The sequence below is a fragment of the Eretmochelys imbricata genome, chromosome 9 (assembly GCF_965152235.1).
Source record: "Eretmochelys imbricata isolate rEreImb1 chromosome 9, rEreImb1.hap1, whole genome shotgun sequence".
Taxonomy (NCBI): Eukaryota; Metazoa; Chordata; order Testudines; family Cheloniidae; genus Eretmochelys; species Eretmochelys imbricata.
The window spans coordinates 83,297,795-83,369,883 of NC_135580.1; the positions used below are offsets into that span (position 1 = coordinate 83,297,795).

The 72,089-nt window shown below is 44.2% G+C and overlaps 1 protein-coding gene across 1 annotated transcript; it reads left to right on the forward strand.

Moving 5' to 3' along the window:
• The first annotated feature begins 4,635 nt into the window (after positions 1–4,635).
• LHFPL1 (LHFPL tetraspan subfamily member 1) lies at positions 4,636–39,603 on the forward strand. The gene is made up of 3 exons (XM_077825565.1): positions 4,636–5,017; positions 17,862–17,960; positions 39,422–39,603. The coding sequence occupies exons 1-3, from the start codon at positions 4,636–4,638 to the stop codon at positions 39,601–39,603; spliced, it is 663 nt and encodes a 220-aa protein (XP_077681691.1).
• The last annotated feature ends 32,486 nt before the right edge of the window (positions 39,604–72,089 follow it).

Genomic DNA, 72,089 nt, shown 5'->3' on the forward strand with positions numbered 1-72,089 from the left:
TTTTTTTTTTTTTGAACAGAAGGCCCTGAGTTCTGTGCCTGCTTGTGACCATGAAGTCCAAGTGGCTACAGGATGTGGAATGGGTAGTGATGGCAGAGACTTCTACGACCACAGAATCATTATGGAGGCTGGCCATAGGCCTGTCCACCACGTCGGTCATGTGGGGACCCTTCACTCTAGAGTTCTGCTGTTTCCTGCTTGAGTAGGGATTCAGTAAACTACAAAAGGTCCTTCCAGCAATAGGCCATGGCACCTGCCCCACTGCCTCTGCCTCCATCACTTGGGAAACTGCCTTCTGCTGCTGCTGGGTGGACACTGCCTGGCTAGTCTTTCTGCATTGCTGCCTGCCTCCTTGCTCTGTGGGGCCGTGACTTGTGCCTCTCAGAGCGTGGCACAGGAGCTGCTAGGAGGAGTTGGCTGGCGCCGCTCTCCTCTGTTGTGCTAAGGAAGGGTGTAGAAGGAAAGGCAGATTGGGGGAGCATGAAGAGTGAAAGGAAGAGATGTGGGGTTTAGGTGAGTCATTTGTATGTTGTTTATTCATGTTCCTGTATGATGATCTCTTGGCGGATGCCCCACAGTGCTGTCTATCTGAGGGAAGATGAAGGCAGAACAATATTACTCTGGGGGCTTGGGGAAGGACCAGATTTTTGAAAGTGCTCAGGTCCCAGTTAGGCAGCAAGAAGAAGGGAACAGATTTTCAAAGGGGTTCAGCATGTTGGGGGAATGCAGAGGGCTTTTGGAAATCCGGCCAATTCCCTTAGGCACTTTGGAAAATCTGGCCCTAACTTTTGGGCAGGTATGTTCAAAGGGGACATGTCCCATGGAGTAGATACAAAAAGCACTTCATCCACCATATCTCACTCAGAAATGCAGTCATCTCTGGAGTGGAGCCCAGCAGCTGTTTATCAGTATACAACAACATTACACCTCACAAGTTTTAGCGCAGGAAGAGAAGAACAGTGCATGTTGAGATGGGTCTAAATTACAGAGTTTGCATCCAAACTGGAATTTTTCCAGTGTCCAGCTGTGTCTAGACCTGATGTGGTGGTTTGGTTTGGATTTGGATCTGAATGTCTCCCACCCCTGCTGGTGTTCGCATCTGGGGTTCCAGCTCAGGCCCATCTCTACCAGTATCTAACGGGTACTAGAGGAGGGAGTTTAGGCAGGGATATAATGTAATATTCTATACTTCAGTTTGGCCAGGTCAAAGTGGCTAACACCCCAATTCCAGCAAAAACCATTATGGGGTCATTTTATCTCCTTTTAAAAATTGTTTTGTATGAATTTAGTGCCATGGAGACTGAAGTCCTCGGTCAACAGAACAGGGACAGCATGAGTAGCAGCACAGAAAACTTCCCACTCAGTACTCTACCCTGAACTGCAAAGGTCACCTCTAAAAGGAAGAGGCTACTCTCTTTTCTGTGCCCATTCACTCCTTGGCCTCCTGACTCAGATTGCCAGCTAGGGTACTTGTGATGGTTGTCCTGCGATGTAGACATCCGCACACTAGGAACGAAATGGAGACCACAAACTCATTTAACAGAGGAGACAGAACAGCCACCAGATGGTAACAAGTTCCAGTCACTTCTGAGCTGGGTTGGATCTGGACCAGTGAAGTAGATTAAAATGGCAAAATCTTTTTTTCTACTGAACTTTTGCTGTTGACTTCAATGGGGCCAGTATTTTACCCAAAGACTGTATAGCCTAGGGTATTACTGCCTGTCTGAGCTATTCAGGCTCCTCTGTCATGGGACTGTTAAAGGCACAAGAGTGTGTGGTAGGGAGGTAAACTTGATTCCAAAATGAAGCCCAAACCAACAGATTTTAGTCTGAAGTTGCCTAGGGCTCATGCAGATATAGTACAAATTTAGTTTGCTTCTCAGTGGGGAAGAGGAAATTCTCCACTGCAGTGGGGGAGGGAAAGAGTGCCTATAGATTGTAGCAACCAGAGCCCAAAAGAGCCGCACAATCCCACTGTTTTGTATTCACCAGATGACTTGTTACTGCAGCTGCTCATCTGTTTAGCTTTCTTCTGTTTGTTAATTGCATTTCATTGAAGAAGCAAGAGAGAGATCATTCCAAAGTTAAACTGGGTGCATTATAATGTGAAAGGACAAAAGCTGGATTTTAATGACCTGTCGTATATCTGATGTGTGTAGAGGAGATGGATCCTGGAGAAATGACATGGGTCCTGGTTTGCTTTTTTAAAAATTCATTTATTCTAGGTCTCAATTTGAATATTTTTACTAAAATTAAAATAATAATAAAAAATCACTATCCACTAAACTGGAACATTGACTTTCTCCCTTCCCTCCCTAGATGTAACTGACGAAACATTTTCAACCGGAACATGCTGGCAGGGAAGAGCAGGAGTAGAAATGACAGCTCCTGCTGTTCCTGCTATGCTATATTTTAATTAAAAAAACCCTCAACCTCTAAAAGTTTCATAAATCAAACGCCTTTAACATCTGTTTGAAATTCTTTTATTAAAGCGCAGAGTTCCAGCATGGCTGTCATTTCACCAATGTCCTCAAAGGGCTCTCTCTCTCCTTAATTAAAAAAATACCCACCGCCACCCCAGTAATAGAGTTCAAGGGGAAGGAGTTTGAGAGGGAGAGAGGCATGTTAGTGCTGGTGTGGAACTGGGATTGTTATCCATTGTTGTGACAGGAAGAATGGTCCAGGGCTAGCTGGGGACTTGAGAGACTCAGCTTCAATTGCCTGCTCTGCCAAAGACTTCCTGGATGGCCTTGGACAAGTCACTTAGGGTATGTTTACACAGCCCGTGGAAGCGAGCCTCCCAGCAGGGGCCGAGAGACTTGGCTTTGCGTCCTTAAGCTTCAGGGTCCAAGCTCCAGCCCAAGCTGGGTGTATTCAAAGAGCTGTCTGTGCAGCTATTTTTAAAGCGTTAGCAGAAGCCCTGCAAGCCCAAGTCTCTCAACCCGGGCTGGGTTGCTCGCTGCTGCAGGCTGTGTAGATGTGCCTGTAGGCTCTCTGACAGGTTTCAGAGGAGCAGCCGTGTTAGTCGGTATTCGCAAAAAGAACAGGAGGACTTGTGGCACCTGAGAGACTAACCAATTTATTCGAGCATGAGCTTTCGTGAGCTACAGCTCACTTAGCTCACAAAAGCTCATGCTCGAATAAATTGGTTAGTCTCTAAGGTGCCACAAGTACTCCTTTTCTTTCTGCGAATACAGACTAACACGGCTGTTACTCTGAAACCTTTCTTTTTGTAGGCTCTCTGTGTCTCAGTTTCTTATCTGTAAAATGTGGATAATAGCACTGCCCTACCTCTCAGGCCTGCTGTGATGGCAAATATATTAAAGTTTGTGAGGTGCTCAGATATTATGGTAATGGCAACCACATAATACCGCTCAGTATAATTCTTCTTGGGATTGCTTTGAGGCCATCAAGTAAAGAAAGCAATTGTTGCCTAGAAGGCACAAACCTGCCTGTCTGTATAAATACAGTGCAATCTCTTCTGTAAAAAGAAAAGGAGGACTTGTGACAGCTTAGTGACTAACAAATTTATTTGAGCATAAGCTTTCGTGAGCTCACAAGTCCTCCTTTTCTTTTTGCGAATACAGACTAACACGGATGCTACTCTGAAACCAATCTCTTCTGTGTGATTGGAGTGCTCGCTGCCCCAGTTCCCCTAAGAATGCTCAGTGGGGGAATACACATTGCTATATAAAGTCTCAGTTTGGTTAAAGGAACATGGTCAATATTCAGGTTTCAGAGTAGCAGCTGACTCATATGAGAAACATTCTTGTGTCTGAGAGGCCACAGGCATTGAGGGAACAAACTGAAGCAAAATGCAAATGACTGTTGCTAATTTCTTTCAGTTGCAATAACTTGCAATTTGCTTTTAATTTTTAATTTAATTTAATTTAACTTTTAATGTGTTTAACTTTTAACTATGGGAGTACAAGACTGGGCCCATGGTTTGCATATATAGGAGGATCTTTAAGTGACATTAATTCCTAAACAACCTTTCTGGAGTGAAGAATTTTTGAAACTTACAATGTAAAGTATGAAATCGCTTAGCCAGTAATCTGGTTGGGTGGCTTTTCTATTTCAGAGATTGCAGCTGAACATAGGAATGGCATCAGAAAGACCCGCTAGCACTGTCAGAGTCGGCTGTGAGGTCAACTGACAACGACACAGCAGAATCAGAACTTTCAGCACCCTGAGCAAATAATAAACAAATGTTTCCAACAAGAGACTGTCTCTGGGCCCAAATGTATCAGTCAGCAGGCCTGGCCGGGCCCAGCACTCAGGAAAAGGACTAAGAACACAATGGAGTGAAATAAGAGGGATGCTGTTGGTTTGTTGGGTGCAGGAGGAAGTTGGCAGGGATCCATAGTTATTTGCAATATATAGAGGATAAGAATATTTTTAGGACTTTTTTTGAAGAAAAAAAAAAAAGGATAATTTTGCCTGGAGGAAGCTGGTGGCTTCAGAAAGTAGAGAGGCAGACCCGAGCATGGTTCCTGTTTTCTCTCTGGGCTGAGTCCCTTCTATTGGCCCTCTTTTGTCCCTCTCTGAGGTTTGTGAAGACCCCTGAAAAGGAGACACTTTGAATGCCCTGAGGCAGCTATCTTTAATTTCACTTCTAACCAGAGATCTAAGAAGATGGGCAGCAGTTTGACGCTGGTTGGGGCCCTCTGGGCTTTCCTATCCTTTCTCACAGCAGTTGCTAGCTCAGCCAGTTATTTTGTGCCCTGTTGGCTCTTTGGTTCCCAGCTGGGGAAGCCAGTTTCATTTGGCACCTTCCGACGGTGCACGTACCCAGCTCAGACGGAGGAGAGGCACCTGGTGATGGTGGAAGAATGTGGGAGGTATGCCAGTTTTGGGGCTATCCCCAGCTTATCCTGGCAGATCTGCACCGTGGTGACCGGAATTGGCTGTGCCTTGCTGCTCCTTGTGGCGTTAGCAGCCATCCTGGGTTGCTGCGTGGAAGAGCTCATCTCTCGGATGATGGGACGCTTCATGGGGGCAGCCCAGTTTGTAGGAGGTAATGGAAATCGTTTGCATTATGCTACATACGTGAGTGGCTTCAGGTTGCTGATTAGCATATGCTAATACTGTACAGTGATCTTCAGAGCACTGCTCAGGACACCAACGATCACTGAGCTGGAAACATCTGTACTAAACATCTGAAGTAAATCTTGGTAGCATGAATATGATTTTTTATTCCAATACTTGACCTTTCTGTTTTCATGTATAGTCTTTAATTTCCTGTTGGCTCTACATAAATACCACGTCTGTTACGAGAGACACTCTCAGTACATTAAATGTTCTTCTGGTTTGTTACCAGGCCCAGAGCTGTAACATTCCCCAAAAGCCAGGAATCTCTGTGGGAAAATGTTCTGCCTACTTCAGCTGCTGGTTCTTTCTGTTTAATACACGTCCCCTGATGACAGTAACTTCAGCACTTTATTTCCACTCTCGTCTTTAACACCTCTGGTTACTTCAGTCATGCCTATTCCAGAATAAGGAGGACCTGGCCTTTCTGAACCCTCCTAATGCTTGTCTGCACAACAAGTTGCTTCACGGCAAGCCAGGATGTGACTCCACAGTACCTTGGCTTGCTGTGTGGTAGCGTCTTATGTGGATTCTGCTACAGCGCAGTGAAAGCCCCAGAGTGCGGCTTGAAATACTTCCGGCGGTAGTACGCCGAGCCGTGCTTCGGGCCTTTCACTGTGCGATAGCAGTGTCTGCGCGGGCCATTACTGCGCTGCAGGCTCAGGAGTTGTAGATTCACTCCGGGACATGCCATTCGGCAACTTGCCGTGTAGACAAGCCCTGAGAAAGTTCAGAAGGGCCAGGCCCCTCTCACTGTAGAAGGACAGGTTTCAGAGTAACAGCCGTGTTAGTCTGTATTCGCAAAAAGAAAAGGAGTACTTGTGGCACCTTAGAGACTAACCAATTTATTTGAGCATAAGCTTTCGTGAGCTACAGCTCACTTCATCGGATGCATACTGTGGAAAGTGTAGAAGATCTTTTTATACACACAAAGCATGAAAAAATACCTCCCCCACCCTGCTCTCCTGCTGGTAATATTGTAAGGAGAGTGGTCACTTTAGATAAGCTATTACCAACAGGAGAGTGGGTTTGTGTGGGGTGGGGGGAGAGAAAACCTGGATTTGTACTGGAAATGGCCCAACTTGATTATCATACACATTGTAAGGAGAGTGATCACTTTAGATAAGCTATTACCAGCAGGAGAGCGGGGTGGGAGGAGGTATTGTTTCATGCTTTGTGTGTATTAAAAGATCTTCTACACTTTCCACGGCATGCATCCGATGCAGTGAGCTGTAGCTCACGAAAGCTTATGCTCAAATAAATTGGTTAGTCTCTAAGGTGCCACAAGTACTCCTTTTCTTTTCACTGTAGAAGAGGCTTGCTGTGCAGACAATCCCGTGGCTATGTTTTCACTGCAAACAAGAGTTGCTGTCTTGTTGGGTGAGGGAGGGAAGTTGGCAGGGACCCACCATAGTTTGCGAGACAAAGAGGATAATATTTGTAGGTGTTTTTTTGGGAAAAAAAGGATAATTTTACCTGTGGGATGCTAGTGGCCTCTGGAAGCAGGGAGATAGCTCCCTCTGGTGGACACGGGACATTGTAGTTTTCACCTCAGCTAATCGAGGTCCACTCCAGGCAGGGCATATATTGTCGATTTTGACTAGCTACATCCAGGTGAGAGCCACCTATGCCTTGACTCCACAAGGATGTTACGTTGTGGCAGTTCTCTGAGGTTAGCTATCTCCACATATAAATACACCTCTTCTTGCAGTCACGATATAGCTGTGGAGAAGTTCCCCCAATTCAGCTTTCTACCTAGCATAACCCCCCTTGGCATTTTATCAGTCCTGCCCTTGTCTGTCTCCACAATTCTGTTATCATTATCTGTATTTCAGGAATGTGTCAAGACCCCATTGTCCTGGGCACTATACACACACACAGCTAGAGACAAACCTGCCCTGCAGCGCTTACAATCCGAAGAGAGAAGACAAGAAGAGGGAAACTGAGGCACAGAATGGGACAGGGACTTGCCCAGTGGCAGACAACAGGCCAGTGTCAGGGCTGGCAACAGAACTCAGGTCACCTGAGTCCTTGTCCTGTGCCCTAGCCAGAACCCATTCCTATCCATAATGTCCTTCCTCCATACATATGGACCAGTGTAACCCCAGTTTGACACCCGCATCACTCCTTTGAAATCAGTCTGGTGTGAAGCTGGAGTGACACCTTGGTGAATCAGGCTCATTGTCTCCAGAACTGTGGGATGCCAAAAGAATCCTACCTCTATCTCTGTCCTCTCTTCCCCATGCTTTGTTCAGTCCAAACTGATCAACTACTTGTCCCCTTCCTGTTTGCCTTCCATTCTCAGCTCCAGACCTCCTACCCCCTCTGCCTTCATTCCTTCTCTGAGACTGCCCGCCATGCCTCAACCTTCTCTTCTCTCTCCTTCCCGGAGGGTTCCATACCCTCCTTGTGCCTGTTAGTAAATTACCATAGATGACTGATGGAAAATAAAAGGCAAAAGCTTCCATCAGCTGCAGCAGCATTGCTCAAGGCGGGAGGTACCTCAGTATACAATTACCAGCAGTGATTTGCCCCAGTGCCACTAACCCATCCTTGAAATATAGTTTTGCACTGGGGCAACTTATCCCAGTTTCAAGTATCAGCACAAAACATGGCTTATGGCCTGTGGCTTTGCATGTCTACACTAGGGGTTTGCACCACCGCACCAGTAGTCAAAATCTCCACTGTAGCCAAGGCCTTAGTGTGTTGTCTCCATTTTTGTAATAAACTGGAACGTCTTTGTTTTCCCTCCCCAGTGTGATACTGCTAGTTTATTTACACAATAGCTTGAAAACCACGGAACACATGGCAAAGCACCACAGCAAACCAATGTGCGACTGCTTCCCTCTCACAAAGGAGGGCTATGAGCATAGAGGGCTAGACATATAAAACCATGGTGTGATGGATTGGAAGCAGCCATCTAGGCAATGCAAACAGGAGTTCCAACCACACAGCTGAGCTGGCACTAAGGGAGAAGTTTAAACAAAGGAGCCCTCGAGGAGTTGAAAATAAATCTCATTTGTGGGTGCTATATTCAAATGTGAAATCTATGTTTACACTAGGCTATCATCCCCCTCCAGGTTCTGATCTCTGTTATGTCAGTATAAATTCCAAAGAACACCACCGATACCAGAATCTGGCTGCCACACTGTAGGGAACTGAAGTCAGTGGGAACTAGGGCTGCTCAGCACTTCTGAAAATCAGCTCACTACTATTTTCTCTAAGGCCGTCCCTTTGTATTAAGATGTCCTCATATGCGCGTGCTGTGCATAATATAGATAACTCATTGCCATGAGGCTTTCAGCTGCACAAGCCCCAGAAATCAGCACCATGAAGGATGAACTATTTCTGGGGAAATAGAGTTACATTTGGATTATTTTTTAAAATGTGATAAATATTGGAACGTTCGTAATTGCCTCCTTTTACGCTTTAGCTTGGCATGCAATGGGCTTGTCTGGGCAGCTGGTTGTGTTTGTTGGAGACCGCTTCCAACTGAACAAAACAAAGAGGCATTGTTTAAAAATGCACATCTAGCCTTATTGGCAATAACCGTAGGATTACAAGGATGGTTCCAGAATCCAAACGCTTTAATTGACTGCTGTCCGAGTCCCCCCACCATCCAGAGCTCTGTAATAGATGCATTTCTCTCCAGGATCTCCTCCCATCCCATCTGACCAGAAGGATTTATTTATCATAGTGATCTATGTCACCCTCAGCAACAGAGTACAAATTGCTTTCAACAGATCTTTGCAGAATCAGGCAACTTGCCCTGGGACATCAGACTATAACAGCAGGGTAGCAGTATTCTGCACAGTGGTATAAAGGGGAGGAAGAAAGGGTTTGTCGTTAAGGCCCAGGACTGTATTCATTAGATCTCAGTTCAGTTCTTGACTCTGCTACAGACTCTTTGTGTGGCCTTGGGTCAGACACTTAATCTCCGTGCACTCTGGTTCCCCATCTATAAAATAAGGACAATAATACTTCCTTAAGTTATTGTGGGGGAGAACCTACTAACATTAGTGAAGGGCTTGAATCCTACAACAGTGAAGGAAGATGCACCACAATATCTTGACACCAATGGATGTTACCTCCTCTTGTGATGGATGTGATAATTTTCAGTTAAGAAAAATAAATAGTCCCGATTCTTGGCTTTGCTGGGGCTGCTTTGCATCTCTCTAGCAGTGCAAAGCAGCCATGAACCCAGAAGATTCATCCCTGTACAAGGAGAATCCACAGGTGGTACAGAGCATATACTCTGGTGGTTCCTGGCTGCTAGACTAGCTCCGGGGAGTGTAAGTAATTTATATTGGACGATGGGCTGGCCCCAGGATCAGGGGAGCCCCTCTCTGGCCCTGCATCAAGTGCAGCATGGCCAGACCAGCAAATCAGGCACATCATTCTTTGATGATGGGAGAGTGGAGACAGCTGCAGGTTTCACAGGTTTAGATGAACAGAGGTAGAGGATGGCAAATAGGTCTAAGCATCAGGTTTGAAATACCTAGAGTCCCTGCCATCAGAGCTAGGAATCCCAGCAGGTCTGACTCAGCTTTTGACCTTTCCATGAATCTCCTGTTCGGCTGATTGTACATCCCTTGGGCAGGTCCTCAATCTTCTCCACGCCAAACCACTCCTTAGTCTCAGTTCCCTGTGGAGCAGTTCAATCACCTCCACCTTCCATGTAGACCAGGGTAGATCTACTCATGGAGCGTGCCCTACATGTGTAGAGTAGGGGACTTTGCTGCCAAGCTACATTCTGGGCAGAGTCTGCAATTCCCCACCACAGTCGTGTTTGCCTAGTTATTCAATTTAAATGCAATCTTTTGATGTTGGTTCCATATAGTCTCATGGCCTATGCTACACTGTGAGAAACAAGAATGATGTAAGATACATCATTGGGTTGCATGTACGTTAGCAGAAATCACTCCCTGGGTGACTATTCCTGCTGAAGAACTAGTTTTCAGATTATGTTCATAAAATATCAGGGTTGGAAGGGACCTCAGGAGGTCATCTAGTCCAATCCCCTGCTCAAAGCAGGACCAATCCCCAACTAAATGTTGCATTGTTGAATTGTTCTACTTAATTTCTGTTGGCAAGCCTGTTATGTGTTTTCTTCAGGACCAAGCAACAGGAACGTCTGACCACAAGGATTTATTCGTCATACTAATCTAGCAACATTTGAGTATGTTCTACTGCCATCTAGCTAGCTCCCAAGCTAGTTTGCATTACTACACAGCCCTGTGAGAGATTGAAGGCTGTTTTATTTTTACATTGAAGATTGGCCACAACCATAAAGTTCAGGTCTGGATATGAACTGCCTCAGAATACTTTTATATGTGGGGATCTGGTTTGGGCTTGTCTTATTAAGGTTGCTGAACACTGGTTTCCCTGAATTTCCATTTCTACTTATCCCATTGAAGCATACCTCAAAAAATAATTGTTGCTCAGTATTTTAGGTGTCAACCTACGTTTACAAAAAATAAAGGACAGCAGTATGAAAACTGCAGGTCAAAGTTTATTTTGAAAGGTCACCACCGCACAGTGTTTCCCTATTCATCATGTGTGATCAGGGCTTAAATTCTCATAGAGTATTTCCTGGAGCCCACCACGCCTTCCCACCCCCATTCTCTGCAGGGCATGCTGGGGCTCAGGGCTCCAGGCTTCAGTCGCGGGGCCCCAGGGACCCCCTGAAACTGGCCAGTGGCCCCCGCAGAGGCCCGCAGACCCTGGGCTGAGAACCGCAACAGCATGAGGCTGGAGTCAAGGTTTGAAAATATTTGCCAGAGCTCTGGACAGCTCCGGCTGAATTTAAGCCCTGCGTGTGATCCTTCGTACGGTTATTGCTTGAATATATATTTTTCCTCCAGTCAAATGCTTTTTAGTTCTCAAACTGGGGGTCATGACCCCTCAGGGGGTCACAAGGTTATTACTTCGGGGGTTGCAAGCTGTCAGCCTCCACCCCAAACCCCGCTTTGCCTCCAGCATTTATAATGGTGTTAAATATAAAAAAAATGTGGTTTTAATTTATAAAGCGGGGGGTCGTACTCAGAGGCTTGCTGTGTGACCAATACAAAAGTCTGAGAACCACTGTCTTAGTAGATCTTAATTGGGTACAGGTCATGAGCTATTAAGCACCAAGTAGATAAAAGGTGGGGTGAATTCCCCTAATAACAAATAATTAAAAATCAATCATCATAAAATAAAAATATGCCCAAGAGCAATGCGTGTTCCTGAACAATGATGAACCAACATGGCTTGTGGCTACTGTCTCCTGACAATCCTGCCACGCAGGTAGCGGGTTATAGAATACTGTAATTGGATGAATCAGCTTGTCTCTTTCTTTCCTTGGGAAGAATTCGTATTGCTTAGTTAGTCATCGTAGTCAATGACCACCCAGCTAATGTCAGTGCCATAGAGCAATACGCAAGCGTAGACTCAGGTTTAAATAATTTCATACCGCAGCACAAGTAAACCACTCTAAGTACTATCTTTACCAGGTGCATTGCCTAGCTAATGAACATTCCAGATAAATGCGCTAGTCATGTTATTTTAAAAGAAAACATTTCTCCACCTAGTAGTTTTACAGGTTTTTTTAGAAGGCTTAAGGAGATTCGTAATTTAAATGATGATATTTGTATTATGACCCTGCTTAAAGGCCCCAATCAGGGATCGAGCCCCATTGTGCTAGGCACTGCACACACATAGACTAAAAAGCTTCCTGATGTCTACTGATTCTCAACCCATCCAGCTTCTCATAGTGTTGATTCACATGTGCCTGCAAAACTCTCTGGATTTTATGAAAGGCATAGAAGGTTCTCGGCAGTAGGTGCATTAACTGAAATACATCTTGGGGAGAAGTGCAATTCGTTTCCAGTCAGAGCAATCTCAGCATGGCAAAAAGTGCGGAGAAAATGGGTCCATTAAGACTTAGACCTCAGATACATTTTCCTTTCACTTTGAGCCCAGCACTACACATCAGTTTGTTTACTAGCCACAGAGACAGACAGCAAGCCCCCTGCAAGTTTGTCCTATCAGAGTAAACAGCGGGTTGCTGAGGTTAATCTTCTGCAGTGATGGCCTGGCTGTAATATCCCCAGGAGACTAGATACGTCACTTCCACACACTAGTTCTGTGCCCCTTTTGCTGGTGATCGAAACAGGCCTTTTGTCCCTCCATTCACTGAAGTGTAACATTCTCCATCTGAAAAGGCCACAGAGCATTATGGTGAGTTTTGCTGTTTAACCTTTTGGACACGGGTATTTTTTAGGCTTCCAGCCTTATGAATGCTGTAGGGGGAACACACAAAATACATTAGAAATGTGATACATTTTTCATTTGTATTTGCTTCCCACATAAATGCTGCCTGGCAAGTTGTATGTATAATATTTGTATAGTAGCAGTAAATATATTGGATGTCCTCCCTTTAAACATTCCTATGGCTAGGCGCCTGGCCAGTGCTGGTGTTCTCAAAGTTAAGTACTCAGTGCTATACTCTGAAGCATGCCAGGGCCCAGCCTCCGCAGAGTCCCAGGCATCCCTCCTGTTGCACTGACTCCTCCCCCCACCTGTCTCAAGTGCAAGGATCACACCTCGATGGTGCAAGGCACGGCAAGTTTCAATTAATGCAAACATCATATCTAGCTATGGTCGAGCGTGCATGTTAAATGCATGATCCTAGCATCATGCCCATGTGATCCTTGCACCTTTGCCAATGTGAGGCCTCCTCATACTTCGTCCTGGAGGTCCAGATTCATCCCGTTCCCAGTGCAAGATATGCTTGGTGGCCTGCCTCCTCCTTACACCTTATCCTTGGTTCCAGCATCCCTCCTACTGACTCAAATTCTGCAACCCTTCATAGGCTTTTGTAGCCAGCAATGAAATGCTGATGCACTATTTCATGGAAGGTGTTTACTGCAAAGGAGATAATATTTTCCATACTATCCAGCTTCACAGTCAGTATTGGGCAGATAGCACGGCTAATTATTGCACATGCAGCCAGTGCTAAACACATGGGTTTGATGTCATCCCTGCCCTGTGTATTTGTCTGTCAGGTATCACCCTAGTTTTCAAGCAGTAACATCAGAAAGCAACATCTCCAGGGAAAACTGATCAGTTCCCCCTTCTAATAAGATGTAATATAGGAAATGCTGAAAAGTGCAAATGTACTGCCAGATAATTTACTTACTACTTCATTTTTAAGAATATGCCCTTAAGGGCTTCCGTTAGCCCTTTCATCGAGTATAATGGGATTAGTTGTCAGTTACGAGTCCACAAAATGCATTTTTGGCTTCCTGCCTTTTACTTCTCTGAAAGGATTGGGCATGGGGGTGCGGCTGCACATGTATATTATATTATTTGGAGATGCTCTCGGGGGATATGGCTGACTGCCACTAGAGTATGCATTGGCTTCTCAGCCCAGACGGCATTAGTGTCAAGCTGTGTTCATACTGTTGTTATTCTCCCGGTACGACTTCTATCCAGATACATTTTTCAGAGTAGCAGCCGTGTTCGTCTGTATTTGCAAAAAGAAAAGGAGTACTTGTGGCACCTTAGAGACTAACAAATTTATTTGAGCATAAGCTTTCGTGAGCTACAGCTCACTTCATTGGATGCTTATGCTCAAATAAATTTGTTAGTCTCTAAGGTGCCACAAGTACTCCTGTTCTTTTTATCCAGATACACTCCACCTGAGGGGAGTTTTTTCAGGCTCTAATTTTTAGGCTTTGATAGTGTCAGATGAGGGGGGAAAATGTTTCACTAACTGATTTAAATTATAAATAAATGTGATTCAACTGGGCAGTTTCCCCTTTTGTATTTGGGTTCTGTGAATATTCTGGGGAATGAGTTTACTGGCAGGAATGTCATCAGACAGTGATATTTTTTAAGTAGGGCAGTTGATCAATTGCAGTTAACTCATGCGATTAACTAAAAAAATTAATTGCAATTAAAAATATTAATAGCGATTAATCAGTTTTAATCGCACCGTTAAACAAGAGACTACCAATTGAAATTTATTAACTATTTTGGATTTTTTTTACATTTTCATATATATCTTGCCTTCTGTTTTGAAACTGATATTAAAGTGTATATTTTGATAACAAATATTTGCACTGTAAAAGTGATAAACAGAAGAAATAATATTTTTCAATTCACCTCATACAAGTACTATAGTGCAATCTCTTTGTCCTGAAAGTGCAACTTACAAATGTAGATTTATGTTTTTGTTACATAACTGCACTCAGAAACAAAACAATGTAAAACTTCAGGGGCTACAAGTCCATTCAGTTCTACTTCTTTTTCAGCCAATAGCTGAGACAAACAAGTTTGTTTACATTTACAGGAGCTACTGCTGCCCTCTTCTTATTTACAATGTCACCAGAAAGTGAGAACAGGCATTTGCATGGCACTTTTGTAGCCAGCATTACCAGGTATTTACGTGCCAGAAATGCTAAATATTCATATGCCCCTTCATGCTTTGGCCACCATTCCAGAGGACATGCTTCCATACCGATGATGCTCATTAAAAAATAATGCGTTAATTAAATTTGTGACTGAACTCCTTGGTGGAGAATTGTACATCCCCTGCTCTGTTTTACCTGCATACTGCCATATATTTCATGTTATGGCAGTCTAGGATGATGACCCAGCACATGTTGTTGTTCGTTTTAAGAACACTTTCACTGCAGATTTGACAAGGTACCAATGTGAGATTTCTAAAGATAGCTACAGCACTCGACCCAAGGTTTAGGAATCTGAAATGCTGTCCAAAATCTGAGAGGGACGAGGTGTGGAGCATGCTTTTAGAAGTCTTAAAAGAGCAACACTCTGATGCGGAAACTACAGAACCCAAACTACCAAAAAAGAAAATCAATCTTCTGCTGGTGGCATCTGACTCAGATAATGAAAATGAACATGTTGGGCCTCACTGCTTTGGATGGTTTTTGAGCAGAACCCATCATCAACATGGATGTATATCCCCTGGAATGGTGGTTGAAGCATGAAGGGACATATGAATCTTTAGCGCATCTGGCATGTAAATATCTTGCAACGCCAGCTACAAGAGAACGCCTGTTCTCACTTTCAGGTGACATTGTAAACAAGAATCCGGCAGCAATATCGCCTGCAAATGTAACCAAACGTGTTTGTCTGAGCGATTAGCTGAACAAGAAGTAGGACTGAGTGGACTTGCAGGCTCTAAAATTTTACATTGTTTTATTTTTGAATGCAGTATTTTTGTACATAATTCTACATTTGTAAGTTCAACTTTCATGATAAAGAAATTGCACAACAGTACTTGCATTAGGTGAATTGAAAAATACTATTTCTTTTGTCTTTTTACAGTGAAAACACTTGTAATCAAAAATAAAATATAAAGTGAGCACTGTACACTTTGTATTCTGTGTTGTAATTGAAATCAATATATTTGAAAATGTAGAAAACATCCAAAAATATTTAAATAAATGGTATTCTATTGTTTAACAGTGTGATTAATTGTGATTAATTTTTTTTAATCGCTTGACAGCCCTATTTTAAAGCAAATATTGGAGGATGGTAGCAGCAAACGAATCTCAGATTTGTAATTTGCACTGTGGAAGGAGCAGCTTCTCAGCTGGTGTCATTGGCATAGTGCAATTGGTTTTTGTAGAGCTACACTGATTTACACCAGACGAGGACCGGGCCCTAAGAATAACATTAATCCAGTCAAGGACCAGAAACATACCAGATGACCTGTGTGTCTAATCAAAACAACTTGTATTTCAAAGGTCAATTACTAAATGCTCACAGAAGCTGTTTGCTTCAAAAATTCAAAGATCATTGGCTGAATAATCATGAAATTTTAGAAATTGGTGTTCCTTTTCTGGATAATCAGAACAGACGAAGAGGCAACATTCATTGTATAAACTACACACATCCGAATTATTCACCTCCCTTGTACTGAGCCCCTTAAATCCCATTGCTTTAAGGGAGTTCAGCACCTGACAGGATGGAGCCCATTGTAAACTTGGTTAGAAAATTGTAGCCGTGATACTGAGGGGGATGGGGATGTGTGTGTGTGTTTGCATGTTACTCACTAGCATCCTTTACAGGCAGTAGTCAGCTCTTCAAAACATTTGTTCCAGGAGAGAGAGAATTCAAAGCAACTTTGCATCATTAAACAGCTGAGAACGATGATGGACCCAGCAGGAGACCCAACATCCACTTGAAGGAGCACAGTGTATTTATCATTCTCTGCTAGATTGTTACATTCTATGATTATCTACTGGAAGCACATATCCTGGCAAGCCATTTACAGCAGTCAGTGACTGCAGAGTTGGTTCAGGGAAGACAACGACAGCACAGATTACACAGGGCAGGACCAGTTACTGAACCAGAACTGAGCTTTGCTGCATTGCTACGTCACCAAACAAACAAACACAACTTAAAGCCCAGGAGTTGGAAACCCAGATCAGACTGATGCTCAGTTGGACAGGTTTTCTGTTCAGTCCCAACCTTGTCATTGCAGAGCAAATAGTTGCAATCTTTTCTGGGTGCAGGCACAATTTTCTGCAGTGCTCCCACTGATCCTCTTGATGGCTCATTACACATACATGCTGGGCTTACAGTGTGTGTGCGTGTGTGTGTTGGAATAGAAGGTCACAGACCCAGCACAACAAGCAAGCAAACAAACAAATAAATAAAGGAACCAAGCCGGGTCCCTGAGGCGTGCACTTTAAGCACCCGTTTTACCAAAGCTGCTGCTCCCCGATTATGAAAGACTCTCCCAGCACAAGTTTTCAGACCACTGTAAACACTACACACGTGTACTCCCCTTCTTCTAATTCTTGGCCAGAACTGGGCGCATATTACGAGCATTTTGATATTTGTTTGACTTTTTAACTGAGTTTGCTTCAATTCTGTACACATTCCTATAGGGTCCTTACTGCCTGTTATGGCACATGATGTGTTTCTCTGTCTAGCTGACTTTTGTTTTAGATGAAGCAAGAAACAACAATTGTCCAGAGACCCATTCTGCTTTCAGTCAAATCAAGAGTAACTCAATGGCCCAAAGTCACCACCAGAGCGAGAACTCAGTGGTTCCCTTTCTAACATTGCATGTCTGAAACATAACAATACACGGCAGCTGACCCATCCAGCAAGGTAGGCCCTTCTACATTTAATGGCGCAGTACAGAGGAGACGGAATAGCAGCATCACCATGGGCCAATGTGGCTGAGCTCTGTGAGTTTGTCCACACTGCAATTAAACACCCACAGCTGGCATGTGCCAGCTGATGGGACTTGAGGCTGTAAAATTGCAGTGGAGCTGTTTGGGCTCAGGTTGGAGCCTCAGCTCTGGGACTCTGCTGGGCTGCAGCCAGAGCCCAAATGTCTACACTGCAATGTTACAGCCCTGCAGCCCAAGCCCTGCAAGTGTGAGTCAGCTGTGAGGGGCCAGCCAAGGGTGTTTAATTGCAGTGTAGACACAGTCTCTGTGTCCTCTCTTTTAGCAGCCAGAGAACTTGATTTCTCAGAACACTAGCTTTGCTTTCAAACCGCATTTGTTTCTACTGAGGCTTTTTATTGAATTGTGTCAATTCCCACTCCCCTGTTAATCTTCAATGAGGTTTTCAGAAACATCTATTTGATGATGAATGAAATAAAATCTGCAGCCTAAAAGTCTGTGTTTCTAGGGATCCTGTCACAACAACCCCAGAGTGGTGGAGTTTTATTTGGTTTTTAAAAACTTCTGTGGGACGTCTTTACACTTCTCTCTCTCTTTCTCTCTCTCTCTTTCTAGGGCTGTTGATAAGCTCAGGCTGTGCTTTGTACCCCTTAGGATGGAACAGCCCAGAAATACAGCAGACATGTGGGAATGCCTCCAAGCAATTTCAGTTAGGTAAGGCAGCCCTGGAAAGGAGAACACCGAATGGCTAATGGGTTTTTACACATATTCTCTCTAGTTAATCACCTTATATGAGTCCTGAATCAATGACAACAATAAGAAAAGGAGTACTTGTGGCACCTTAGAGACTAACCAATTTATCTGAGCATAAGCTTTCATGAGCTACAGCTCACTTCATCGGATGCATCCGATGAAGTGAGCTGTAGCTCATGAAAGCTTATGCTCAAATAAATTTGTTAGTCTCTAAGGTGCCACAAGTACTCCTTTTCTTTTTGCGAATACAGACTAACACGGCTGTTACTCTGAAAAATGACAACAATGTTATTCATCTCAGCCAGCACCTATGCTGGTCTGGTAGGTTCAGCTGTTGTGGCTGCTGTCAGTATCATGGGTCATATCACACCTCTGCCTTCTGCAACTTGTGGGATTTTCATTTTCTTTTGTTTAAAGTTGGCTAGAGAGCTACCTCCCAGCCCTATTGCTAATGCTCTTTCTTTGATGACTGGAGCAGCTGATTGTGACTGTCGGGTAAAACAATACGTAGCGTATCTGAAAAGTTGATCTGAGGCACTTGTTATCTGGATTGATGCCCTATTGTGCAAGGTGCTGTACAGAGAGATAGGCAGACGTGCACCTGTGCAAGGGGTGCTTCTTTGATGCACCAGTAGATATGTATCCCTGTATCTTCAAAGTTGTGCACAATACACAAACATTAAGTAGCGAGCCCCATAATACTTTATATTTCCTTGTTTCTTTTTCTTTTTTTTTTTAGTATTTTGTTAAGAAAATGCTTGTGATCTGACAGAGAATGAAGCCCTCTGTTTATTCACAGGACAGATGCAGCATAGGCAACAACTATGCAAACTTCTTTGCCAATGTTCCCAGAGCTGACAAGCTTAGACTGACCTGGAAGGACCACCTCTGCTGGGGACAGAGGAGGTCAGTTTCCATGGCTCATTCGCTCCGAGGGTTGCCAAACCTCCAGGATTGTCCAGGAGTCTCCAGGAATTAAAGATGAATCTTTAATTAAAGATTGTCGTGTGATGAAACCTTTGGGAATACATCCAACCAAAACTGGCAACCCTCTTTGCTCCTGGGATTGTTGACAATTAAGGCAATTAGCATCAACTGTGGAAGCCCTTTCTGTAATACGGACATTTGTCCACTAGGTACTGGCCTAAGACCACAAATTCATTCCATGTAGCCAATAAACAGCTCTCCAATGGTATTAACTTTTGCTCATTTTTAGAAGTGGCTGTGTTTGAATCTGTTTTAGGTTTGGGCTTAGGACTGGTAATTGGAGCTGAATTGGGATTTGGGTATAAGGTGTTAAAACCTTTTGAGTAGTTCTTATGAGATTTCAGCTCCCCAATGGTAGAAGTTTGTGAGATCAGCTGATCTCATGAGGTTTACAGATTTGCTGAGCTTGAGACACTTCCTCCCTTGTGGGCTACCTCTGAACCTAGACTTCAAAGTGGGTCCCAGCTTTGAGAGCTGATCAGGAATCAAAATCATAGAGAGATGGTTTGGATCTAAGGATTCAGAACTGAACCCATCCCCCCCCAAAAGCCTACTGGGCTTGGACTCAGGGTTTGGATGTTGGCTCAACTCTAACAATTATTGATTTGAGTCAGATTTGAATTGGCAACCCAGGGTAAAGACTCTATACTGCATTATCATCCCCCTGAGTCACCCATTACTCCAGAGACATCTCATCCCTTTCTAAGGCAGAAGGGCATCCTTTCTTTGATTCTACAAAGCATCCAACATGTGTTTTAACTGTAAGCACATGACTTCAATGGCACTCAAGCACATGCTTAACATTATGCATGCACTCAAGGGCTTTGCTGAATCAGGGCCTTGTGGGATGCTTTGATCTAGGCATGCTAAATATAAGCCTTTGTATCAGGGGATCGCTTTCTACTGTGGCTTTGAAGGGGACAGAGAATGCACCAAGAAGGGATAATATTATGCAAAACCCCCTCTCGGGAGGAGCAGCACAATGGAAAGCTATTCCCGACAGTGGAGTTCTTCTGTAAACTGTCTCAGCTCCCTTGAGTACAATGTGCCATCTACATCAAGCACACAGGGAGGACTGGGGAAGGAGGAGAAGAGCTTCTTCCTGGCAGAGCTCTCTTTACTGCAGACTCCTCTGCAGATAGCAACAGATCAGGGCTGCAGTGTACATGGATCACGGGGGCATGAAGCTTATGACAAATGGGCTGAGGCCAATTACAGATGATCAAAGCATCTCTCCTATATATTCTAGCCCACAGCTTTATTTTTTCTTAATCAAATTAAGCCATAAAATAGCATTTAACTTGATGTCTGCTGCTCTCAGAGGTACTGCTGATTTCTTGTTAATGTCAGATACACATTCTGTTCTGGTTTGGCCCTTGTACCACACCTCTCACCAGGGTATCCGAGCTTCTCAATGGAGAAGCTCTCACCTTAAAGTGAAGTGACACTCGGAAAAGTGACTGTAAAAAAAAAAGGGGGGGTGGGAGGTGAGGGAAGAAAAAAAAGATTCACAATTCCAGTTGAAATCTACTCAGTTCGAAAATAAAACCAGTGACTTTTCCCAGTTGCTCACTGAAGTAGAAAGTTGTTTAAATTATTGTACTCTGGGATTTTCAAACAGAGAGTTAGGCAGCTGGTTCCCTTTGAAAGACACCCAACTCCCTTAGAGCCTTTGAAAATCCTAGCCCGGGTCTTTATTGTAAGCAGCTCTGACTCCATCTATGCATGGAGAGCAGTGCACATCTATTGAGTAAGAAGGTACCTTTTTTGCAGTCTATTTTCTGAGCATGGCCTTGCTTTAAGGACAAGACCCAAGACCCATGAACAGGAAATAGGGCATGATACACGTGATCTCTTCTTAAAAGTGACATGAATGTATCATTAACATTAAGAAATACACAGGAAAGTCATAAGTTAAGGTTGTCTCAACACTGTCATGCTTGTCATATTGCACATATAGACTCACAGCAAGCACAAGAACTAGTGATTTGGTTGATTGCTTTTCCTTTTAAATCTCTGCCTAATTTGATACATATATGCTGGGCAAGAGAATTCTCAGAGGCCCAAACACGCTGAATTGTCAAGACACTTCTCCTTTGGGGTTCTGACCATAGATTCATGTAGCTACTGTACTCCAAATTGCATTTAGAGTCTGGCACACTCTGTGCCTTTCTTGCCTTTTCACAATCAACCTCTTCTCCCATCGCTTCTTGTGCTATCACAAGGCTTTTCAAGTCAGCAACTGGTAACCCAGTTACATCCTGAATTTGTGTTGCAGGCAGCTGTCCAGAAAGGACAGCTGGTTATAGAAGTATATTTATTTCTAATGTTGGTTTTAACCTTTAAGTTGTCTGTATAGAGAGGACAAATACTAGTGGGATGGATTGGCGGCCTTGAGTTGTAAGAACACTTGCAATACTTTTTATTCTGAATTTACCCAGCTCCAGCAGAGTTACTGGGCCCAGCCATTTCATAACTGCACAATGGTCCCGTGATGCCTGTTGGCTGGTGCAAAGGTAACAGAATGTTGGGAATCATTAGGAAAGGGCTAGATAATAAGATGGAAAATATCGTACTGCCTCTATATAAATCCATGGTACGCCCCCAACTTGAATATTGCATGCAGATGTTGTCACCGCGTCTCAAAAAAGACATGTTGGAATTGGACAAGTTTCAGAAAAGGGCAAAAAAAAAAATGATTAGTGGTATGGAACAGCTTCTGTATGAGGAAAGATTAATAAGACTGGGACTTTTCAGCTTGGGAAAGAGACGACTAAGGGGGGATATGATGGAGGGCTATACAATCATGACTGGTGTGGAGAAAGTAAATAAGGAAGTTTTATTTACTCTGTCTCATAACACAAGAACTAGGGGTCATCAGATGAAATTAATAGGCAGCAGGTTTAAAACAAACAAAAGGAAGTGTTTCTTCACACAATGTACAAGCAACCTGTGGAACTGCTTGCCAGAGGATGTTGTGAAGGCCAAGACTATAATAGCGTTCAAAAAAAGAACTAGTAAGTTCATAGAGGATAGGTCCATCAGTGGCTGTTAGCCAAGTGTCCCTAGCCTGTGTTTACCAGAAGCTGGGAATGGGCGACAGGGGATGGATCTCTTGATGATTACCCGTTCTGTTCATTCCCTCTGGGGCACCTGGCATTGGCCACCGTTGGAAGACAGGATACTGGGTTAGATGGACCTTTGGTCTGACCCTGTATGGCTGTTCTTATGTTCTTATAAGGTCCCCCTGGGAACATCATGGTGCAGGGAGCCCCTGTGCTAAGGTAGGGAGCAGGCTCTATAGCAGTTGTGGGTGCAGGGTGTGACCGCGTGCCTGGAATGGGCCTCACTGAGAATGCCACACTCAAGGCAGACTGCACTGAATAGGGCAGACAGTCCCCCAAACTGGTGGTTTATTCTATAATTAGATTAATCAAGCCAGTAACAAAGGAGCTTCTGCAGCACCACACTGGTTAACCAGAAGCCAAACACAATCCCCTGTAGGCATTCCACCCCTTGGCTCCTATCCTGACAACCAAGTCTAACATAGTGAGGGGTTATTGAAAACTGATTTCACCATATGTGAGGTTCTTTCTAATCCCAAAGGATCAGACACCTATCCTCAGGTCAGTATGAATCTCAGATTTTACCCAAATATCACACTGTTCGCCAATCCTTAGTAAACTAACTAGAGGTTTAATAATAGAAGAAAAGAAGAGAGTTATAAATGGCTAATGGATCATATACATGCAAGTGACTGCAAAGTCCTTGTATCAGGTTTGTAGCAGTGGTGGAATAAACTGCTGGTTTGCAAAAGTCTCTCTGGAATCACCCAAACAGATTGGGGGGTCATCAGTCCTTGTTCAAAGCTGCCTTGTTAGAAATCCAGTCCAGAGAAATGAAGACACAATGGAGATGTCTCAGGTGCCGTTTTATATTCTCTGCCATATACATGAAAATTTACTGTCCCAAACAAAGCCCACATGTGCATGGACAGATACTGACCCAAGATGGAGTCCAGGGTCACGTGAGTATGGAAAGTTACTGGGAGAAGATGGCATCTCAGGTCACATGTCCTTACATGCTTTGCTGACTCGCTGGGGTGGCAGTTGGTCCCTGGCTGTGTGAGGCATCCTCAGGAGGAGCTATCTGGGTGGGGCATCTTCAGTGGCCCATTGTTAGAGCTGAGTGACCTTAATGGCCCATCAACACATAGTTGTGTCGCCTGATCTGAGATGTGACTCGTACAAACACATTTGAGATAGAAATGTATTCATAACTTCAGATACAAAGATGATACATGCCTATAAACCAGATTATCATAGGTAGTAAATCATAACTTTTCCATTGATACCTTACATGGTATATACTTTGTACAGGAGTTGTTGCAATTGTATAACAGTGGTAATATCAATATAAATGGTCATATTCAATCATGCAGCATCATGCAGGGGCATTCTGTGCTGGGATGGGAGAGGAGTGGGGTGAAGCAGCAGTGAGCTGGCAGGGAAGGAGGCAAATAGTAGTGAGAGTTGCGGCCAGGGTGGAGCTGCATCTCATTGATTCTGCACACACCCTCTGCAGTGGCCCACACTGCCCATTGCAAGGGGTACAAGTTCTGTCAGGCCTGAGGGCTGCCCTGGTCTGCACCAGGGACTGCACCAGTCCCTACAGCATCTAAATAGTGGTGGTGCAGTCTGCCTCCCCTCTGTGCCTGCATCAGTGTAGGGATGAATCTGCTAGTTCTAGCCACTGGACTAAGGTAGTACCAGGAGTTGTCTCCCTATTGTGACAGGGTCGAGCCGGATGGCTACAGAAGCGTAGTAGAAGGCAGATATATTAGCCCCAGGTTAAGTAGGTCCCTTTTCCCTGGGTAAGGTAACAGGGAAGGTTTTAGAACAACCAGGAACCTTCTGGAGACAATTAAGACAGGCAGGCTGATTAGAACACCTTTAGCCAATCAAGAAGCTGCTGGAATCAATTAAGGGAGGCTAATCAAAGCACCTGGGTTTAAAAAGGAGCTCACTTCAGTTTGTGGTGTGCATGTAAGGAGCTGGGAGCAAGAGGTGCTAGGAGCTGAGAGTAGAACGTATACTGTTGGAGGACTGAGGAGTACAAGCATTATCAGACACCAGGAGGAAGGTCCTATCGTGAGGATAAAGAAGGTGTTGGGAGGAGGCCATGGGGAAGTTACGCAGGGAGTTGTAGCTGTCACACAGCTGTTCCAGGAGGCACTCTAGACAGCTGCATTCCACAGGGCCCTGGGCTGGAACCCAGAGTAGAGGGTGGGCCCGGGTTCCCCCAAACCTCCCAACTCCTGGTCAGACACAGGAGGAGTTGACCTGGACTGTGGGTTCACGAAAATGTCCAAACTGAGGACTGCTGTGAAGCTCCAAGGCGAGCAAATCCGCCAATAAGTGCAAGACCCACCAAGGTAGAGGAGGAGCTTTGTCACACTATCTATAACCTCAGACAGACAAGTGGCATCATTCATTGGGAATCTCTCTACAGAGGCTGGGTGATGACACTGGGGAAAAACCTCAAGTGTATTATTATAAAGTAAAAGGAGTGAACAGATTTTAGTAATAAGCTTTGTCAGGGAGGACTCAGAATGATGCACAGAGGTTTAGACCTGAGGATGGTCTTGCAATGTGGAATGCTTACATTGCTCACACTTGTGCATTGCCTCTTGGACCATATCAGTCTTCAAGGCTGTCTCCAGGCCAGGGCCGTCCTTAGGCATATGCAGCTACGTCCCGAAAATTTGGGGCAACCCTGGGTTTTAGTGTCCACCCTGCCGCCTCTTCCAATCCCTGTTCTGACCCTTCCTGCAGGCTCCCACACCTGGCTGCTGCAGCCTGGTGACTTTTACTCCGGAGGGGATCTAGTAACTTAAAAGTGAAAAAGCCTTCCAGCCTGCCAGACCTATTAGCACAACACCCCTTTCCTGCCAGATAGCTGGACAAATGAGTTTCTCTTTCTTTACTTCTAACTATTGGATGAACTAGTTTTAAGAGAACCCTCTAGCAAAATCAGTACAATGAATATTGTTATGAACACACTAAACCTCTATGACTGATTAATTTAAAATAATATCTTTGTTTCAGTGAGTTAAATATGTAGTAATCTGGAATGATTACTTTATGTAGGCTTAAGAGTACACTGAAAACATAAAATCAGCTTAGAAATACTGATTAAGAAAATGTAAAACAGAGAAGAGCTGCATCATGTATTCCATAATATTTAATGTTGTATTCAGCAGGACAGCTGACTTGCCCTTACTACAAAGTTTTTGCAAATAAATCTCTGACAAACTTCAGGGTATATCAAAAAGCCTGTGAGTGACGTTTTTTATTCCCAAATTTAGTGCTTTTGATTAGGTCCCTTCTGCATGTCTAGTCTTCACCTTCTGGCATGCAGTGGAAAACGTGCTCCATTTTCTTTAGAGAAAAATTGCAGAAGAGTGGTTTTTTTCAAATGTCATTTGCTTCATTTGGGTTCAGTGATTTGGCTGGAACGGGTTGATCAGGGAGGGGGAGGGAGGAGAGGAGGGAGACAGTGGGGAGAGGGCGGGGCCTGGGCAGAGTGGGGGTGGAGTATGGGCGGGGCCAAAGGTGGGCTAGGGGGCTAGCCTCCCCAAGCGGTGGCTTCACCCACTGCCCATGACCCCAGGTAAGAGTGGGTCGGCTCCCGCACACCCAGCGTGCGCTGCAGTCTCCTTAGGCACGGGCCGTCTTCACAGAGCTGAATGCGTTGGTACCGCACGTTCTGCGTGAGGGAGAGGGTACGGGGGTCTCTGGGGGAGCTGAGACACTCTGCTGCCATGAGGCAGGTGGGGTGGCTCGGTATCCTTTGCTGCCTCCCCCCTCCCCCCGGGCTGCAAGCCCGGGCTGCCGTCAGGTACAGGGGCACCAGTTTAATAATACTGCATAGGGCCCCATAAATCCTAAGGATGGCCCTGCTCCAGGCTCCTTTCCCAACATTAACAAAAAGTACATTCATAGAGAAATCCGGACTAAAGCTGTGGCCCTGAGTGAGGGGCCTGTCGTATACTTCATATCTGAAAGAGGTTCTCAACCATTTTCCTTCGGAGGGCCCCCCAACATTTTGTAAAAACTCCACAGCCCACCTGTGCCACAATAACTGGTTTTCTACATATACAAGCCAGGGCTGGTGTTAGGGGGTAGCAAGCAAGGCAATTGCCTGGGGCCCCATGCCAGAGGGCCCCCACAAAGCTACATTGCTTAGGCTTCAGCTTCAGCCCTGGGTGGTGGGGTTCAGGGACCTGGGCTTCAGCTTTCTGTCCTGGGCCCCCATGAGGCTAATGCTGGCCCTGCTTGGAGCCCCCCCCGAAACCTTCTTGAGGCCCTCTTGAGGGCCCCAGACCTCTGGTTGAGAACCACTGGAATATGGGACATCTCTCATGTATGCATCCCCAGTTGCTGTGGGTACTCAATGCTTTACCAACACACACTTTCTCACTTCCAAAGGAACAAGGAGTATGTTACTCTACACCTGACTTGTACCCTAAATAAACTCTAGATGTCAGTATAGCCAAATCATTTAATCAGCTGCTCCAGACCTTCCTATCTCTTAATCTTGCAGCATTTTTACACTCATCCTGCTTTCTTCCCTCTCTTTCCTTGCAGCTGGTTTCTACTTTGGATTTTTATTGTCAAAGGAAGGGCAAATGGCTCTGAAGATGAAAAAAGACAGCTGTGTGAAAACCAGCTCTGTAATGGTTAGATGAAGGGTGGTAAAACTACATACTCTATTACTACTACTATCCACCATTGCTGCTACCAGGAGAGCAAAGTAATTATGAATTTTCTTAGTGCAGACAGAGTGTGATGAGAGTTCCAGGTTCTCATTGCTCTTTCCTGGCACCCTAGCTTTTTAAGGGGCTACAAGGCTGCTTTACTCAGACTATATCAAGCTTGAAAGCCTAGTAAAATCCTGAAAAAATGTCCCCTTCATGAATGTGCTCCTGGATCGTCAGTCTGTTTCATTGTAGTTTAGTAACTCCAGTAGTTGCCACTTCACAATTTATACCATCTACCTTCTGCTGGCACGTGTGTCTTAAGAGAATAAATAGATGGAGGGTCTGTTGGTACATTCAGAGTTCCTTCAAAGGGAACAGGTCTGTTTACATCTGGCTGAGATCAATTGTTCCCTGATGGAATATGGAATGTCCTGTGCACACACAAGCTGTTCCCCCATTGTTTTAGTGGCAATTCATGGATATTTTATTAGTACTTCGAGAGCTGTTTGCTTCGCTAGAAGGGTAAGTAAAACTGAAGTGTGGTACAGTGCAGCATGTGTAATTTCAAACAAAGATATGTTAAAAACATTACTCCTAAAAGTGAATTCCTTGGAGCAACAGGATCTCTGGCCTTCAAATTTGACAACATGAAGCACTGGGCTCCAACTATCCACTGTGCACTGTGTGAGACCTCCCACTGTGAATTGGTCAACCTTGCTGCTGAGTAGACCATCTCTGCTTGTGATCAGTCCCAGAGTGGTGAACAAGAAGCACTTTACTTGTGAAAGGATCCAGAGGTGATTTGCCTGCCTTAGTAGGAAGACACTAGAGAGACCCTCTCTTTGTGACAAGCAAGCAGGAGATGGGGAAGGAGCTGCCTTGATCAGCATCGTATTTTGGATGGAGGTGTTGATCTCGTTTGGTGAGCGAGTCAGGAGGTATATATTCTGGGTTCCACTTAGTCCTAATCGGCCTCTGAGTGTTCCTGACCGTCAGTTCTCATCTATCCAACAAGTCTGTGATATTCAAAGGGCTCTTGAAACCCTTTCCCACAGGATCAAAGACTACAGAGTAATTTATTTTGCTGTCTCTAGGAAATGGAGAATAGGAGAAGCCAGAACTATCAGGGTTTTCTTCTGCCTGTGGATTGTCTCTTTCACACACGAACCTTGCTGACTGCAGACATCTACAATAGAACCTAAGAGTTATGGACACCTTGGGAATGGAGGTTGTCCGTAACTCCGAAATGTTTGTAACTTTGAATGAAATACGGTTCCGGCTCCAGCAGTTCACGCTCTGGGCCAGGTTCCAGAGGCAGCTTCTGTGCAGGCAGCTTCTTTCCCAGGCAGGGCAAACTTGTCCCCCGCCTGGCTGCGGTGGGTGGGGTGAAAACAGCGAGTCCCCCTCCCGGTGGGGGTGGTGGTGGTGAAAACAGCACCCCCCCCACCCCCCGCTGGCCAGGGGAAGCTCTAAGCACCCATGGCTTACAGGAAAGCAGCGTAGACTCCAGTGCTGCTCCCGCCTTGCAATCTCAGTCTCTTCAACTCCTAGCTGTAAGTGTGCCCCGCGCATGAGGGTGGGGACGGGGTAGCGGTGGGAACAGGCAGCCCAGATTTGCCTCCCTTGAAGATGCAATACAGGCACAGTACAGTATTTGCTTTTTTTAAATTTTTGTTTCCAGTGCTGCCTGATTGGATACTTCCAGTTTCACATGGTGTCCAGTTGACCGGTCAGGCCATAACGCTGGTGTTCGTATCTTTGAGGTTCTGCTGTATGTCTAATCAAATTAAAGTGCCAAATCTAACAAATTGATATTGATTGTGCCTTGTTTTCTTGCAGTGTGTCTGCTGGTTAGTAGAGCTGATTAGAAAATGAGTTTTTTCTTCACATAATTTTTTGACACTTTAGCAAAAAATTGAAAACCAAATAAATTCAGATGGAAACTGACTTTTTTAAAATTTGGAAATCCTGCTATGGTGCATGAGAATTGTAGTTTGGATTCCTCATACCCTCATTCTTCTCTATAGACTGGCCTCCTTGGCCAGACTATATCTACCATGGTGCACCATGGTACCATGCTCTTGCTGAGTCACCCTGGTGCATCATGGGTAGCGTAGTCCAGCCCGGTAACCCAGAAGGCACTGCATCAACATTTCCAAAGCAACGTTTTCAGTTTTTGGAGGAAAGTTTTTGGCTTTTGGATGTTCATTTTTTCCATGAAAAGTTGAAATTTTCAGTGGAAAGCAGACACTTTACATGAAAAGTTTCACCCAATTTTCTGTCAAAAACAGTTTTGATGGAAATTTTTCAAGTAGTCCTACTAGTTAGTTAGTCCAATGTAATTCTAGCTATTCTCCCTGTTTTATAGCAGCATGTTGTTCTTACTGGTTATACAGCACCTTCCATGAGCCTCAAAGCATATTATACAATTACAGAGCATTTAATTAATGGAATGATTTTGCCCACCCAACAAAACAATCCCATCTGGAGTGGAAGTGAGATAGGTAGGATGATTTACATTAAGTCAGTGCTGTAGATTTCAGTAATGAGAAGGATAATTAATGTCCTTTAACAGCATTTGTAGACTACAAGATATGAAAATAAAGGGATCAGGTTTCATGCTTCAGGGTTTCAGATGACTGAGTGTAGATTGAATCCCAAAAAAGTACCATCTGCCCATTTTCCGTATACACACATACACAATTCACTTGATGCATCTTTCATCTTCCTCTGAAGTGTTACGTATTATGATTGCTGAAGACAGGATACTTGAAATGATTTACTTGAAAAATGGTCTTTTGTTCAAAAACAAACAATATTGGGGTTCTTCTCTTTTTCCTGTCGCTCTCCCTTTTTCAACAGCAAAATGGAAATGGAAAATAATAAAGGAGGGTGGGGGAAGGTGAATAATGAGCCAAATCCCCAACTATTCAGATCCTTTTGAAAACTTCAAACCTTTCTAAAACTTCCCCTTTCATCTTTTTATCCAGCTCTCCCACTGACTTACACTCCATTCTCTGGGGAGAGGAGGGATGGAGACTTTCCTGTTAGGCACATTCCAAGCACTTGGCTAGACAGAGACAATCACTGTATGCCGGTCTCCCCTGCCCTCACCCATTGATTGCCATTCTGCTGTGCTTTCTGGCAGTGCTCCTCTCAAGGCCATTGGCTTTTCATTTTAGAATTACTAGTACTTGAGTGCTGTCTGGAGAGAGCTTCCTTAACCCTACCATCACTGAGCTTGGCTGCATTGAAAAATATGTTTAAACTTCAGCACACAGTGAGGCACGTATTCAGCAGTCACTTTTCTGAACAGATGGGACCTTCAGCTTCCGTTGAGCCCTGCTGCTACTGCTAATGCAAGACGTATTTGTGTGTCGTGTCATGAAATCAGAACTCTCAGCTCTGAAGGAAGCTGCCTTGGGACGAGCTGAATCACCTGAACACCAAACCCAGCTGCACGGCATTATGGAAATGCTTTAGAATAAGGTCTGGCTTGGGAACAGGCTCACACTGACGTAGGTCTGGTAAGAAGGAAGCTTTTCCCAGCAGACGGAGTGACTGTGCAGTTCTAAGAAACAAGGCTTCTCCTCCCAGATGTAACTCTTTCAAAGGACATAGATTAATTTGGCTCAACATAGAGAGTGTCTACACTGGCACTTTACAGCGCTGCAACTTTCTAGCTCAGGGGTGTGAAAAAAACACCCGCCTGAGTGCAGCAAGTTTCAGCCCTGTAAAGTGCCCTTGCAGACTGTGCACCAGCGCTGGGAGCCGTGCCCCTCGTGGACGTGGTTTTTTTTAGAGCGCTGCCGTGGCAGCCAGTGTAGACAAGCCCATTAGCACACATAAAATGCCTTGCATCACGTGTAAATTACTACTCTGTTAGGCTCTGGTGGCTTCTGCAATAGAAGACAGGGATAGAGGGCACCCAAACTATTTAAAGGGTACTCAATTGCTGAACACTACAATGGGTGACTCTGGCCCAATTACTCCTAGGTGAATTCTTTACTAAAAAATTAAAAATTCTGCACACAATAGTTTAAAATTCTGCAAAATTTTGCATATTTTATTTGTCAAAACAACACAGTGTAATTATACCAGTTTCAATTATTTTGGTAATTTATTTCAAAATACCTGTCAGTAAGTAAGTCTGTAATAATACAGACAAAAAAAAAAAAAGATCCAGGAAATGTTTTTTTTTGTGACAAATAAATTCTTTAGTAGGCTATTAATACAGAACTTTGAGGAATTAATTTAAACTATAATACAGAAACGTATTTCCTGCACCCCTCAGAAGCAGTGCAAAGGCTTGGGGGAGTCAGAGGTAACGGAGGAGCTGAGGTAGAGGGAAGGGGTCTGGGAGTGAACCTAGAGCAGTAGTTCCCAAACTGGGGTTCGTGAAATGCTACAGGGGGTTCTTGGGAAAAAATTCCTAATGGCAGACAGAGCTGTCCCTAGGGACTCTGGGCATTGCGGGGCCCGCAGCCTGGAGCCCCTGGACCTCCAAGAGCTAAGCAGATCAAAGCAAGGATATCTATTACACTGAGGAGATTTAAACTTCAAGACTCCTTATAACAAATGGAAAGGGAGGTAGCTATTTGGGGGGAGGGATAGCTCAGTGGTTTGAGCATTGGCCTGCTTAAACCCAGGGTTGTGAGTTCAATCCTTGAGGGGGGCCATTTAGGGATCTGGGGCAAAAAAATAATTGGGGATTGTGCCTGCTTTGAGCAGGGGGTTGGACAAGATGATCTCCTGAAGTCCCTTCCAACTGTGATAGTCTATGAGTCTATGTTTGTTGCTATTTTTAAAATTAAATAGGCAGCTAGTATTGTTTTTAAAATTATGATGAAGAACAAGTTTAAGCTTTATTGTAATGTGCATTGTTTGCCTGGACTGCTCAAGACCTGAATGCTTGTTTTGGAGGAACTTTGAATTGGCTTCTTAAATACCTTCATGCTGTTGCACATCTGATACTCCTTGATGAAACATAGGAGCCTGGTCTTATAACAGGCTTATTCAAAGTGATATAAGCTATGAAAGTGAGATCTTGGAAGAGTGTTGCCGTTTTCATAATGTAATAAAAATACTGTAATGATAAATATTAATAATAAATAGTGTGTAATAAGTGTATTATAAAAACAAATTTTATATTTCCAAGATCACTGCTTTTATAATTTATATTCAGGTAAAGGAGAAAATCCCTGGAAATATTCATTTTTAGGAAGGGGTTCGCGAGACTTGACATTTTCGTGAAAGGGGTTCACAGGTTGTTAAAGTTTGGGAACCACTGACCTAGAGGGTTATTGGGTGTGAGTAGAAGTCTGGAACAGTTTTTCTGGGAGATGTGGGAGGGTTTGTTAGGGAGTTGGGGCACCTCCCTCATATGACCCTGACTGACCCCTAGCCTCTCCCATTCAGTCCTCCCATCCCTGTGTGTCCCTGCACCTCCTACCCCCTGTGACCATGTGGCCCTGCAGCCCCCTACCCTCCATCCCCATGTGGTCCTAAAGCCCCCTCCCATTCAGTCCCTGGCTCAATGCTGTCACCCCACTAGCTCTTGAGCTCCCACCCCAGTCTATCCCCCCACTAGTGCTTCTGAACACCAGTCTGTGACCCCTCAGCAGCCCTCTGTTTCCCCCCGCTCTGTCTTTTGCCCATGCCCTGTGCCTCCTAACCTGGCTCCATGGGCAGGGTGCTGTGATGAACGCAGCCAGTTGCCGACTGTTCCTGCTGATCAGCTGCTGCTGTCTGTTCTAGCACCACAGCAGCCGCTGGTGGGTGAAAGGCACTTCTTCAGCAGAACGTATTTTCTGCACAGAAAGAAAAAATTCTGCACCGGACATGAATTTTGCACATGTGCAGTGGCACAGAATTTCCCCAGGAGTACCCAATATTAGGAAAACATGATTGCACAGCACACAGCAACTGCTGTGCCAAAGCTAGGGTTGTATTAGAGCTTTTCAGAGATTGCGTGGTTCACCAACCACCAGATCCAGAGCCATGTTTTTGGGGTGCCCATCCACTCGTTGACTAGATACCTGAAATCAAAAAACATTCCAACTGCCGCTAGATGCACGGTCCTGCAAGAAGACTACAGCAGGGGTGAGAACTGAATCCAACTCTTCTGAGGCCCCGTCCAGTGCTGTACCCAGAGGCCATACTTCCTCTGCCCACTGTCTCTGTCCCACCTCTCACCTTTAAAATATTCGCATTTAAGGCTTCTTTTTTTTAAAAAATGGAAAACTATCTAAAATCTTAAGTCCTTAACAGAGTGTGTGTGTGTAGCCCTAACATTGCAATTATTGTAAATATATTGTAACACAAAATATTTCAAAATGCATTCCTACTTTATCTACCTGCCAAGACTTGTGTTTTGTACTTCACCAACAGGCCTGCTGATGTCACTAATGCAGCACCTAAAACCATTTAAGGAAATCACATAGGTGACCTGTTTAGGACCCTGATCCAAAGCTCATTGAGATCAATGGAAAGTGGCCGATTCACTTTAATAGGCTTTGGATAAGGTCTTAGGCGCTTATGATTTTATCACATGCTGTGGGAAATGCACAGAACCCAGAGTGCCTGAATTCAGGTCCCAACATGTAAATAAACTTTTAAAATTGACTTTAAAATATTTTAATTGTGATGTTTTAGGTACAGCTGGTCAAAAATAGGAATTCTCAGAATTTCTTGTGGGAGATGTCTGGGGCATGTGACAGTGGAACTATAACTTCCATGAGGCTCAGTGGCAGCTCAGATGGACATGTTAATGTTGAACTGACTGGAAATGAAGTGTTTCAATTCAGTTCAACCCACTAAAATGTTTCAATTTGGGTCCCCCAGATCAGAAACAAATATTTCATGATGATTTTCCTAATGGGATTTTATTTGGCAAAACAGAAATTTTTCCGGAAACTCCATTTTCCAAAAAAAAAAAAAAAAAAAAAAGTTGATGGAAGATTTCCAACCACTCTAGTTTTAAACCTATACATCCATCTATCCCTATACCACACCCATTACTGTGGTAGTTGAATGACTAATGACTCTTAGTAACAATCTAGGGTCTCAGACTTGTTTTTGGAACAGCATTTTATTCATTTTTTTGTTACGAAAGTATTTTAATTTACCTTTAAGTCTTGGGTCCCCATGGGTCCCCATCCCAAGACATATATGGGCTCTTTGCACATGCTCACTCTATCTGTCAGATGCCAGCAAAATGTTTTGCACAAGATGGTTTCTTGCCCAGTTGGAAGGGAGGTTGCAGTTGGATATACCAAGATATTGACTGTCAAGTACCAGGGGCCCTTCAAGTGGTTGGGGCTTGGTCTGAGGGCAAAGTTTGATGGTTTTACCTGGGCTTTGTTTTAATCCCAATTCAATCCCGTGGGAACACGAATATACTACTCACTGGGCAGAGCAGGGTAGAAGGGATAGAAAAAACACTTCTGTGGTTTGCGCTTTCACTCCTTGATTCTGTCTGGTGCTTAGATACCATGGTGATAAGGGCTTTTATGAAAAACAGAGATGAGAGAGAGATTAAAATGCCACTCAGTGGTTTAGTTCGCTTAATGTTAACAATGCAATTTAATGAACTGCTGAATCTAAGGAAATATAGCCACATTCCAAACCAAAGAGATTTGCAACTTGGAATAAAAGCAAAGTCTCTGATTGAAATGTCAGACCCATCTCTGAGTGATGATTTAATAACTTTTATGAGTGATCCTGTCACAGCAAATCTCAACACTCGAATGGAGTGACTCAGTGAGAGCCTATTAACAATGATACATACCAAAGAGGAACAAGGTGAGCTTTTTACCCCTTCCCGACTTAGCTTAAAAGCTTATTTGCTGTGGGAACATTTTCTCTTTCTCTTACAACTCCTTTCCCTCCCCCTGACTCTCGTAGGATAAAATACTTCCGGGACTAATTGACCTGTGCAACGTGCATCAAGGAAACAGGGCCTAGGGTAGACAGAAGGTGAGGTACACCAGGTCTGATCCCCTGTGCTTCTGTCATGAGTTGTGAGTGGGCGTACAACTGGAGAAGGGCTTACATGTCTGGGTCACATGCTGTGAAGGTCTGGCAGAAAGAGGTGGAAAATCTTTTATCCCACATGCCTCCTGCATGCCATCACAGTGTCACAATGGTGCCCATGGTATATAGGTTAAAGCTGCTTCCAGCAGGTTTTATACACTCCCGTCCCCCACTCTTCACAACACAGAAGCAAATCTCTGGGCGGATGTGGGTTATGCAACGCTTGCCTATCTTGAGTGGAGGCCCAGGGCTGTGTAGTTGTGAGCGAGGTGACTAAGTGGTTCTGTTCCCAGGCACACTCTCGCACACAGCAATGGAGCAGGAGCACATCAGTGAGGTAAAGACTTGGGTAGATGTACATGCAGTGTAGCTCCTTAAAGCGTGTGTTCTTTGGGGGAAGCAGGCTGGGAATCTGCTGCCTTTACATATGTGTGCACAACTGCATATCACGTGCGAGTGCCACCTCAGTGCCAATGTCCATGTGACATCAGGACTGACATTCAGTCTTGTGTCCTCATCTAATGGGTGGAGCTTGACTAGAGGTGGGCAAATAACTCATAACCCATAATTTATGTGATGTGTTATTCCTCTGTGATCTGTTCATGGGCACATGCAAGCTGTTTTGATTGGTAGGGCCCATGGCATGATTTGGATCCCTGACTCGGTGAATGGAGCTCTTTGAAACAGGTTGCCAGTGTGAATACTTGTGATTATGAATTTGAAACGTTTAAAATTCACCATCTCCATAAACATTCCTGCCAAAAAAATCACTCGCTGGAGTGTTCCTGATAAGCAGGGACTCAGCCAAAGGGGAATTCATTTCAGAATACAAAAGAATATGTGTGGACATTTGTCATGTTTGTCCAGAGCTAATCAAGGGAGTGTCACTGAGCTTTATTTCACCACCTGTTGAAGCCCCGACTGGGGAAACCTGCATGGCTAGTCACATCAGCAGCTCTCCGCTGTGCTGCACGCCCTTGCTGTGCTTGCTCAGCGTGTCTGGATCATCAGACAGCAGTCAAAACAGAAGCACATTCAGCAGACTTTTACTCATCCTCTTATGAGCCCAGACCACTTCCACAGCTAAGCTTTGCTTAGCTTAGCTTTGGCTCAATTCTCAGATCCATACTCTACAGAGCTGCATTGTTTTGGTGCATCTTTTTTCCCCACTGTGCCCTGCTTTATGCTAAAAGGGATGGCTGGACCCATAGATCAGATTCAGAAAGGGACATTGAAACAACTAATCTTGTGCTTGCTGTAATGTATTTATGCAAGGATAGATGCTTCAGTCATTCTGGGGAGCAATCCTTCCTGCAGGCCTTGAACAAACTGAGTAAACAATGCGGATAAATGAATAAATGAAATAAACCCCAGTCCAACAGAATAACGGGGCTAGACATAGTCCTGAGTTACACTGAGTTACACAAAGAATATTCAAATAGCAGCACAGTTTGCTTGAACCAGCCTGTGCTAAACAATTAAATCAAAAAAGCTGACCATTGGCATAACAGTGCAGAGAACATCAAACTACACGTTACTCGCGTTGTTCAGAGGCTAGCTCTAAGGACAGTAAAAATGTGCAAGGTATTTATATATCTGCTTTTGCCAATAACATAATCCAGCCAAGAAGGATGACATCTATTGAATGCTTGCTGTTTTCTAGCAGAGAAGCCAGCACTTTCTTTAATCAGTGGAAATTATCCATAAAATCCCATGAAGATCTGCACATCTGTCCCTTGAACCATGGGGATGCACATTGGCTCTTTTTTATCACCATGTTTGCATTATAATACCTTGTAGTGGATTTTTAATTTTTTTTTGGCTAGGCAGTGCAGGATGTCTGACAGCAGAGGGCCTGAATTGGTCGCACAATAGTAATAATAATAATACTACCTAGCCTACAAGCAGAAGACAACAGTTTCGGAGAGATATTACTTTTAATTCTTACATTTGCCATCTTTACTGACTGGATGCTTACTGAGCAAGAGAGGGGCAGCTGGCGTGGTAGGGGGGTGTCCTTTAGCAGATGACCTTAAATCAGAGATTGGCATAAACCCTGGCTCCGAACTCCCCCGCACTTTGAAGGATTTGAAATGTGGTGCAAGATGTGAATTGTGCGGTGGAGTCCCTCATTTTCAGCCTGATCTGTTCAATGCTCACTCAGGGCTCTGCGTATTGTACTGCAGTGTACATGACTGAAAAAGAGGTTCCTTGGAGTGAGTGTTGCCCACTGAGCAACACGGCATCATTTCAAAGGATTTAACTTCAGCCGGCATGTACAACCAAGGCCAATTTGTGCGATTTGTTGACTCTATAATTTGCAAAATCTTTCTTCCTAAAGTATAATTGCCACCTGCTGTAGATGTTCCTTCGACATGAACTACATTCCCTCCCGCTAATATGACATGGTGCCAGGCACTGCAGTGTGGACATAAGTTACTCTCAGCCCGCAAAAGACCTAATGTGGAGGGCTAGTGTGAATTAATATGCCATGTGTTAGTTACTGTTGCTTTCAGTGGACTGCTCTAGTAACTACTGAAATTACGACAAGGTATCACGGCGTAAAGCACAAAACCACCAGCGCCATCATGGAATCAGTTCTCTCCATTCTTGGAGCATGTATTGTCTCTCCCCTCCCCCCCAGGTTTCTGATTGTCTAGCCAACCTCAGGACTCATGGATACTGATTGGTCGGTGAAGGGAACTCAAGGCCAGATGAATATTACTATCTAATTTGGAATTAAGGCAGGAACCTGGAGATTTATAGTATCACAGGCAATGTTATAACATGTTATAATATCACGTATGTTATAAATGAACATGGGCTATAGCATAACTGGTAATAAACTACATTTTGGGGATAGCCCGATGAGTACAATTGTCTTCACCCCACCAGGTCCCTTTGCATTAGCGTACATTGGCCTACAGTGAGCTATCATAGGAAAAAAGAGCTGCAGGAGCTCACCTATCCCTCATCTCTGTGCATCAAGGCCAATCTTGCCATATACATGCTTGTCTTGAAGGCTTTCTAATGGCGAGGCCATAACTCCCTCAACAGGAAAATTAGTCCCCTGACCATCATTTTATGCAACTTAACTTTGCCTCACAGTTGCTGGTGCTCTAATTTTCTGTTAGAGCCGGGATGAAATTTCTGCTAGGGGTTTGCTGTTAGGGCTGCTCTTGTGTTGTACAAAAGCAGTGACTCCAGGTGTGGAAACTTTATCAAAGGTCTTTAGAGCAATCTGTCTGCTTAGTGGAACTTGGATTCAGAGAATCACAGCTGGGCGATTTATTTCCTCTTCTTAGATCTTGTTCTGCTTTCAGGGCAAAATTCTATGTAGCAGATCTTGACTTGGCGACTCCTTTCTATCCACTCATGCAGAAACCAAAGGGAGTTCCATACATAAAACAATATATACAAATCTGCCATGAGCGTCTGAGAAGAGAAGCTTCCCTCTAGGTCTCCACTGACTGCGTTAATGACCTGGATTTTCCTCCTGGCTGCTGTGTAACTTTTGCCTGAAGCATGTCTCACCCATTCAAAGTGACCAGATGCCCCGGTGTGATTTTTGCCCTCGGTGTCTCACAGGCTCAAGGCAACCAGATGCCATGGTTTCCATTGGAAAAACAGTGCCAACTCTGTCACTGATTTGATTTAAGTATAAAATAGTAAAGTTTTAACAAAGCAAACAAACAAAAAGAAAAGATGTATTGAAAAAAATGGGACCAGATTCACCATGGCATTACCCCAGCTTTACGCTGGTGTAAATCTACTGCTCTCTGCTTAGATTGTAAACTCTTCGGGGCAGGGACTGTTTCTTTGTTACAGGTGTGTACAGTTGCTAGCACAGTGGGCTCTAGATGCTACTCGATACAAATGAATAACAACACTAACTTTAGGACTAAGTGTAGGACTGGACTAACACAGTGGGGAATCAGGCTCTATATTCTTGAAATCAACCCTGATTTGTCTTACCATGGAAAGGACGAAAGAAGGACAATAAACAAGTAGATTATGTATTATTATTTATTTGTATTAGGGGGCACCTAAGGGCCTCAATCATGGGCAAACAAATTACAGAAAGATGGTACCAGCTCCCAGAAGTTTACACTCTAATATAAGACAAGAGACAGGTGCTGGATACATACAGAGGGACGGGGAACACAAGGAAACAGTGAGGTGATATGGGTTGGCATGGTAGGTAGTGGTCTGACCACTCCATTGCTGAGTTTTTTGTTTTGTTTTCTGAGGAGAGTTTTAAGGCGAGATTTGGAGGGGAACGCTGCCGTGGCTTTGTGGATGTTTACAGGGAGCTCATGTATGAGAGGCTGCATGGGAGAGAGCACAAAGGGATTTGTTTGAAAATCTAATGAGTGGGAAGTGAAAGTTGGCAGGAGTCAGCAGCTCCATAGTGTCTGAGAGACAATGGGTAGGCTGGGGTTAGGTCACAAAGGGCCTTGGATGTAAAGACGATTTCAGTAAAAGTGTATCCATGTACCCCATGCGCCAGGCTACATCACTGTCTTTTCCCCCACTAGCCTGGGGAGGTGCAGAGGTAATACCAGGCTGTTTCATGACTGACACTGCACGACAGCATGTACTGGGCTCCTGATTTCCCCTCTTCTTTCTCCCTCTGCAGGAACCTGCAGACTTGGCTGGGCATATTACTGCATGGGAGGTGGGGCGGCTGCAGCCATGCTGATCTGTACCTGGCTCTCATGCTTCGCCGGAAAACATCCCAGACCTGTCATGTTAGTGAAGAGCATCATTCAGAGTGCAAATCCGTATGGAGTGGAGCTCGAGTGCTGCCTTAAACAATGAGCTTTCCCGGATACTCTCCTAAAAAAGAAGGAGGAGCGCTGGCCACTGGTCCAAACTTCTCTGAATGATACACATGAACCCCCACTTTTCTGTCGACAGCAGGGGCCAAAGACTGCTCCCAACTACTGTTGCGTATCTGGGCTAACTACATTCAGGTGGGGTCACTCTAGATTTACACTGGTGTAACTGAGAGCACAACTTGGCTACAATGATCATAGAAACAATGACAGTCTCCTTGCGGACCAGGCGCTAAGAACAAGAGGCCAATTTCCTCTGCATCATGATTCCCTTGAAAGCAGGGGATGAATTTGGTCCAAGGAAAATAAGAATTCATTTCATGCATTCTCTGAATGTAAGATACATCTCCATTAATAATAATACATAACTCTTATCTAGCATTTTTCCTCAGAAGATCTCAAAGCGTTTTACCAATGAGGGCAGTGTCATTATCCTCATTTTACAGATGGGGAAACAGAGAGGTAAATTGAGTTGCCCAAGGCCACACAGTAGGTTAGTAGCAGGGCAGGAAATAGAACCCAGATCTTCTGTGTCTCAGTCCAGTGCGCTATCTACTTGACCGCACTGCCACGCTCAGTAGTGGGCTTCAGGCTGCTTTGCTTTGCTCGGCTTGCTGGTTATGCCGGGTTATGGTTGCTTTACAATTGCCGGAGCAGCGCAGTACTGGTGCAGAAACAGGAAACGGAGCCCCATGTGTAGTGTGTATCTAAAATGTCTCCAGCTGGGACAAGGTTGAAGCAAGGAGGGGGAGGTGCTGCAGCTGTGTTCCTTGCATCCAACCTTAAATATAGGAGCTTCTCCCTTCCCTAACCTAGTGAAGATATAGCGTTTGTCCATCTAGCATATGCGTCCCTAGATGGAGTTAAGATAAAGCTGGCAGTGAGTGGTATATATAGATTGTTCTGTAGCAATATGGAGTTCTGAGTTGACTGAGTTCCTCTCCATGGCTATTGCAGGGCCTCAGAAATGTGAAGATTGTCTCCAGAGTACGGTCATCTTAGGATCACTGAGCACTTCATCAGTGCCATATGCTGCAAAGTCCAATGAAGGGCACGCTCTGGGCTTATAAATGTGTGTATTCCTTTAACCCTGCAGGAGAACAAGCTGGAGAAAAAGCTTATGTGTTTGCATTTATATTCTTGTTGCAATGTCTTGTAAATAAAGGCTTGTGACCATTTTCACCCATGGGAGTGAAACCCACATCGATTGCTGTATATTACACCCAGCATTATGGAAATTTATTATCATCTAGTCATGTAGCTATTTTGACTCTCCAGAGCTATCTGATCTTGTGCATTCATGAAGTGACATAACTGGCATCCTTTTGGAGAGAAATGTGAGGTTACTAATGAGTACTCTTAATTTCTGCCAGAATCATGTAATATGAGGAAGATGTTCTAATGCCTTTCATGGCAGAATCACCCGGGGTTACTGCAGTGCCCTCTGGTGGACTACAGGACTGTCTGCAGACTGTTGAATATTACCCCTCAACTGTCTGTTAATAAATACAGGGCAACTGATGCAGAATTCATGAACATGTCGGGATGGAAACAACTGACAAGTGTGAGATGAGCTAGACAAAACCTGAGGGTCCTTGTACAGTCTTTGCAAATTTGTATAAGCAGCACCTTCGTATTTAACTGAGCCTGCAATCTACTTTTTTATAGTTTAGTTTTACACAGAAGAAAACAGAAATTTGTATAAAGAAAAGGAGTACTTGTGGCACCTTAGAGACTAACCAATTTATTTGAGCACAAGCTTTCGTGAGCTACAGCTCACTTCATCGAATGCATACTGTGGAAAGTGTAGAAGATCTTTTACACACACAAAGCATGAAAAAATACCTCCCCCCACCCCACTCTCCTGCTGGTAATAGCTTATCTAAAGTGACCACTCTCCTTACAATAAAGAAAAGGAGGACTTGTGGCACCTTAGAGACTAACCAATTTATTTGAGCATAAGCTTTCGTGAGCTACAGCTCACTTCATCAGATGAATTCCAATTCAACAGTTTGAATTGCAAATTGGATACAATTAACTTAGGCTTGAATAGAGACTGGGAGTGGCTAAGTCATTATGCAAGGTAACCTATTTCCCCTTGTTTTTTCCTACCGCCCCCCCCCCCCCCAACGTTCTTGTTAAACCCTGGATTTGTGCTGGAAATGGCCCACCTTGATTATCATACACATTGTAAGGAGAGTGGTCACTTTAGATAAGCTATTACCAGCAGGAGAGTGGGTTTGTGTGTGTGTGTGGGGGGGGGGGGTGAGAAAACCTGGATTTGTGCTGGAAATGGCCCAACTTGATTATCATACACATTGTAAGGAGAGTGATCACTTTAGATAAGCTATTACCAGCAGGAGAGTGGGGTGGGGGGAGGTATTTTTTCATGCTTTGTGTGTATAAAAGATCTTCTACACTTTCCACAGGATGCATCCGATGAAGTGAGCTGTAGCTCACGAAAGCTTATGCTCAAATAAATTGGTTAGTCGCTAAGGTGCCACAAGTACTCCTTTTCTTTTTGCGAATACAGACTAACACGGCTGTTACTCTGAAACCAGAAATTTGTATGTAGCTTTTAAAAAAAGTCATATGTTACAGTGGAAATTGAAAAGCTTCAATACCTTATGGAGCAGGAAAACTAATCCTTATAAACCTTCCAGTGCTGGCCACTGAAATTATTAGAAAGACACATGCACAAACCTGCTGGAGTTGAGAGAGGAGCAACAGCAATCAATTTATGAGGACCAACGAACGATTAAACTCACTAGAGCAAGTGTGTATAGTTTGGCGAAACATTAGCTGACCGGTGTGTGTATGCGGGGGAGATGGTGGGGAATAGAATAACCACCTGCACATTTTTGAAGGGTATGAATTCTAGGAAGGAAGATGAATTATATAAGGTGGTAATCAGGGCGTAGAACTAGGAGTAACAGGCTCAAATTAAGAAAGCTTCCGGGCAGTGGAAAGATCTCCTAAGGATAGGAGTGGAAGCTCCATCACTTAGGACATTTAGAGCAAGACTGGTCAAAGCACTCATAAATGTCCAGTATGGATTAATCCTGCACAGGCACTAAAGTGGACTAGCTGTGACAAACCTTTCCCATCATTAATTTGATGAGAAATCTCATCCTTTAAAATAGCTTGCTTTATTTTTCACATGTATATTTTAGATGGAGGCTGGACTCTTAATCCACATTTTGGGCTCTGCCTTCCTCCCAGATCTAGGAAATCCCAAAATATTGGGAGGGCGGGCTAGCCCCTTAAAGAGATCAGGTGTGTTGTTCATACAGGTGGATATTTGCCTGCTCTTTTCTCTTTTTAATCTGTATAGATTTGTTTCATGTGGCAAACTCTTCAATTTGTTCTTCCTGCTCTAAGTTTTAAAAGAGACTCTTACAAACAGTGTGGCCTCTTGTAGCTGCCTATTCGTGAGCCTCAGCTGAAGGTCCTTCGCTACATGCCCGGCAGCTAAGACAGGTTCTGTAGAGGCAGGGCGAAGTCTACGTTTGTGCCTTGGTGGAATGGCTTTACTGTCATTGCTGTCCACAAGTCACCCTGGAGGCTTCTCTTTTGCAGTGAGAGCGAACCCCCCTTGCCCAATCAGTTCTTTAGTAATTTTGATCCTTGATCCCTGCATCACTCTATGCTCAAGTGTAACACTAATGACCCCAGCCGTACACTGTTTCAGATGGAATCTGAGCAATGACATACAGTCTATAGTGTGAGTACCACCTCTTGGTTTGTGTTTTTTCCCCTTGACTCTCTCATTACTTCTTTTACGGCTGCTGTACACTGAACTGATGGTTTCAGTGATTTTTGCCTCCTACTGCCTTCCCCTGGTCAGCATGGTGCCTTGAGATACGTCAGTCTCTTTCCATTCTTGCATTGCAGATCATCAAGCTAAGAGATCAAATGTAAAAAATGCTTTTGCACATTAAAATAAATGGATTAATTTTGGATAGCGCTCAAATGCTGCAAACGGTTTGTTCCTTATGCTTAGTTTCTTGAGCCTAGGGGTTTGAATCTGAACTCGCCTCAGAGTTGTTACTGCTCACAATGAGCAGACTAGTTTAACAACAATGCAGTGATGCTATTAATTAAACACACTGGGCCAGATTCTTAGCTGTGTTCTGGACCCTTTGTGCTGCTTTGAGCGGAAAAGTAGCTTGTTCTGGCCAGCTAAGACTTTCCCAAGCATGGGAGAGCTCTCAGCTCAGAGGCTACCTATGCCAGATCTGCACCCTCACTCTCAGGCCCGGGGGCATGTTGGAACTGGGGTTTGGTCAGAGAGTGCAGTGCTTTGTCTATGTCAGATGACGGATATTATCCGAGGAACCATTGAGAGTTGGCATAATTTAGAGCAGCCTCAAGGCTCTTCTAACCTATGCTGGGGCCCAGAACAGTGCAGCTCTGCCTTGAGAATCAGGGAACCCCCTCACCTGCCCCAGCTCTGCTGCACCGAACAGAAAATAGGCACAGCAGAGAATCTGGCTCACCGTACATTTAAGGTTCTTTCTTGAATAAATATGGATGATGATAGTGATTTAGAAAAAACCTTGGGGTCTTTGCTGTTGTGCTCTCTAGGCTCTTCTGCCTCAGGCTCCTCTGGGTCTATCTATCTTAGGCATGTTTAAATTGGTGGTCTCTGTAGCACCGTATCTAAGCACCGGTGATGAGAAGGGCTGTGAAGCTGCAGTTTGAACATCGCCATGATATTTTTCCTACTTTCATTTCCTATTACAGTCTGCATCATGAGACTGAAGCAACAAGACAGGAGAAATTTACAGGGCACTTTCTTTGAGAATTTGCTATTCACACGGGCTTGTTTTTAATCTCTGTACCTGGCTTTGCCTGCTTCATTCATGACAGGGCTATAACTTTAGTGACACTGGCGGTGGTGAAAAGTGTCCCACTCTGGCTGAGCTGTGAAGATAGCCAAGGAAATGTCTTCCACTCAGACATTTGCTTCTCCCTGACCCTTTCTGAAATGCGTAAATGGACTACACTTACTAACTTCCCACCCCAGGATATGACCCTTGTTCCCTTGTGTCTTGTGGAGAATACAGCACTCATTACTGAAATGAAAAGCCCTCTGTACTGCTTTGCAAGAAGAACCTAGGCTCTCTTGCTGTAGTGTGATGATGGTATAACGTCAGATTTATCTCCACTTCAGTGTTTCCATTAGGGACGAGCTGACTTGTCTCACTCCCTTTAGAGAATCACTGAGGGAGAAAAGACAAAAAAATCCAGACCTGCTTTGTCTGCTTGTTATTATTAGTAAGCACTATTTTTAATCACAGCCCCCATTTTTTAATTTTTAAACCAACACATGAATCAGACTTAAGGGAAAAACAAACAAACAAACCAAAAAAAGAGGAGACTTTGCCTTGAGTATTACATAAGTGAATTAGTGGAACAATGATCATAGTGATGCTGATTCCCAACAGACATAAGGTCATAAAGAAGATTGTTGATGCAGGCAGGCTGTTACATGAGCAGAAGTGAAAATATTCGATGCTACTTTGGACTAGGATCCTTAAGGTGTTTGCCAGATTCTCCTCTAGCACTTCCCAACTAGTTTTAATATTTAAATTAACCCTTTGTGAACCTTGACAATATTGAGTTTGCAGTGGCAAGTCCTGTTTTGTGGTAGGAAGCAGTCATAAAACTGGCTCAGAGTAAGACCACCATAGTAGGGTGGTATTTTCAAAATTGCTCAGCATTGACTTAAATCTGCTCCCACTGATGGCAATGGGAGTTTTACCACTGGAATTGTTATGCCAGATTCTCGTTTACACTAAGGCCCATATACTAAGGTATATCTACACTGAAATAGTATGTGGGTTCATAACTCAGGTTAGCTAACCCACCTTAGCTAACTCGGGTTAAGTATCAATGAAGACAAAATAACTCAACTTTTCTAACTTGGATCTTACACCAAAGCCCAGGCCTTCCTTGAGCTTGAGCTGCTAACCCAAGTGGAAAGCTGAGTGACTGTGTCTTCACTGCTACTTTAACCTGAGTTAGTTAATGTGTGTATGCTAACCTGAGTTACGCACACCCCTTTTTTGTGGTGTAGACATAATCTTACACAACCCTGGCAGTGGAAAGGGTGCTTAGGGGGGTACGTCTACACTGCAGCTGGGAGCAAGACTTCCAGTCTGAGTAGACAGATTCACAGTAGCGGGGCTCGAGCGAGCACGCTAAAAATAGCAGCGTGGATGTTGCGGCTTGGGCTCTCAAACCGAGGGGGTCAGGTGGGCTTGAGAGTCCAAGCCACAGTCTCCACACAGCTATTTTTAACATGCTAACTCAAGCCCCACTAGCATGAGTCTGTCTACCTGGGCTGGGAGACTCACTCCCAGCAGCAGTGTGAACATGCCCAGTGGGGCCCTGGTGTAAAAGAGAAACTGGTCCAGTGGAAGCAGAGCTAGGCCAGCACTGAGCGGCTTTGACAATCCTACCATAAAGCCGAATTCCGATTACACTGAGAAAAATCTGACGGCTTAGCGTCGCAAGGAACGAAATACACTGAGCTCAACAGAATTGCTGGTCGCTCGTAGTCGACATGAAAAGCATCTGAGGTTGACCTCCCAAGCTGCTAGATGATCAGACACATGAGGTGAGCCCAGTGTGGAAAGTGCCTATCACTTCCACAAGCATGAGGATAATGTTTTCTCTCATCGGTTCAGTTTGTCCATAGCTTATAGATTAACGAGGCCACAGACCATGTGTATTGCCTCATGAAACACAGCTATTTTTTCTGCTTAGGGATCGTACATAACGTACCCATCCATAGTATGATAATACTGCACAAGTAGCATGGCGTTTTTTATAACTTATTGTAGTGATCACTGTAGATCTGAGGCCAGACTCAGCCTTGCTGTCAGCAGACAGAAGCCCATTGAAAGCACTGAGGACTGCATGCATGTACACACACCATTTCTCAGCTAGGCCCTTGAACGTCTGCTATTCCCAGCTGCACTAACCTGCCGGGTATTCCAGTTGTAGTAGTGCCATAAACATATTGTAATGGCAACTGAACGCAGAGATGAATTAAATTCCCCTTTAAATGACCATTGGGAACTTCTAAACATGGGAGGTACTTTGATCAGTGGGTACATTTGTATCCATATTGTCAGCTAACCATTACCTGAGGGCACTGTGTTTGTAATACTGTTCAAAGGAATTTTGGCTCTGAATTATGTTACTGCTGTCCCTGAAATGTTGTTACAGCTCTGGAAATGCTGACTGCAAACTGATGTCCCATCTTATGTGTCCGCATCCTGGGAATCAGATGAGATTGTGATGCATGAGAGTGTTACTAGGGTAGATACAAACCCATTCTGGGTAACATGAAGTATCCCTCCAGCTTTCCTAACAGTCTAGACATTGGAATGTGTTATGTTTTGCAGAAGCCCAGATACCCCCACTGAGAGTGAGTTTAGAACACAGGAGTGGGAGTAAGAAATTGAATTACTGGTCTGACACTGGCAGACCAGGTCATGCTAGCATGTATTCAGGTCAATTCACTTGTGCATTAGTATAGATCAAAGTGATTAATGTTTAAACTTCATAAAACTAATGGGATGTTACATGCATTGTTTTCACATATCTGTTCCTGTCATAATGTAATAGCAAACATTTACATGGTAAATATCCCTGTAACTAAATAACTTCTCAAGCATCAAAGAAATCTTGTGAAACGCTAATGAAGGACTTAAGGACTTGAACAGAAAATGCTAATTTCAAAGCAAGTGGCCATTAGGTGGTGGTCAGAGGTTCAAAGGCTAAGTGCATTCCTCACTCATCATCATCAAAGGAAAAGCCCACGTGGGTAGAGACATTGTCAGCTTGCTTTCTATGTGAGGAGACTATAAAAATGGATTCAAAGAAAGGTCCTTCATCTCCCGACTGTTTGGATTCTAACAGTGCAGAATAACTGCAACGAGAAGACGGAGCTCCCCAGAGTTATTCTGGGTAGCCCCAAGAGACTTTTGGGAAACTGGCCAATTACTACATCTCTGCTACCATTTGGAATTACTAACTGTGACTCACCTGTTATTATATTTTACTTGGTTTAACCTTTCAATAACTCTCATTTCCTTTTCTTAGCTATTAAACCTATAGTTAGTTTGCTACCAGCCTTGTCTTTGGTGTAAATTCATGGTACCAATTGATCTGGGGTAAGTGACTGATCTCTTTGGCCTGGGAACAACCTGATGTGGTGTGATTTTAGGATTAAATGACCTTTTATCAAAAAGTTCAGTTTGCCTGGGTGGCAAGATAGACGGGAGAGTCTAAGGGGACTGCCTGTGACTCCATGGTAGGACTGCTGCAGGGATCCAGGAGTTCACATTTGTTACTGGTTTGATGAAATCTAATAATGGACTATATCACCAGTTTGGGGTGTCTACGCTTGTTTTGTGACAGTCTGTCATGAGGTCGGCACTCACAGTTGTGAGCCACTCCAGGAAGCATGACAACTGACTTCCTGTGCAACCCTGAGCAAATCTCCTAAGCTTTCTGTACATCTGAAGAATTGGGATAATAATGCTTTCCTATTCACATGGGTGCTGGGGGGCGCACTAACTTGCTTCGTCGAGTGCTTTGAAACCCTCTACTGAAAGATGTCTCGCAAGCACAAGGTACTAAGATAAAGCGAATTATTATAAATTTGCAACACAAACTAATAAACTTACTTGGGCATGACCATTTTTGTGGTGCTGTTATCTGAGCTCCATATTTCCCTTTGTTTTTCTTCCTGACCAGCAATCCCTTTCCCAGCCCACCTTTTAATTGGTTCATAACCAAGTTGTGGTCTTTGTGCCTGTTCTTCCCCGGAATGTATTTACTTCCCTGTGTTGCTGTTAGTTAAGAACAGTCAGTAAATTTGTTCAGCCTTTCCCTTGTTATCCCATTTGTTTCAGACTCATGCTCAGCTGGGGAAGGTAATTGCTGAATGGGAAGCCAGGTACCCAGATTATTCTTTAGCAAATCCTGATTTCATACCAAGTTTTGTCCAGACAGTGCAGACCTGTACATCTCCCTGAATGGAAATGGATAGAGCCTTTAGACTTTGGTTATGAAAAACCATGGACCTATTATGCATAGGGCCATAGAGCGCAAGCATTTTAATGGGACTGGGTACATACGGGATCAGTGGCTCTCAACCTTTCCAGACTACTGTACTCCTTTCAGGACTCTGATTTGTCTTGCGGACCTCACTTAAAAACTACTGGCTTACAAAATCAGACATAAATCTACAAAATCGTCACAGGACACTGTTCCTGAACAATCGCTGACTTTCTCATTTTTACCATATAATTATAAAACAAATCAATAGGAATATAAATATTGTACTTACATTTCAGTGTATAGTACATAGAGCAGTATAAACAAGTCAGTTTCTGTATGACATTTCAGTTTGTACTGACTTCGCTAGTGCTTTTTATGTAGCCTGCTGTAAAACTAGGCAAATATCTAGATGAGCTGATGTACCCCTTGGAAGACCTCTGCGTACCCCCTGGGGTATGTGTACTTCTGGTTGAGAACTCCTGTACTGGATAAAGTGAGACATGAAGCAATACATACTGGTTTTGTTTTTCTGTAATTGTTGGAACTGTAGCTATCCCCTTATCCCCATCCTTCCTGGCCCTGAGAAATGCTATAGAAATATGATCTGTGGTGTAACTGGGGCTGCTGTTGGGAAAGAGTGTGGGGTGTGACCGCAGAGGCCAAAGGTCATCCTTGACCTTGGAAGGCGAGATACTGGACTGCAGGCAAATTGGGGAACTGCAGACAGCAGGTCTCTGGGTACTATGGTCTATGTTTCAGTAAATTGCCAAAGACAAGCCCTCCAAGGCCTAGTCTACCCAGGGGTGTGTGTGGGGGGTAATCGATCTAAGTTACGCAACTTCAGCTAAGTGAATAACGTAGCTGAAGTCGATGTACTTAGATCTACTTACCGTGGTATCTCCACTGTGGTAAGTCGACGGCTGACACTCCCCCGTCGACTCCGCCTGTGCCTCTCGCCCTGGTGGAGTACCGGAGTCGACGGGAGAGCGCTCAGTGGTCGATTTATCGTGTCTAGACTAGACGCGATAAATTGACCCCCCCCCCGCTGGATTGATTGCTGCCCGTCGATCCAGCAGGTAATGTAGACAAGCCCTATGACTTAATGAGAACAATCACAGATAGAGCCACATTTTCAAAGACCTGAGCATTCACCCTTTTGAGACCCTGAACAGTTATTTGAAAATGCAAATGGGAGCTAAGCTCTTTCAGAAAGTCTAGTCCCTCATGGATATAACTGGGAAATGTTTCTGGGTACTGCACTTTTAAATTTCTAGATGTCAGCTGCCATTTTGGGAAGCAGTGCTCATGCAGTATGTTACTTTGCTCTCTCTCTCTTTCTTACAGAGATGTTACTTTTGTTGTTTCCCCTTCCTCTAAAATAAAAGTCACTCTGGCTGAAAATATATGGTTTTTTTTGTGCATGGAAAAAAGCATAACTCAATAAACAAATGCATTTGCTATCTGCTTATTGCTTATATTGCTTATCTGCTTTCCCCACACATTCTACATCTGTTGGGGTACTTAATACCACGTTAGCATACACAGTATATTAACAATTACTACCAGAAACGCAAGTGCTGTCAGCCATGGAAGATCTGTCATCCAATTAAGGTAGTTACCATGCATGCACACTGCCCCAGCAGCTTCACTTTAATGACAACAGCAGCAAAATGAAGACAACCGAAGGAGAGAGGCAAATCTGATTTTGATGGGACTATCTGCAGAGCTAGTGTGCTGTAGGTGCAGTTGATCAGGTGCCATTGATGGAGATAAATGACAATATTATAGGACAATATTACAACATTACATAATGATTTAATAGCCATGGGCCTTCCACCTCCTTTCCACAAAAACAGGGCCAGAGAGCAGCCCCATGTATGAACAGCTTATTCTGCAATGCTGAACCATTGTAAGGACTGGAATTAGAAACTAGACACGATGGGCCAATTTGTGACTGGCCCCGCATGGGAGTGCTAAGAACGGGGATGGTGCAGCTACATTCCTGATCACCTCCTTATGTCCCTGTACAATGGCCAGCCAGAATCCCAGCAGTGAGCCCAAGTCTCGCACTGCTGGAAATAGAACAGGAGGACTTGTGGCACCTTAGAGACTAACCAATTTATTTGAGCATAAGCTTTCGGGAGCTACAGCTCACTTCATCAAAAGCTCATGCTCAAATAAATTTGTTGGTCTCTAAGGTGCCACAAGTCCTCCTTTTCTTTTTGTGGATACAGACTAACACAGCTGCTACTCTGAAAACTGCTGGAAATGACAGTCTCACAAAAGGAACTAAGGCAACATGATGATAGAAGTATGACAGCTTCCCCTCCTTCCCCACATCAGCGCTAATCTGGTTGGGGGTGTCATATTTGGGTCTGGCACGTGGTAGTTTATGAAAAAGGTGGCAGATATCCTACTCCAGTGACTGTTCCCCTAGGGTGACTGTTTCTGCATTAGGAAAAAGGGTGTGTTCTTAACACAAGCTAATGAACTCAAGGAAAAGCCCTAGTGAAGACAAAGCAGTCTGTAGTCTTCACATATTAGCAGATCGTGGGAACTAGACTCTCTTTAACTCAGCCTGCTAACTCATGTGAGAACTATGAACTGCTATGTCTTTACCTTCAGTTAGGGCTTGTGTACACTTGGAAATTTACCCAAATAGCTTTCCCGCACTAACTCCACATAGGGAGTTCCAAAGTGGATTAAACTAAATCAGCAAAAAGCACTTTTATTCCAGAATAAGAATGTCCATAGGAGGTTCATACAGACCTAATTATTTTGGGATATTTCCAAGTGTAGACAAGCCCTCTATCAACTCAGGTTAGGAACACACCTTTTTCCCTAGTGAAGACAAGGTCCTAGAGGTGTCAGGATCTCTTGGAGTAGGATACAGAAAAAGAAGCCTATGCAGTCCAGACCCTGACTAATCATCCTTTCTATGCTGTCTCCTCTCCCTTCACTTTATAGTCAGAGCACTGAATGCGGAAGAGTGGCTTTCACTACAACATAAATCTGCTGGCAGTTCCTTTGATGCTTGCAGAAGGTGAGGACACAGGCAATTATTACAATGAGGGCGCCACAGGAAATACTGACAATTTGAGAGGGGCTTACATAATGTAGGAAATATCTCTGCTTGGCGACAGGACAATTCGTTTGCCAGGGAAAGAAACATGCCACTCTATTTTATATCAGCACTAATTTGCTCTTTGATACCCTCTGCAAAGCAACAGTGCATGAGTGCACCAAAAAATACAAAAATGCCATGTTGTTTCAGTCTTTATGCGGCTTTAATACATTAAGTTTATGCATTTTGCATTTATTATTTGTAGCACAGCCGGGCCTAAAGCCCCCAGCTGAGATCTGGGCTCCATTGTGCTAGGGGCTATACACACTCAGCAAGAGATGGTCCTGGCCCCAGAGAGCTTACAACCAAAATAGACAAGTCACACAAAGGGTGGAAGGATGGCTTGCCCATGGTCATATAGCAGGTCAATGGCAGAGCCAGGAATAGCAGCATTGTGTCCTGATTCCCCATCCAGTGCCCTATGCCGGCGCCGCTTCCCGCAGCCACCATTGGCCTGGAGCAGCAAACCACGGCCAGTGGGAGCTGCGATCGGCTGAACCTGCGGATGCGGCAGGTAAACAAACTGGCCTGGCCCGCCAGGGGCTTTCCCTGAACAAGTGGCACCCCTAGTTTGGGAACCACTGGTGTAGTGGGAAGGAAGGAGAAGGAGGCTGGCTTGGGTAACTAACATTCTATAAGAAATCAGAGTAAAAGCACTTTGAAACAGACCACAGATCAGGCCCTCCTGTTTCTCTGCTATGCAGCCTGTACCTCTCTCTAGCTGTCTCTGAAGACAGCACTGCCCATCTCCCATGTCTTGCCAGAGTACTAGAGAGGCTGAAATCCCATTGCAGCGCCATGGGCCTTGCTCTTCTATAGTATAACAGGTTGGAAGGGGTAGTTAGGGCAAATATCTGAATGCTCTGATGGCTCTCTTGTGGAAGGCTCTATTGTGTCAAAAAAATCCAAACGCCCCCCCTCCCCCCACACTGTGAGGCTGCTGGGCAAGATCATGAGGGGACTGGGCCTGCAATGCCATCAGGGTGAGGATGGCTGCTGCATGTTTTGGTGAGACCCAGATAGTGCAGTGTCTTTGTGTCTGGCTGAGATAGTGACGAGAATGAGCTGGACTAGTAAATCGTATAAGACAAAGGCAATGCTAGTGGGTTGGAGTCACAGGAGTTGTTGATGGCCAGAAGGACCATTCCTACTAGTGCATGGTTAGATGTTTCTGACTTTTTCTCTCTGATCTGGACCTTGCTACTATGAGCCAAGTCTTTCTGATATCTAGGTTGCATTCCTGCAGTATGTTCTGCCTGGGGCTACAAAGACCACTCAAAAGCTACAGCTGGAGTAGAATGCAGCTGCCTGCCTCTTGGGCAGTATCCAACCTAGGGAACATGTCACACCAGTCTTCCTACAGGTATGCTTGCCGCCTATTCATTTAATAGCCTTTGATTTTTACCACGGCAATTTTCTATTGCATTTTACTTTCAGGTGTACAGAATATTTAGTGTCAAGAAGCCTATTAATTTATATCAGCAATTCTTCTAAAAAGTGATTCACTCCAGTTCTAAGTACAGTTTAGCCTGTGAGAGAAGTACAGGCTTATTAGTAAGTCTCCTGCCCCTTTACCAGGTAATCATTTAGCTGGGCTTCATTATATATGCACAGCTAACTTTACCTTCTAAGCACTTAGTTATAAATCATCGTATACTATATTAATTATTTCACACAGAAGGATAAGACATAAATTATAACCCAATGGGTTATAATTGCCTGTTCTGAACACATGTGCCTTGTTACTAATTATCCTTATTCTCCAGAGCAACTTAGAAATTAGAAATGTTTAATTGTAGCTTGAAAGAAATAAAAGTACTGAGGGACGAGATTATTCTACTCTACACTGTACTGCTTTCACAGTCAAGTCCCTTCAGAGCAGCTTGTGGATAGGGTAGGGCAGGGCATGGTTAGCATCAGTTTGGTATTCTACCTTGGGAACATTGAGGTATGATGTAAGTCTGGGCCCAGGAAATAACCTTTCCCTAAGATCTCTGCAAGAGCCGTTTATGGAGGTTAATATTTCATGTTCAGATTCCAGGACCAGAGAATTATAGCCAATTTGGCCTAGTGGAAATTTCAGAAAGCTACATTAGAGTCCTTCACCTGGACTCTCTTGGTTTTTAGGTGGCTTCTGTTGTTAATTTCAATTAATCTTCAATAATTTCGTATTAAGGACCAATTGCTCCTGAAATCAGTAACTAATAGATTTTCCAAAACCTAATTGCCAGCTGAAGCCAGTAGGAACCAGCTGAATTCCCCGACTCTTCTTCTTCCCCCTGAGGCCCGACCCCTGCCCTGCCTCGCCTCTTCCCCCCAAGACCCCACCCTCCGTTCAGTCCTCTTCCCTCGTCGCTTGCTGCTATTCCCCTCTCTCCCCTGCTCGGGTAAGGAGGAACTCGCCTGCGGAGCTGCGGCTGGGAGCTGCAGCCTCCCGATGCAAGCAGGAGGCAGCCACTGCTGAGTAGAGATTGCACAGGTGATGACCTGGCGCCTCCCTGCCTCCCCCACCTGCAGTAACTGGACTTTGTGTGTCTGGTCAGTTGATTTGACTGGACAGTGTCAGGTCCCCTTTTCGACTGGATTTTCTGGTCGAAAACCGGGCACCTGGCCACCCTAACTGGGGAAGGGAGAAATATGGTCCTAAATGCTTCCTTTACCCCCTTTCCCAAGATTAAAACAAGAAAGCTTATTTGGGAGGCCTGTGCACCCCTTAATTGTTCAGAGGTTTCATAGGTCCAGTGACTGGGCCTCATACCCCGAGAGTCACACACTTATTCCACCCACTCCTTTCCTTTCTCCCTCCTAGATTCTACTTCATTATTGTGTTGCGTCTATCATGCTAGTTGCTACCCAAGACGAAGAGAACTATCAATCCCAAAGCAGCCACAGGAACTGGCTCTTTAATTAGAAATATGGGCTAATGTCAAAACACGCCCTCTCTACCCAAAGTCATGCTAGGCCTATGCTGTCCCCTCACCTCTCTGAAAAAGTCAGGGAGAAAAATGGCCTCTCCCTTTGTTCATGCATTTGACTCATATATGACACCAGATACAAAGCTGCCTTGATAGTAATTATTTTCTTGTGGAAAGGAAGGTAGGTCAAATGTAGGTCATTCTTGTTGGAATCCATGTACAAAAGACAGTTCCTCCCAGACTGATCTATCATGAGTACCAAAGAATATACAGCAAATATAAAATAATTAAAGCTTAACTATCTGCTGTAGTTGTCATGATCATTAATAAGAACAGGTGGTGCTTACTGTCACCTTCCATCTGAGGATTTATTATTACTGTATGGGACTAAAAATCCAGCAAACTCTATGATCTCAGCCAGGACATCAGCCAGAATAGCCATGAGATCTTTCACGATCCTGTCAGACATGGTCAAGACCCTGGATTTATTTCTCTGATAGATCAGTGGGTCAGTTTAGCAGGCTGTACTAAGTATACTTCAGAGAGCGGCCAGTCAGTGCAGCACTCAGCAATGTAGCTGTCCTTATGCTTGACTGACACAAAACCTTCACATTTAGTCTCAACAGAAATGGGCCTGGGTGCAAAAAACATACAAAGATTTGGGTTTCAAATCCCACAAAGCTGGGGGCGGGGGTTCAGACCGAGGTCATTGGTTCAACTAATTACAGAGATGCTATGTGTCAAATACCATGGAGATATGCATGGTATAAGAACCTGATAGACAGTTTGATAAACAGATAGAGAAAAGTGGCAGCCATATCTGGGTTCATGTTCCAAATCTCCCCAACCATCAGAGTATTCAGATCCAGTGGAGTGGGTCCTAGCTAACAGAATAATGTTCTTTATTCTTTGTATTGCAGTGGTATCTTGATTCCCCAGTGGGGTTTAGGGCCCATTGTGTTAGGCACTGTACTAACAAACCCAAAGGAAGATGCGATCCCTCCCTTGATGAATTTTCAGTCTAATTTTGAGTTCACAATCTCATAGGAGCTGATCTATGGCTGTCATAAAATGCTATGATAGCCAGTCAAGGCAGTACATAGAACAATTACAACTATAAATAGTGAAAACTAACCTAGCTCAGCAGCAAAAGGTGATGGCAATGTTATTTTTGTAAGCATGAAAGGGCGTATTTCACAAATGAAAAGAACATAATCACCTTTCAAGGGTGAGGAATTTAATTTATTCCACAGGGAGTCATTTCAATCTGTTTTTATACTAATCTGTGCTTTGAATTGTTGGTGCCCTGCCATTAGGGAAGGATGCTGGCATGTGAGAGCCTGCTTAGAGGGAGACAAAGAGCATCTTTCTACATGCATGGCTGTAAACAGTTTTAATTTCCTCTTGCAGCTTGGTTTCATTTTGAGCTGAGTCAAATCACTGCCTCTCCTGCAGAATAATCATTGTTACAAACCTGATTGAACTGAGGGAGCTTTCTTATTCTTTAATCACAATTCCTATGTGGTGGCAAATAAGCCACAGGAATCACAACAGCCTGAGGCCAAATTCCAATTTCACTTAAAGCCAGATTGGTTTTTACACTGGGGTGAATCTGGAGTAACTCTATTGGGGTTACTCAGCATTTGTATTCGTATAAACACGATCAGATTCTAATCCTTGGCTAAAAATGATCTTTGGCATTCTTTGCCATTTTGTTCTACTATAAAAACATGTTATTTCCTTCAAGGAACATTCCATAACAGAATCCTTGAGCTATTTTGGCCCTTGACTGCCCCTCCCTATAATGATCTAGATCTCATCTTTGCTCAATACATCTTTGGCCTTGCTTTCTGGGCTGGCTCACGTAGGGCAGAAAAGAGAACTGGCAGCTTTGTTGGACTGCAGACAGCAAACGTCGGACCTACAAAATCTTAGAATCACACAAATTCTTTATTATAATGGAAATATTCAGAAGTCAATAGCACAATTCTCTTAGAGTGGGGCAGTGAACACATTTTGACTGAACATTTGTACAGGCTCAGGATTTCTGTTTGTTTTCTGGGTAATGGGATAACACATGGGGGTAGGTGACACACTTCTAAGCATGGTGCATTGGAGGAGCTCTTTGTCAAGCCTGAAGAACAGCAGAAGCCACCAGATTAGTGCCTACTATTATACAAGGTAAAGATTTGAGCCAGCCAAAAATAGGTCAGGCTCCTATTTGATGAGGAACTCACTGTCCCAATTGTGTGTTTGAATTCCTTTACTAGTTCTTTTTCACAAGCCAGCTGACTTAGCGCTGGATATTTTGCAGTTGCTAGTGGGTTCAATCAGTGTTGGTGTGAGCAGATTACAAGTACCCACCCTGTCCCACAACCCAGTCAACATGCACTGAGTGGGGAAAAATTCCTGGGGCGTGGCTTTATTAATAAGCTAGCACAAAATAAACAATAAACTCCAGCTCAAGTCTTCTCCCCAAGGTATTCCTAAATTTCTCTCCTGACAGCTGATCAGTCTCAGGGTGTGTCTCCACTACAATCGAGAGGTGGGTTTGCAGCATGTGTAGACATACCTGGTCAAAGCTAGCTCTGGTATGTCTATACATGCTGCAACCATACCTCCTGACCCTCAGACTTTATATTACTTCCTACCACCATAAATCCAGGGTGGAGTTAACAAGTTACAGCTGCCACAAAGTCACGGAATCAGAAGGAATCAATTAGCACTTCTCTTTAGGGTCTCAGCACCTGGTAGTTGAGTCTATCAACAGAAGAACTAAAGCAAGGGTGTTATATCAAGGGTGTTTTTTGTTTTGTTTTGTTTTTTAAGCTAATTTGCTTGTCATGATCTTTAGAGGGAGTAGGTTGACTCAAACCTCCACTGGTTTCAATGGGATCAGCTTTGGGAGGTTATCATTTAAACACTGTCAGTGGCTTCCTCATTCTTTGCAACTGCACTTAGAGAAAAGATATTTCACTCTCGGGCAGTGATGTGCTGTCAGAATTTTGACAAGGGGCTCCTTTAAGAATGTTCTGCGTCAGCACCATACCGTACTGAGTAGAGTCACTAGCTGAATATGGGGGAATATAGCCATCATTGCAAACATTGTCCAAGAAGCATCATTCATACCTCCTGCAACTGCACTGACATCAATTTTCTGTGGTATTCTTCTTCCCATTTTATCGTACAGTGTTGCTGTTCTCTAGCAAATGGCTGCAACTTTCTACCCTAGGGATGACTGCATTTCAATGGTGGGTGATGTGATTCCTGTTTCTAAAGTGCTTTGAAATCCCTGAGAATTAAGGATACTTGTAGCGGGGTATACAACCCTTCCTCCCCCCCCCGCCCACTGGGCAACAAGTGGTTAAAGGATTATTTTGGGCCGAGCCAGCCCTGCTACACCACACTAGCAGCAAATACTCCATCTGGTGGAGAAACTAAAAGACAGGGAAATAGGTCATTTGTGGGCAGACCTAGAAGAAAGCAGATTTGTAGCCCACAGCTCCAGCAGCACAGAGCACAGGGAAGGCTGAAATCTCCAAGATAACTGCCCCAAAGGGCCCTACCTGAAGGAAGGGAGGTCCCACCTCAGAATCAGAGAGGGAAGCATTCCCCTCCCCCTGCATATGGACCTTGGACATTGGTAGTCCCTTTTTATTTTCTTGATTTGGACTTCTCCAGCAGGGGAAAGCCTTGGACTGAACTGGCTGGGGGAGGGGGGCCGGGGATAGGAACTGGCCCGGGGACAGCCTTAATTGCCAGATCTCTAATAGTCCAAAGGGCCCTGGGTTGCCGCCTGCTGGAAAGGGAGGGTCCGAGCTCCCCTACAAACAACCCCCCTGCTGGTCATGGGTTCTGGCCCTGAACAATAGGCCATGCTTCCCAGCCCACCCCTAAGTGAGGACCATTACAATACTATATAAATACAAGATATTATTATTATTATTTTATTCTTGTGATGACTATTTTGAAGTAACACCCACTCTCTCTATCACATTAATTGTAGCTGTGATTTGCTGTTGGCTCAAAGTAACTTTTGACATGTCTAGCAAGGTTCCATGCGTCTTGTGTTTTTCCATAAGTCTTTTATGGGCCTGTAGAAGAGGTAGCTAAAGTTCAAAGCTTTAATGCAGAAGCAACGCTGCAGTTAACGTTAGCACTTGTGTAATTTTAACTATAGATAATTCCAAATAAAGAATAATTATCCTTGAAATACAGGAGCTGCTCAAACTGATAGGCCTTAGCTTCTACTTGAACCCATCACCCATTCTCCTGAAATAGAGCTGTATAATGAAGGTTTCTGTGAACTTGTAGGAGAACAAAAAGCAATTCTCCACCACATTAATTCCCCTAATACTCCAGAGACAAAAGCTTTTAGAGAAGTTCTGAGCTATTGACTTATCATTCAGGCTCTTTCAGATGGTTTACCTGTTGAGAGAGAAAAAATGATGAAATGGAGAATGTTCTTGCACAGGATTAAATGCATCTTTGGTGACTCTCATTGATAACTTCTCCATCACTATCTGCTTGAGAAACAAGTTAGTGGGTTAGGCTTTGCATTGTTTTAGAGATAGTTTTAAGTATAACATGGATAGGTGTACTTATATTAGGCAGTAACACATAGCTGGAGTGCCACCGTCTGGTGAAAACCCATTGAAGACAGCTAGGAGGAGGAAATCACCAAAGGTTCTCATTGCAGGTTTCCTCTAGAGAGTTCCCTCTCATGAAATGCCTTGGGCCAATGAGCTAATCACCTTTTTCGGGTATGTGTGTGGGGGGGAAATAAAGTTTAGAGACCTCTTAGTGCTCTCTTTTAACCACAAGAGCACCCTTCTCATCCTAGACTAAAGCAAGAAACAGAAGAGCTAAATGATTTACATCTGAGTGAAGAAGAATGCAAGCCATCAGTTAAGTTCTAATTTCTCCTTAAACACCCATGTAGACTGCTGTATGTTTGATGCTGAATCCTGCACTCATTGCTACATGACTGATTGTCACAGACTAAACTCACAAAGAGCATTACATCATTGACTTTCTACCTAGGAAACCTGGTTTTAGGAAAGAAATGTCTTGTAGCTTTCAGAAATGTTAGTGGCGATTTAGCCCTCAGATATTGTGTGCAGCTCCTTTTGAGTTTGCTAGGATCTGGATACATTGAAGGGCAGATTTTAACTCAGAAAGTCTTCAGGGAGCAGCAGGACAGAAGACAAAGAGAGCTAAGCCAAGATGATGTTCGAGGACCAAATAATAATGCTTACATCCACTTCAGAGCAGAGAAGGAGAAGTCTGTGTTGATAGGCCTCATTCTCCTCGTACATCTGCTCGTATAAATCAGGAATAACTCCACAGAGGTGAGTGGAGTCAAATCAGTGTAAAGACATCGTGTGGAGAATCAAACCATTCTTTTTCTTTATGACATTATTATTTGTAATTATTTGGAGAGTCTGCTAGGCTCTGGCAGGCACTCAAGTGGGACACTAATCAAACTTCAGAAGACTGTGAACAGGCCCATGCAGTGACTTTGAAGAATGCGTTAAAGACAGAAAGAAGATTCCTCAGTTGTAGACCCTAATTTTACAAGGTTGAGAGACTAAGGCTTTGGAAGCAGTTGGCCTGAAAGGAAAGATTTGCATGGAAAGGAAGTGACTGAGGACAAATTTGGCCACAAACCTGTGTTCTTCTCAGCAAAAGTATCCCAGATTTTGATCACTTTCCATGGGACTGAGGGGACATCACGGCCCTAGAACAGGGGTCGGCTACCTGCATGTGCCGCCCATGTTGCTGGTCTGGGGTCCCGGCCGCCGGCCCCACTCAGCCTGCTGCTGTCCCGGGGTTCTGTCCATCCAGGCTGGCAGCAGGATGAGCGGGGCCGGCAGCCGGGACCCCAGACTGGCAGTGTGGGTGGCAAATGGAACCCCAGACCGGCAGTGCACTGAGCCGCTCAGCCAACTGCTGGTCTGGGGTTCCATCCACTGGCCCCTGCCAGCCGGGGTCCCGGCCACCAGCCCCTCTCAGCCCACTGCCAGTCTGGGGTTCCGTTGGGGGGCCCCTGCAAATGTAAAATGTATTACTGGCACGCGAAACCTTAAATTAATGAAGACTTGGCACGCCACTTCTCAAAGGTTCCTGACCCCTGCCCTAGAACTTGTGACTGATGGAGGCTCTCCAAGCCCGGGAAAAGAGACAAGGTGATTACCCTTTGGTAAGTCTTGAGAGAGATCTTTTGCAGCAATCTTTTCAAACTTCATCCAGGGTGTAATGTTAATAGTTATCTCAGAAACATGAAGTTAAAATGTATGTCCGAGTCCTGATTCTCAGCTTATTAATATCAGTGTAACTCCGCTTACTTTGTCCAGGTTACTCCTGAATTTCACCAGGCTCAGCCCAGAATCGGGCATGTGAAAAGCAGGTGGGTTGCTTCTCAAATTGTTTTAACTTCTTAATCGAAACAGTAAGGAGAAACTTGCCGAGTTAGAACAATGTATTCAGTCTGATTCCTTCTTGTTCATCCATGAGTGGGGAACCTGCCGGTTATATAATGTTAACACTGATTGCCTGCAACTGTCCCAGGAATGCTTAGTGCAGTGCATGGCCTATTCTAACGAGAGGATTTCAGCCATCCAGCTTGGAGCTCTCTGTGAAACCAGTGGCACAGCATTAATTGCACAAACTGACGGATGCACATGCTTCTTTCAAAAGCCTCAAGTGAACATTTAAACAATCAGATAAAATATGATCATTGCACAGCTTGCTGTGCTGTCTCTGAATAATTGGTATCCCTTTGGAAACTTTGGATTTTACTCAAAGAAATTGTAGGCTGGAGAATGGAGAATTATTGTCTCTGTATTTCTTTTCACTGCAGCAATGCTGTATTGTAGCTTTCTGAAAGTTACCATTTTTTGAATAACACATTTTTCCATCCTCTCACAACTTCTTTATTGCTAATAGCTTTGTCATACAGCTTCACTTTAGGTTCTTGACAGCTTTTATTCTTAAGGACATACTTTATCATTTAAAAGATGTATCACAAAGACATCCAGGGTTTCTATATGTTGTATAAGAGGCAAGGCTGACTTTATGATGTAACTGTCTTTCTTCAGATAAGGCCATTATTTTACCCATCGCTGTTATACTTGAGGCCTGTCTAACTTTACTACACGACAACCTATGTTGTTATAATTTATGTCGCTCAGGGGTGTGAATGATCCACCCCCCCGAGTGACATAAGTTACACCGATATAAGCGCTTATGTGCACAGCGCTATGTTGGTGGGAGAGCTTCTCTCGCCGACATAGCTTCTGCCGCTCGTGGAGGTGGTTTTATTATGTCTACAGAGGCGCTCTCTCCCATAGGTATCGGTACAAGCATGCTGCTGTAGCGCTGGATGTATAGACATGGCCTAAGTATCAAGGAATTTGTTTATATCGCTAACTGAGCTGAGATTCTTACAACATCCCCTTGCCCAAACAGGCTTGGTGCAGTATGATCCCAAGAGGTAGAACGCTCTACATTTATGTACTGGTGCGATGAGGGTGTTCCATACCCCGCAACAGCCATGAAGGGGTCAATGGACAGAGCAACTACTTCCTCAAGCGTGGCTAATTATCTGACCAGCAACCATTGGCATAGAAGGCTGCAGCTCAGGCAGGGGAGGGCTGCTGTCTGGGAGCCTGAGGAGGACGCTGCACTGGCTACAGACTGGGAGGATGGGGCGCAAGGAGCCGAAACCTCCAAGGACAAAACACTGGAGTGAGCTGCTCTTTGAGAGAGGCCTGGAGGCAGATGAATGTAGGAAGTGGCTGAGGGAAGCAGCAGTGAATATGAGGGAGCAGATCTTAGTCCCTGGGCTGCAATCCAGAAGAGAGGGACGGCCTGCGTTCCCCTACCTGCCTCCAAAGAAGGGGATGTAAAGTCCTCCCCGACCCCTGATGCAAGGGGGCAAGAGCTACTGAGCCCAAGGTGGGCCTGAAGACCTGGTGTAAGGTCATTGGACTATTTGTTAGTTGGACTCTTTATTACTCTGGAAGGGGTGGGACTATAAGTGACCTGGCTGGATGGTTGAGCAGTGAGAAGGGGCAGGACATTAACGGGCAGCCAGTCTCAGAGGCACCATGACACCATGCCTGGCTACGAAGGGGCATACTGGCCAGTGAGTGAACCCTCTACAAGAGGCTTCCATTCAAGGATCTTGAAATGCTTTACAAGAATTAATGGAAGACTCTCAATGTGCCTGTGAGATTAGTACTGTCTCCATTTTACAGATGAGGAAACAGACACAGAAAGCCAGATTCTCAACTCGTACATATTAACATAGCTCTGCTGATCTACACCAGCCGAGGATCTGTCCAGAGTGATGAACTTGTCCAAAGTCATTCTTGAATCACTGGCAGAGCGTGGCACAGAAATCTGATAACTTGACTCCTAGTCTTGTGCTTTCATCACTAGATCATTTGCCCATCCTTCAAAATTCAGCCAAGTCTGATACTGCTCAAACCAATTTGTTCCCTGCTGGGTTAAGATCGCTTCTTCATAGCACTCTTTGGGGAGGGAATCCCTATTTTCTGTCCTATTTAGTTTCTTATCCTTTACATCCATCACTACAGTGTGTGAACATCTGTTTCTGCCCAAACAGTTGCATGCTTGATTCAGACTCCAGTGAGTTTACTTTTTTTCTCTCTGAAGTTCTCCAACAGCAAGTAGCCCAGATTTAACAGTTTCCACAGCCAATCTCAGTTGTTTTAAAGAAGGCAGAGTTTATTGGCAATGATCCAATCCGAGACAAGAACACACAAAACAGAAAATGAACAAACACTGCTTAGAATGATGTTCCTTTTAAAAGAAATCTAAGGTGAGAGAAGAGCTGAGGTTACTCAGGCTGGTTTATGCTACATGCCCTGTGCAATGCAATTAAGCTGACCTAAGCCCGGTGTAGACACTGCTAGGTCAATGGAAGAATTCTTGTGTTGACTAGTGACTGCCTCTCACAGAGGTGGATTTACTGCAGTGATGGAAGAACCCCTTCTGTTGCTGTAGTAAGTGTCTACACTAATGTAGACACTTTCTAGTTTAGACATACCCTCAGTATCGAGGGTCAGATGTTCAGCGTATTTGTGGGTGAACATCATGAATACACAGATCCCCAGATGTGTGCTTGCGACTTGGGGTTTGTGCTTGTGAACCCTCATCGGGAATTGCCTTTGTACCTGGAGTCGTGCATGCACAAGTCATGCACCTGAGAACTTGTGGTCTTACAAATCAGGGCCAGAAATATTACCTTGAATGTGGCATAATAAAGTTCTTCTCAGCCTATAGGTGTGCTCATTTCTTTTCCTTTTGTTGAACACATACATATAGATATTGAGCTCTGCTTTGAGATATTCATGGCAGGTCTTGGGGGCGGGGGGGCGGGGGGGCGGAAATGAGCATGGGAACTTGACAGCCCAGCTGCATGGTTCAGCTCAGTGGCAAGCTGTGTGACAGTAAAGACTCTCTGGATCTAATTCTGACCTTGCTTACATTGGGTTTACCACAGTGTGACTTCATTCCAATACAAGGAAGACTCCTGATGATTCATATCAGGCTAAACGACTCAGAAACCAGCCGTGTGTGAGCAGCTTGCTGCTGGCTTCACCCCTCTTTTGATAGAAACAGGACAGGTTGTCACGGCTTAAGTTGCTATGATCTTTTAGAGAAACGTGAGTTTGCCAGCTGGCTGGTTGCCTTCTTGTTTATGAGATTTTTGGCAGAGATCAACCAGATCAGTAAATGTGTGTAAGAGCCCCTTTGCCAAGCTTTTGACTGCTCTGAGACTTCACTGACAATATGAGGTAAGCAACAGAGGGAATGAATTGTAAAGTGTCCTTGATGATACTCAGGAGCCAGCATTATCAGGGGATGCTTCTAGTGAACAAACATGTTTAGGTTTTGCATGAATGTGTCTTTATTATTTTACAAGTTTTTTCCATAATTGTGACCATATACCTTGCACAGAGGTGAAACACGATGGATAGATTGCATGCAACGAGCCACGTTCTGCTTGGGGATGTGCACTCACAGTTCCCACTGAAGCCAGCAGATTTACACCAGCAGAGTCCCATCAAATCTGAACCCCTCATCGAGGCTCTGCAAAGCCCCACCTCTGCCTGCACTTCAGCATATATCTCCACGATCTCCCTCTCCTACCTCATGCTCTGCAGATTCTTGCCCAAGCTTACCCTTTGCTCCTAATCATGACTTGCCTTCATTGGTCAGTCTCTCTGCTTGGAGCAGCCTCTTGCCTCCAGTGCTCCAAGCAACTTTACTTTCTTTCTCAGCTCCCTCCTGAGAACTGGTTTCTTTTGGCTAGCCTTTAACCAGTCCACACCCAGATATGCTGTATTTGGTGGTCTGAAGGCACTGGTGAAAGGAGCTGATGATCTCATTGGAGAAGGGTTCAGATTAAAGCAATAACTCATCACAACTGGCATCCTTGCAGGCCATTTGCGAGGGATTGAGTGAACCTGTACTATAGAATGAGAATTATACTCTCAGAACCATAGGCAGTTTCTTCAGATCAAGGTTCAGGTGCACTGACAAAGATATGTGACAAATGCTGCCTTATGTGTACCTGCTTGGTAGGTAACTACAGATTTCAATCTTCAAGGCTGATTGAGGGAGGATGGTCTTGTGGTTAAGGTCAGGCCCTGGGTCTTACAAGATGTTCAGTTCCTGGCATAGCGGGGCAGTTGTGTTGGCAGGAGCGAAATTTCGGTGTAGGTGCTTCCATAGTTAGGTCAACTTAAGCTGCGTTGTGTTAACCTAACTCTGAAATGTAGACCAGACCTTAGTTTCTCTGTGCCTCACTTTCCCATCTGTAACATGGCAATAATAATATTCCCAGCCACTCTTTGTTTTGGTTGCAAACTCTGTGTGGGAGGAGCTTTGTCTTACTGTGTGTATGTGCCTAGAACAGTGGGGCCATGATCTGAGGCAGGGTCTCTAAGTGCTACTGTGATACAAATAATAAAGCATACTAAAAGCTCAACCATTCTTTCGTTAATAATATTTTAAAATATTCATTAATCTTTAAAAGAACTAAATCAAAATAAAAGAAGCTTCACATAAATGTTTAGTTAGCAGGATTCTGGAAGAAGGTTGCTTCTTGACAAACAATATGCTTGATTGTTACGTTCAGCAGTCGGTGTCACATTTTGTAGAACTGCATTCCCTGTTATTCCAGGAAATGTGCCTGTGTGCTGTTCTACTGTCATATGCAATTCACATGTCCAATTATACACATGGACTCATGTCATCCCTACATTTGGAAATATTGCTAGTAGCTGATTTAACACTCCCTCATGTTTTGTGTTCAAAATTTTATTTCAAAGCATCAATAAAATGTGTTTATGGTCATAGTGATTCTTTATGATATCATAACCACTCTGATTTCATGGGTAAAACACATCACATTAAACTGAGAAACAGCAGGCACTTAAGAGTGATCTGGATCACTTGGTAACGGGATGTGAGCAAACAATCTGTGTTTTAATACTGCTAATTGTAAATCTAGGAACAAAAAATGTAGGCCATGCTTACAGGATCAGGGATATGATCTGTGGAAGCAGTGCAAAGGTTTGAGGGTCATGTGTGAGCTCCCAGAGCTCTGCTATGGGCTAATGTGATCCTTGGATGCATGAACAGGAGACGCCTGAGTAGGATTAGAGGTTATTTTAACTCTGTATTTGGCACAAGTGCAACCGGTGCTGGAGTGCTGTGTCCAACTCTGGTCTCCACAATTTAAGAAGGATGTTGATAAATTAGAGAGGGTCCAGCGAAGAGCCATAAGAAGACCAAGGAGCTGAATCTAGTTAGCTTAACAAAAACAAGGTTAAGGTGTGACTTGATTACAGTCTATAAATACCCATGTGAGAAATGTTTGATAATGGACTCTTCAGTCTAGCAGAGAAAGGTATAACACAATCCAATGGCTGGAAGTTGAAGCTAGACAAATTCGGACTGGAAATAAGGCATACATTTTTAACAGTGAGAGTAAGTCACCACTGGAACAATTTCCCATGGTTTGTGGTGGATTCTCCTGACTGACAACTTTTAAGTCAAGATCGGATGGTTTTCTAAAAGATCTGCTCTAGGAATTATCTTGGGGAAGTTCTGTGGCCTGTGTTATACAGGAGGTCAGACTGGATGATCACAATAGTTCCTTCTGGCTTTGGAATCTATGAAGCTATGAATTCATTCCTTAGTGGAATTACACCAGGGAAGAATATTACCCCAGAAGTGATCCATTCCCGTAGAGAGATAAAACTTATTCTCCCTTTAGAACAAAGCAGAACTGAAATCTGATTGAAATGTGTAGACTCCTACTACAGCTGTGAGTAGAATTGTATGCCTAAGCATTTTTAATTGAAAATGTGATAAGAAAATAGTAATGGTGCGATGTGAAGCTGCACTCACTTGATAGCAGAGCTACTAGTAGCGAATTGCAGGCCATTCGCCAGCTTCATTTGGTACAAGCGTGCTCTCAGTGTAGTAAAAATATAGAAACACTCCTGATAGTATGGAACAGATCAAACACAATAGATCAAATAGTTTATTTAGACTTTTTAAGAAATTGGGTTAAGCTCCTTCCTGATGTGACCCCATTAGAGTCCATGGGTTCACACCAGGGATGAATCTGGCCCTTTGCTATACGTATAATACAGTGTTCTAGGAATGCATTGGAAATTTAGATTTTATGAAAAGAAATAATGACAAAGCCTAAGCCCAATTCAAGGAAACAGCTTTAAAATAAAAGAGCTGCAGTGTTCGTGAAACAAACAATGCTACCCTGTGCTATAGCATGAGGATCTGACAGTGCAATGGACTAGAAACCATCCACAATCAAAAGTGACTTGGCTAGTTTTTGCATAAGCAACATCAACACGCTAACAATGTAGCTATTACCTAGAGTGGGACAGATGGCTTTACAGGTGCAAAGATGGCAGGAAGGTTTTTTGTACTGAAGGGTCAGAGTCCCATCGGAAAAAGGCAAAAGAACATGCTCCTGGGGAGGGAGCCCTCAGCAGGAGGGCTTAGCAAGAAGGGAACCAGAACCTAAATCTGCAGCACCAGCTTTAGTTGCCAACATATCTGGAGAATTAGAGGGAAACATTCAATACACAGCAGATCCCAAGGGCACTCGAGAAGGACGTATGACAAATCTGAGAGCAGCTTCAAAGCTGTTGAGAGAATTCATAATAGTTCTTGTAGAAGAGCAAGGGAAGTAGCAACTGTCACTGGCAAACATGAGCATCCTTTTGCACTAATCCTTAGGGTGAATTCATCAGGCACTGAGGTGAGTATGTTAGATCTCAGAACTTTTCAGAACCACAAGAATTTGCTGCGCTTCATATTTTCAGCAGGAACCCAAGTTTTTAGAGTTTGCGTTCTCTTATTGGAAACTTCCAAAAATCAAGACTCAGATCCAGCTGTATTTCCCTAGCATAAGGCAAATGGTCTTTGCTTAGAGGCTACCTGGGATTTGTTGTGTGATGAGTGCAGATGTGCTGTGTGATGTCCTATTATAGGTGGGGGTGGGGACGTCCAGGAAAGCATGGGTTTAAGGGTGGGAGGAGAAGGGGAGCCAGCTGGTGCTGGCACCCATGTGACCTTCACTGCCCTTCCCCACAGTGGATGGGGAAATGTGGGGGAACTTCTGTTCCTTCTCTATTTTGGAATTGCAAAGGAGGGATAGGGGAAGGGGAATCTTCTGTCCCTTCCCTAGGAGCCTAGGGGAAGGGAGACTAGTGGAGCTGTTGGGCAAGGAGGAATCTTTGCCATAGAGAATGGGCTACTGTGTGGACGGAAGGCTAAGAGGCAGGTTAGGCTACCAATGCTGCAGGCAGACAGTACTCATCCTGCACTGGTAGCCCCTCCCCTCTCCTGACACTAGTGATCTGCTTCGTATTTCTTGAGGTGGCGAGACTAGATGATCAGTCCTTGGCAGTCCTGCACAGTTCACAATTCTGAGGACCCGCTCGGAAGAAGGGACCAACCCTAAGGCAAGAAGGGACTGTATTAGTGAAGACAAAGAGCGGCAAGATAGTGTAGCAAGAAATTGGGATGACTGAGGAAGCCTAAAATTGCTGGAGGAAAAATGGGTCAGAGGAGAGCAGGGCAGCTGGAGGATTTGGAGAGCTCAGTAATTTCTTCCGGAGAAGGCGAGTGGGAAGGAGGCTTGGGAAGAGAAGACTGGCAGAGGGAAATCAGAGGGGGCTAAAGAAGAGGGTGCTCAGTCAGGTGGGCTTCGAGAGAAGAAAAGAGAATGGGCTAAGAGAAGCTGGAGAGGGTCACGGAGGGCCAGGACATAGCTCAGTTGTTTCTCTCATGCTAACCTAGCAGGCGAATGTCAGAAACAGTTTGCTTTTGCTCTAGTAACAGATACTGCCTAGTGCAGTGGTTTGCAAATGAATTCTTGCTACAGGAAATTCAGGGTGGCCACCGTTTTGACAGTAAAAAATATGATACTAGTGACCATTCGTCAATATGGTTATTTGGAAGTGCCATGTCAATAAAATAATACGTACGATTACGTCCTGCACCTGTGCTTCCTGGCCAACACTGCCAGCGCCAGAGCAGCTCTGGAACGCAGCTCCCCAGCAACAGCAGCACCATGTGGCCAGAGGAGAATGGAATTAGGTAGCCAGGCAGTAAATCCAGAGGAGAACTGGATTAGGTGGCTGAGCAGCCTGTCCAAAGTGCAGAGTAAGGGGGAAGGGAGAGAAGGGAATCCGATCAAGTGGATCATCATATGAACTGAAGACTCCTGAGTGGTCCTTTCACTTGTGCCCCTCCTGGTCATTCCCTGAATCATGGAAGTCGTGAGCCAAGCAGCAAAGTTCAGAGTCAGACTTCCCAGGAGAGCTAAGATTTGAAGCTTGTATGGATGTATAGAGAAATGGAAGCTTTATGAGAAAGTTATATATAAGGATGGCCAAACCTAGCCCAGTATCCTGTCCTCTGATGGGAGCCAGCACCAGAAGCTTCAGAGGGAATGAACAGAACAGGGCAATTATTGAGTGATCCATCCTCTGTCCTCCAGTCCCAGCTTCTGTCAGTCAGAAGTTTAGGGACACCCAGAGAATGGGATTGCATCTCTGACCATCTTAACTAATAGCCATTGGTGGACCTACCTACCGTCCATTAACGTATCTAATTCTTTTTTTTTTAACCCAGTTATAGTTTTAGCCTTTACAACATCCCTTGGCAACAAGTTCCATAGGTTGACTGTGCCCTGTGTGAAGAAGTTACTTCCTTACTTTTCTTTTAAACCAGCTGCCTGTTAATTTCATTGGGTGATTCCTGGCTCTTGTGTTATATGCTATAATTGGTTAGTTATTTAAAGAAATGCAAAGCTTCAGCTTGGCTTTGCCTGGAGCTTTAATATCAAGGGCAGAAAACCTGTCTGAGTGTAGCATTGAATTATAAAGGCTTCAAATTATCCAGTGATGCTGAATGGACAGGCAAGGACACTTTGTTCAATAGGTTGCAAGTATGGGGGGCAAGGGGCAGGTGTGTGAAGAAGAGAAAGGTGAAAGAGAAATGAAAGAATTTCCAGATTATTTTGAAGGATGAACATAGAACTTTGAATGAGAACATGTTTCCCCTTGGAGTGTGTGTGTTAATGGGCATTTTGCCTGCTTGCAAAATGAATGTCTTCAATAAAATCTAACTAACTGCCTAAACAATTACATTTTGCACCTATTCATTTTTTATTTTTATTTTTTTGCAGCAAAACTAAAATCATGTTTACAGTGAAAGCGCCAAGGAACAGCTGCCATACAGAGACCTTCTGCAGGGGAGTCTGGAAATAAAATGCCAGCAAAATAAATGACGAGCACATATTTCTTTAGGAAATGTTTTTTTGAGCAGAACAGTGATTTTTGGCTATGTATGTGCAATAAAACCATCTTGCCTGCCTGCTTCACATAAAGTTACTGACAGGGCATGTTTATTGTACTGTGCGTGCATGCACTATTGCCATCTAGTGGCAGGAGTCAGATCGGTTTTCCCTGCTCTGAGAGGAAGGATGGTCTAGTGGTTAAGGCACTGGACTGCGATTTAGAAGATCTTGGGTCAATTTCCAGTTCTGCCACAGACTTCTTAGGTGACCAAAGCAGGTCTATATGCAGCTTGACAAAGATGAAAGAGATCAAAGGCATCTAGATATCGTGAGACTTCTCTGCACACAATCAACCCCAAAAGAGAAGATGTGGTACTGGTTAATAATTTGCTGGATTGTCAGCATCACACGAAGACTTTTTGAGCAAAGGCTGCGCTAATGTGTCTTTCAAAGCAATAGCCAGCCTACCTTCTCTGAGAGGCTTTGACAGTCTCCACAAGAAAGGGGAGGACAGGGAGGGAAGTGATAGCTCAGTGGTTTGAGCATTGGCTTTAGCCAGGGTTCTGAGTTCAATCATTGAGGGGACCATTTAGGGATCTGGGGCAAAAATTGGGGATTGGTCCTGCTTTGAGCAGGGGGGTTGGACTAGATGATCTCCTGAGGTCCCTTCCAACCCTGATGTTCTATGATTCTACATTCCTGCTGGCCTTCACCAGCCAAAAAGGATGTGGATCAAAAGCACAGATTGTGGGACAAAGTCTCCCACCACCTCTAGTACCTCAGGGAGGATCCCTGGCTCAGCCGCTTGCAGAGAAGACAAGGCCCTCGTTCCCTCAAGACCTTGCTCTGACACCATGGAAGCAGATAGCCCATCCCTAATCTGATTGATTTTGTCTGCAAAATAACAATTTCCTCACAACTGAAGGGACTCGGACTAGCTCCTGAGCTGAGACCACCTGAATTTACAAGACTAGCTACCACCTAAAACAAATCTGCTGTCTAAGATTTTGCGTATGCGATGGTAGAGGAAAATTTTTTTTCTTTCCTTGCCGCACAGCCACAGCATGAGGATTTAAAAAATCTTTGTGCTGCAACTGATCAGCCTCAGCACGAGCCTCTGCCACTGGCCCTTGAACCATCTTTCTTCTTTTTTCATTTTTCTCAGATCATCCATAAACCAGGGTGACTTGTGACGATGAAGCCAGAAAAGATCTAGGCGTTACTTCCTCAGTAATGGAGGACAAAAGATGAGTAAGAGAGTGGTCTATTGATGGAATAAGATTTTCCCTCTGGAGAATCTTTCTGTTTCTGTTAATCTCTTGAGGGCAGACCATTAAAATCCGCTCCTCACCCCGGCAGTACAGCGGTGATGATGTTTTCTTGGTCTGTGTAACACACTGGTTAAGTGTGATTTGTCTCCCTCTAAGCCTTGTCTTCACTTTAGTGTGTGTGTGTGTGTGTGTGAGTGAGGG

What these genes read in the sequence shown, in the direction of transcription:
- LHFPL1 (XM_077825565.1), top strand. Translation starts at nt 4,636, where the DNA reads ATGGGCAGCAGTTTGACGCTGGTTGGGGCCCTCTGGGCTTTCCTATCC. An exon ending in GGCAGCCCAGTTTGTAGGAG is followed by an intron (nt 5,018 to 17,861) that starts GTAATGGAAATC and finishes CTCTCTTTCTAG; the next exon opens with GGCTGTTGATAAGCTCAGGC. An exon ending in CTCCAAGCAATTTCAGTTAG is followed by an intron (nt 17,961 to 39,421) that starts GTAAGGCAGCCC and finishes CTCCCTCTGCAG; the next exon opens with GAACCTGCAGACTTGGCTGG.